Here is a 72089-nt window from a genome sequence, read left to right on the forward strand (position 1 = left end):
TGAAAAAGCAAGTTTTTCTTGTATGATGTGACAATTGAAACAACTTTTCCAGAACCTAAAGACTCATATCTGCTAAGGCACCTTCAACCTAATGACAAAACAATCCTAAAGACTCATATCTGCTAAGGCACCTTCAACCTAATGACAAAACAATCTTCCTTAAACGCTTTTCTTTTCATTTTTTTTTCAATTTTATTTTTTGCTTCATAATAATTTATTTGTTATTGGTAGAAATTTTTTTAAATCAGTATGTTAAAAATATAACTGCATACTGTTACTCCATTTGTCCAATATATGTGATATAGTTTGACTATGAACAAAGTTTAAGAAAGAAATAAATACTTTTAAAACTTATGGTTTAAAACAAGTCATAGATATTTGTGTGACTGTAAATTATTTTATTAAGGGTAAAAGGAGAAGTTTTAATTTAAATTATTTCTAAATATAACAATATATCATTCTTTTCGTGACAAATTACAAAAAGAAAGTGCATCACATAAATTGGGACAGATGTAGATGAAAGTCTATTTTTTCCGATTTGATTTGATTATCGGCTTGGCTCGATTTTTCATGAACACCACTAGGCAAAGGTATACGTTTATATACAATATTTTGTTTATAATAATTCTATAAGACAAAATCAGCAATATTAATATAAATAAACACAGTGAATAAATAAATATGGCAAAAAGTTAATACACAACTTAGAAAAGTAATAAACTAATAAAAAGTAAAGGTAAAAGCAAAAAGAGACCTCTTGGAGTTGTGGTTTCTTATTTAAACGGTTGATTAATGCACAAATTTCTGTGATAGAAGTGATCTCCACCTTCCAAGTAATGTTTTGAAAGTTTTTTGTGTTTTAGTGTATCAAACAAATTTACGGAGAAGGCTCTGGACTGAACTGGTGAAAGGGGGACTGCATAGAAAGTGATGGAGAAGAAAGAGACATATTATCATTTATGGAGAAGGCTCTCTTAGGCAAGGGCTTCTTTGTAGGTTTACTGAACGTGCTTTGGGATATATGAACCTTTAGGTCGGGAAAAGTTGTCTCACTTGTCAATCGGAGCAGAAAAATTTACTTGTCTCTTATTGTAAAATTTACTATAAAGGTGCTTTAGGAGGGATGAGTCTTTTTCCAAAATATCCACTGAAGGCTCATGGATAGCATAGCACTTTCAATGTAAATATATTTAACGGACCGTATATTCTTAGACGTGAAAACCGCACATTGAAGGTGCTCTGCTAGGCATGTATTTTCACCATTTAAGTTACAAAACTTCTAACAAACCCATTTACTGGATTTGTTCCTCAAAGGATACCATTTCAGTCAAAAATTCCCAATAATGAATACTAATGCGCCGAGGGGACCGTGAGGGATTAATGAGTTGATTACCTACATAATTAACTCTTAACTACTTTTCAAAAGACTGTCTTGCCCTCATAGTAACAAATCAGTACAGAAAGACACTTTATTTAGGAGCCGTTTGGACATGATTCATGATTTGAAATCATGAAATGAAATCATGTTTGGACATGCAATTTGGATTTCTTAAATTGCAATTTTTCTTATAGGCATAAAAACCCCACAAGTTATGAAAACCATCAAAACTTTCTCAATTATTATACAATCTTACCAAATGAGCAAGTCATAGTTCATAGCAAAATTAATACGCTACTAGAAGACCTTTCTGAAAAATACAACATCAATTGATCAAACTTTAGTTCAATAAAAAAAAAAACTTTAACATGAATAGTAATGTAACTACTTTTAATATAATCCTCCCACATGGTACGAACAATCTCTTCACGCCGAACATGCATTTCCCAATCAGATGACCCAAAAGACGAACCAACATTGTTACATTTAAAAATTTTATGGGTCTTTTTTTACAAATATAAACTTATGGGTCAAGTCTTACATTTAAAAAATTTATTTTTTTTTTTTTTTTTTTTTAATATATGTATGATTTGAACTTTTAAATTATTCGTTTTTAGATGATTTGGGATTTCATCTTAAGAGATGAAATCGCATGTCCAAATGCCTACTTAGAAGTTACATCAAAAAGGCAAATTAAGACTATTTTAATTAATTAATTAAATCTAAATTACTCATTCTAGATAATAATTATGAAATGAAGAGAAGTTAGATTCAAAAGTGATAACCTAAATGAGCGATTAAATTTAAAAGGCAAGTCCTTTTCTTGTCATTGATTAATCAACTTTTCTTCTTCGGTATTCCGCTTCGCAACAATGGCAAGTCCTTTCCTTGTCATTGTCAGTCACACAATGTGTACACTGTACAATATGCTGTTTTTCGTTTTATTTTAAGGTGGGTCCAATAATGATGAAATTTAAATTTTGATCTGAAAATAATTCAAATTACCTTCAAACTGATCCCATGTCCAAAACACAATTTCCCTAAGGGCCTGTTTGGAAAGCAACCCATTTTCATGCTTTTATCAGTTACCTGCGGAACTACCTATACCTAGGGAAAAGCAAATGGAGTAGGAGGAAGAATCTAAAATTGTTGAAGACGTGTTAACAAGACCAAAAATGAAATGAGTGTCCTTCCGGAGGATGCCCATTGCAGATTCATGAAGTTAATTTGGGACGGTTAATATATACCCCTCATTTCTAAACTCAGTCCATTTCTGCTTAATTCGAATCATCTAAAAGTTAGGTTAAATATGTAGTCCAATTGACCCATAATCAATTATGACAAAATATTTTTTTAAACTTTTCTCCTAGCTTAAAAAGTTATAGTATATAGCAAGAGAAAAAAAAAAAAAGGTCTCGTTAGACTTGTTTGATAACTAAGCAAATTTAAAGAAACTAAACACAAAAAAATTAATATTTCGTAAGAGCTCGACGGGGTGGTTATGAGCCGTTATTTAACAATCTTTACCTTGCTAGCTCATCCCAATACAAATATTTTTTAGACGGCTCATTAATATGTTCATTTATTGACTCGATCATTACATTATTCTGCCCAACCGAGCCTCCCATTTGACACCCTTATGCTTAAGCATCTCACCAATTGTTGAAATAATCTACCATCAACAGTTTTCTTTCTTATTGTGGGTGCATCTTGTATTCTTGTGTATTCCTTTTTGTTTGGAGTTCTAATGATAATAATAATAATAATAATAATAAAATATTTCAATATATTGTGGGAATAATAGAGAAGATTAATAAATTTAGAACCTAGCTTCTTTATTCATATGCTTCATAAGCAGTATTACATAGAACGGAATATCAAAAATACATACAAGCGATAGATCGATATCCACATTATTTAGAAAGCCAGGTTAAGCATAATTAATTATGAGGATATTCATTATGCATCAGTACAACTCTTCTGGACTTTCTTGAAGATGAAGAAAAAAGGTTGGTTAATGAGAACCAGACGACTGTGTCCAATATGGGATGTCAAGCCCACGTCTGAACAGGGGCATTTTGGACATGTAGATCGGTCGGGTCAATGCCTTATCTTGTAAAAAGGTGATGTCCTAGTAAATTTCTCAATTTGAAAAACGCCGTCTAGAACTACTGGGACACGACTAGTTACCGCGAACCTAAGCCCCTGTGCAGTCATGTCAGGTTTACCAATCACCCAAAAGTTTCCGTTATCACAACGCTGTGTATTATTTGACATTAATGATAATGAGTTAAAATTATCACAAGAAATCAAAATAAGGAAAGCAAATGTAACATTGCCAGGGGCGAATTTGTATGTAAATTTTGGGTCACGTGAACACATCGTCACTCGACTAATCTCGATATATTATGTGTATAATTCTAAAAGTATATCTAATGTCACGGTTTCAATCCCCAGCTTGGGCAGCTTGTTTAATTTTTGCTATTATTTTCTAAAGCTACCTTTTTACCTTCCTTTTTATATTATTACTTTTTTACTTCATAATGCATCATATACTTTTCTTTCCTTTATTTCTAGTTATACCAAGTCTCAATTTTTATTTTTATTTTAAAAAAAAAAAAAAAAAACTCCATGGCTGCACCGCAACGATGAACTCATAAGTCATGACAATCAAGAAACTTAGAAACCCATAGTTGATAGTTAAGCTGCAAGCTAGCAATGAACCCACCAAAACTCATCAAGTAAAATTAGAGTCCCAAGTTTCAAAAGGCAAAATCTATTCTCCATTCTCATATTTATTCTCTATTATAATATTATTCTCTAATCCCAAAACAAAATATCTCAGAACAACAAGTTGTCTGGTAAGTCTTGAATTTGAATTTCGAACACCCTTTTGGTCTTTTTATTGATTTTTGAATTTGGGTTTCTGAATTTTATTGGTTTTTTTGAGTTTTTAAATTTTGGGGTTTATGGGTTTTGACTTTTGAAAGCTCATTTTCTTGGTTCTTTTGAATTTTGGGGTTTATGGGTTTTAAGGAATTTGAAAAAAATTCATTTTTAGGTTGGAGTCATCATTTTGTTTCAAAGGAGAAGTACCATTTGCACTGCGGCTGTAAAGTTTTGGACCTCTTGGATCGTATTTGCACTAAATTTCGAGCTCGGTAGACGGTAATGAACACTTTTCTATAATTTTGAATGCGAAAGGGGAGTGATTCCTCTAATTTATTATAAATGTGGAAGGGTCTCTTACATTTGAATGCAAAAGGAGTGTGATTCATCTATTTTATTATAAATTTGGAAGGGTGTGATTCCCTTATTTTTGAATGCGAAAGGGTGTAATAGTAGGGTTGTTTAGTTTTTTGGATTTTATTAGCTCTGTAGTGTTATGAAAGGCTCTTGAATTTGTCAGCTCTTTAGACTTATGATAGGTTTTTGTTATTTTTATATGAGTTGATATTTCCTCTTCTTTACAAGTATGCATCTCTTTGATGCCATTGTAATTATAAAACAACTTACTTCTTAAAAAAATGTAATTAATTATCTTTTGCTCGGGAAGTCGATGTCCCCATAAAAATTTATATCTTATCTTAAAGTAATGGTGAATCCATCCTCATGAAATCCTGGATTCGCCTCTGAATATTGCATATCATAACTAATTTAGCGTCATGATGCAAATTATTTGGGGGAGGTTTCAAATTTATTTTGAATTTAACTAACTTATTTAGGAGAGCCATGCAATATTTTTTTGTACAAAATATTAAAATTCAGGTAAAATTTATGTTTTAGTTTTTTTTTTTTTGGCAATAAAATGTGAATTATTACCATACCAACAAAAGCAAATTACAATTCGAACGATCACTCATTCAGGTTGGCCAATGTGAATTATTACCTAAATTTATTTTTTAGTTAACTTGGCCAATGTTGAATGACTTTTATATGAAAAAGAAAATAGTTGTGTTGTAAACTTTAAAGTTGAATGATTTTTAGGTGAAAAATTAAAAAAAAAAAAAAAAGGTTTGGTAAGTTTTAAAATCGAATGACCTTTATAATAAAAATAAAAACTATTCATATAAAAAAATTTACTCAAAATTCTTAAAGTCAGACGACCATCGATAAAATTTACTCAAAATTTCTTAAAGAATTATGATCTCCATATAATAAAATTGGTTCCAAAGTTTGATGAAATGTGTAAAAAAAGAGGAGAGTGAATAGCGAGGGAAACGAGGAAACAAAAAACAGTGTATTGGAGAGAATGGTAGCAGGTGGGGTGAGATGATGTGATAGGTCCCGCATTATAAAATCAATTAAATAATCCCCGTCACACACAGTTGTGCCTCATCCAGAATAAAACTTTTCATTATTGCTACCTGGAATTGCATGGCATCCGTCCTTTAATTGCACGTTTTATTTTATAGATATATGAATAAATCTGTTCCCTTCTAGTAGTCTCTATATGTTGCTCATTATTGGTTCACTGTGCGTAGGATTGAAGGGCAACCGTGAAAAATCAAATTAAAGAAAGCGTTTGAACCTTTTGGATAAGAGGTGTCATGAAAATTTCGTGAATATAAAGTAATTGCAAAATATAAAATTTAAGATTATGTTCTTTTAGAAAAATAAATATTTCTTTTTTTTTAACAGACTAATTAAGTAAGAGAAAAGTTCCACAAAATTAAAAGGAAAAATACACAAAAACACCCTCAAACTTGTCTCTAATTACCAGTAATATATTTACACTTTGTGGGAGTTCTATGACCATCCTAAACTATTTTAAACTAAATATATATATCCTTAAGTGATAATGTGACACAGCAAATGTGTTCACTCTCTTGTAGGCAAGTGTGAGCCAAAAAAGTATATAAAAAAAAAAAACTAATTTGACAAGTGTTTATTAATTAGAAACTATACAATTAATTAAATTTGATTAGATATAATCTCTTTCTCTCTCTCTAACCTCTTTCCTCTTTTACAGCTCTGCAACAAAGCCATTGAAAAGCACATTGTCCCCCTCAAATATTTCAATCTTCTCCTTCTTTCTTCTTAACCTACAGTAATCTTTTTTCATTACCAAAACCTTTAAAATCTTCTCTGAAAAACACACAGCACAACCAAAACAAAGAAAGAGAATCATTCAATTTCTTCACCTCACCGGAAAATATTCTCGGCCACTTACTTATTCATTTATCAGTATCTAATATATCAATAATGTAATGTAAAGTACAATCAAATGAATAACTTCCCCTAAGATTTCATTCCTCACCAAAGCTGAATCCATCGGACTCACATAGTTATTACTCAAATTGAATTATAAAATTAGGATGAATAAGACATGTTTTTGCAAATTTATAAGTATCACTTATCTCAATTAGTTGACATCTTAGTGGTTTACTAACATTTTATTTTCAAGTTAATTTTATCTATGAAAACGTGGAGGTTGTTTACTGCAAAGATCACCATAAAAGGAATTGATTCAAGAAGGAGAAAAAATGAGTAAGTAAAAGATCCAAAAACGAAAAAAAAAAATATATATTGAAGGGGAGGCATCAAATGCAGCAACAAAATTTTGGAAACAAGAATATATATTGACAAATACAACCAAAAAGCTTATGTAATTGGCATCATGTTTTAAGAAGAGATGATTGGAGAAGAAAGAATAGGGAAATAAAGAAAGATAAGAAGGTACCAGAAAAATAGGCGCGTGTATTACACTATGCAACAAAGATCTGGGGATGACATTTTAAGAATAGGGAAATAAAGAAAGATGATATTTTAAGAGTGCGCAATATTTCAGTGGGGGATGACAAAGATGTGTCATTTAAGGTCATATTTCAGACCTCATAGAAAAGATAAGTGTATCACTGATAATTTGAAACCAATTTGAGGATGTTTTTATGCATTTTCTCAAATTAAAATATGGGTATACTATTAAAGAGCCAAACTATCTTATTTGACTGCACTTGAAATATTTTTTAAATAATTTTAGTTTACCAAAATTGTATTTCGAAGTACTTTTTACCTAATCTATAAAAATATACCTAAATATTGCAAAATCAATTTGAGTTGACGTAGTAAACACTACTCCAAATACTCAACAACGAGGAAAATGATTGTATTTTAACGAACTGAAATAGGAAATTACAATTAGAAAACAAAGAAATGAAACAGTAACAAAGAAAGGGGACGAGAAGCTTAAAATCAGAGAAAGGAGATGAGAGGAATAGACATTTAACAACAATACGCATAAACCTCCTCATACTCCAAAGAACAAGTTATATAGCTACTATATTTCCTAGGGAAAAGAACACACATGCCCACTACACACAAAATAAGTACTCTTTCATGCTCCCCTTACTTTCATACCCCTAAAATTATTTATCCTTCCTATCTATTGTAGCTTTTGTTGGTAATTGTTTCTTTTTTCTTCTTTATTTTCTTATTTCTCTACTTCTTATCTTCTTTTCTTCTTCTTTTTTTCTTTTTTTTTTCCATATTTGTTTCAAATCATATAATCCTTTATTTTCTTTTTCACCATAACTTGATCTTGTGTTTAATTCTAGCTCCTTTTTTTCTATTCTTTTATTTCTTAATTTCTTGTTCCTTTTTTTTATTTCATTTAATTCGTTTTTAAAATTTTTTTTATCCATGATCTAATTTCATTCACTTTTTTTGCTTTAATTTATTTTTAAATTTCTGATAGTTTTCATTCAATTTTTCTCCTTTTCTATTTTTTTTTCACTTTGTTTTTAATCCTGTTTCTTTTCATAATCTTATTCTACACGCCAGTTGGCTCCTTTGTTTTTTTAATTTTTTTTATATATCAATAAAAAGGATAACTGATATAGCATATTTTTTATTATTCTATATCTAAAAAATAATTTATTCTAGCATATAATATACCAAATCAATATCAATAAAAAGGATAACTGATATAGCATATTTTTTATTATTCTATATCTAAAAAATAATTTATTCTAGCATATAGTATACCAAATCAGTAGCAGTTGAAATATATTATTGCAGTATCCTGTGATACGACATGGTATATATCATATACTGAGAGGTTATCATAGAAGATTAGATCATTTCTTCAAAAAAATTACTACTCAGTCCTCTATGATACCTACATGGTATATCATATACTGACAGGGTATCATAGGGGACTATCAGTTCATTTTTTAAAGAAAAACATTAAGTCCTCTATGATACCGACATGGTATATATCATATACTGATAGAGTATCATAAAAGATTGTATCATTCCTTCAAGAAAAACACTCTTCGACCCTCTATGATACCTACATGGTATATACCATATGTTATATACTAACAAGGTTTCATAGAGGACATGTTCATTCCTTCAAGATTCATAGAGGACATGTTCATTCCTTCAAGAAAAACATAACTTTATCGTCTATGATATTCACATGGTATATATCATATACTATATACTCACATGTTCATTCCTTCAAGAACACAACTCAATCATCTATGATACTCACATGATATATCATATACTGAAAGGGCATCATACATGACAAATCATTCCAATATTACTTAGTCGTCTATGATGCTCACACGGTATATATCATATACTGATAGGGTATCATAGAGGACCGATTCATTTCTTCGAGAAAAATATGTCTCAATCCTTTATGATACCCACATGGTATAAATCATATACTATATACTAACAGGGTATCATGGAGGACAGATTCATTCCTTCAAGAAAAACACACCTTAATCATCAATGGTACCCACATGATATATCATATACTAACAAGATAACATAGAGGATTGATTCTTTCCTTCAACACAAAAACACTTATCAGTCCTCAATGCTACTCACATGGCATATATCATATACTACCAAGGTATCATAAAGGATTGATCCAATTTTTTTTTTAAAAAAATTCTCGATCTTTTATGATACTTACAGAGTATACCATATACCAACAGAGTATCATAAAGGACTAATTCTCTATAATATCCACATGATGTATATTATACTGACAGGGTAGCACATATGACTGATACCTTCCTAAAAAAAAATCATGAATCCTTTATGATACTCACATGGAATATATCATATATTGACAGGTCATCATAGAGGACAAGTTCATTCATTCAATAGAAAAAGAAAAAAATCAGGAAATATAAATACAACAAAAAGAGTTTTATTTTAATATTTTAATTTTTATATAATTTTTAGCAAATTTATTTTGGAAAAAATACAAAGAAGTATGGTCCGATTTTAAATATAAGTTTTATTTTCATTTGCAAAAGATACTTTTTAAAAATATATTTCTATCAATTTAGGTTTTAATAAATAAACTAGTGACTTTAGTTTTTTTTTTTCCTTCTCATGATTACTTGTTGTAGTCTAATTATTTAATTTTATTAAGGTAAAATAGTTATTAAATGCTTTTATTGTTATATATTTAGATCTTTAAAAAGAACAAAAGAAGAGAGAAGATAGAAATAGAAAAAGGCTCAAAAAAGAAAGAAATAGAAAAAGGCACAAAATTTAAAAGAAAAACAATACAAAAAATAGACTTAAAATAACCTAACCAAAAAAGGAAAAGAACATGAAAAGAAACCAAAATGAAAAAAAAAAAAAAAAACAACAACTAGATAAAGAAATTAAAAGAGAGCGAGACAGCAAAATTGAAGCCGAAAAGAAAGAATCTGACGCCGAAATCATTGGGGTATTCGGGTAAATTAATTGATCCACATGAACAGTAGCTATAATAATTAAATTTCAAGGAGGTAAGTCTGGGTAAATATTTGTCTTTTAGTGGGTATTTGGTGTAGCTTCTTACACAAAATTTTGAGCTAACTTTTTAAGCTTTGAGTGAGATATACACATTTCATACATTTTTCATTTACAAATTTTTGAGCGATTTTTTTAAGCCTTGGACAGAAAAAAATTAATTTTTTTTTAAAAAAATAAAAAAATATATTTTTCTTCAAAAAATAATTTCTTTTTTTTTTAAATAAAAAATTTGAGTGAAAATTTCGTATAAATTTTTAAAGAAATCTATTGCTTTTTTTTTTTTTTTTTTTTTTTATAAACTGAAAAGTTTCGTTATATTTTGTAAATACTTTTCTTATTATGTATATATAGGTCAATCTCCCAAAAATGTATGAAATATGTATATCTGGTTCAAGTCTTAAACTTTCGCTCATTTTGTGTATAAAAACATTATGAATTATGTTTATCTCGCTCTGGCTTAGAATTTCGCTCATATTTTTTGTGTATAATGTTCATGTTAGGTTTATGAAAAATTAATACAACTACAACAACATTGTAAACAACTTTCATACAATATTTAATGCTGAAATAAATCACTCAAAATTTTGTGTAAGAAAAATGTATGAATTATGTATATCTCGCTCAAGACTTAAAAAGTTTGCTCAAAATTTGTGTATGAAAGCTGTATTAAAAATTTCGCACACATATACACATTTCATACATTTTTCATACTGTTTTTATACATAGAAAATTATCAAAATTTTTAAGCATTGACTGAATTTAAAAAAATATATTTTTTTTTGGTTAAAAAAGTATGAAAAATGAAGATCCATTATATTTTGTAAATAAAGGTAAAAATTTCTATTAACTTGTCCAATGTTTTGTCCCAAAAAATAGTCCAATAACATTTCGTTGGGTGTTCCATTTGACACTTGCATAAATCCTTGGGGAAAGAACATCAATGCCTACTAGACATAAAATAATTACCTTTTGTGCCCCCAAAACTATTTATCCTTCCATTATAGCTTTTGTAGGTAATTGTATTTTTTTCTTCTTTTCTTTTTTATTTCTCTACTTCTTATCTTCTTTTCTTCTTTACTTCCTTTTTTTTCGTTTTTTTTTCCTTTTCCCCTTTTTTGTTTATTTATTTCTTTCCCAAATCATACTATTTTTATTTTCCTTTTCACCATAATTTGATTCCATATTTAATTTTAGCTCCTTTTGCTCTATTTTTTTTAAATTTCTTGTTCCTTTTTAATTTCATCTATTTCTTTTCTTTTTGTTTTTTGTCTTCATAATCTAATTTCATTCACCTTTTTTGTTAGTTTTAGTTATTATTCTTTTTTTATTTAGCGATTTTTGTTTATTTTTTCTTGTTTTTTAATTTCATTTTTTCAAATTATTTTTTTCTTTAGTTCCAGATTTTTTTTTCATAATCTAGTTCTACCTTTTGGCTCCTTTTTTTAATTTTTATATCAATGAGAAGGATAACTGATATATTATTTTTTTCTATATCTCAAAAAAGCATATTTTAGCATATAGTATACCAAATCAGTAGCAGTTGAAGTATACTATGATACCCACGTGGTATGCACCATATACTAACATGGCATCATAAGGGATTGTCAGTTCATTCCTTCAAGAAAAACACTCAGTCCTCTATGATAACCACATGATATATATTATATACATATAAGGTATCATAGAATGTTGGATCATTCCTTCAAAAAATACTACTCAGTCTTTAATGATACCCACATGGTATATCATACACTAACATGGTATCATACAGGACTGACAGTCCATTCATTCAAGAAAACATTGAGTTCTCTATGATACCAACCTGGTATATAATGTACTAAAAAGGTATCGTACATAGCAGATTCATTCCAATGCTGTTCAATCCTCTATGACGCTCACACGGTATATTCATATACTGCCAGGGTATCATAGAGGACTTGTTCATTTCTTCAGAAAAAAAATTACTAGGTCCTCTATGATACCCACACGGTATATTCATCTACTGCTAGGGTATCATAGAGGACTACTTCATTTCTTTGAAAAAAAAAAACACTCCTTTGTCCTCTATGATACCCACATGTATATTCATATACTTCCAGGGTATCATAGAGGACTGGTTCATTTCTTCGGAAAAAAAGCTCCTCAGTCCTCTATGATACTCACACGGTATATATATTCATATACTGCCAGGGTATCATAGAGAACTGATTCATTTCTTCGAAAAAAACACTCTTCGGTCCTTTATGATACCCATATGGTAAATTCATATATAGCCAAGGTATCATAGAGGACTGGTTCATTTCTTCGAAAAAACACTTTTCGATCCTCTATGTTACCCACATGGTATATTCATATACTGCCAAGATATCATAGAGGACTGATTCATTTCTTAGGAAAAAAACACTCTTCGGTCCTCTATGGAAACCACACGGTATATTCATATACTGCCAGGGTATCATAGAGGACTGGTTTATTTCTTCGAAAAGAAACACTCCTCAGTCCTCTTTGATACCCACACGGTATATTCATATACTGCCAGGGTATCATAAAGGACCGATTCATTTATTCGGGAAAAAAACACTCCTCGATCCTCTATGATACCCATACGGTATATTCATATATTGTCAGGGTATCATAAAGGACTGATTCATTCCTTAAAAAAAAAATCCCTTAGTATTTTATGATATCCACATAGTACATATCTATATTGACAAGGTATCATAGAGGAATAATTCATCCCTTCAAGAAAAACACAACTCAATCCACTATGATACCCATATGGTATATATCATATACTGACAGTGTATCATAGAAGATTGATTCATTCCTTCAAAAAATACTACTCAGTCCTCTATAATACCCACATGATATATCATATAATGATAGAGTATCATAGAGGACTGACAGTTCATTCCTTCAAGAAAAAAACTCAATCCTCTATGATACCATCCTGATATATATCATATTTTGAAAGAGTACCATAGATGACAAATTAATTACAATATTACTCAGTTTACAATGATATACTGATAGGGTAAAGAAGGAAATAAATAATAGAGATGTCATATATATATATATATATACTCGATGGATTAACCTGTAAATTCCTAGGTGTTGAAAGGCCGTTTGAATGTCCAAAAAATGATAAAGGGCGATGTTGGCCGTGATAATCAGAGTGTGGTTAAAGAAGAAGGATATCAAGGACAAAGATTAAGAGAAAGAGATGAACAGTGTAACAAGATTCATAACTGGACAGAGTCCAAATTAAAAAAAAAAAGGGGTAAAAATTGGGAGATAGACAGAAACTTAGAAATATAACTACATGATAAGAACATCTCTCAAGAAAAACTCTATATTTCCCTGCTCTTTCAAATGCCTCAATCCCTCTCCCAGTCCAAAACCTTTGTAAAATAAATTTCCCTGTAAAATAATATTAAGCTTTCAGTGATTTCCTCTTAGTGTGAAGTAGTTTTTGGGTTCCCCGAAAGGGAAACCTCTATCCATCTTCAAGTCATGTAAGTTTTTAACTATGTTTTTGTACTACTCTCCCTATCATGTAAATTATTCCACGTTTATATATATATATATATATATATATATATATATATATTAGTACTTAATATAAGGGAGAATCTCTCCTTTTTGTCGTCCTCACAAACTTTGGTTGGGGCCCTCCTAGGTGAAATTCCAAATTTATCCCAAAGCTTACCTTTAATTTTCTCCCATGCCTATTGATCTTATCTTAAAAGGACAACCTCATGTTGTGAAGATTTGTACAACAAGCTATATAAATTGTAGCCTCTACTTGACCTTTTCTCATGTCATCACCATTAGCTTAATTATAAATAAACATGTGTATTAGATTTTTTTTCGTTATCCTATAAATGCATGTTAGTATATCATAATTTTTTCCTCTCTGGTGAACGTGTGATGTGAGATCGAGAAATTTGGGGATATGCCAGAGTTTATTATATTTTTTTTTTGGTATATGTTGAGGGCGCTTTGTATTGCTTCCGCAACCAATTGCGGATCCAGGATTTTCACTCAGGCGGTTGGGAAAAAAAGAACAAAAGTTAAATATAAAAATAATCTTGCTCTTTGGAATTGAACCTAGGACACTAGAGACAATTTTGAACACCTTGAACCACTTGAGCTAACCTTTTACATTTGTTTAGGGTATTCAAAAGTTAATGTATGTACATAAACATAAAAAATCTACCCTATATATACTATGTAATATTTTGCCGAGGGTGTTCGAACACCCTCCCCAACCTCTAAATCGGCCCCTGTCTGCAGCAAAGGTTGATAATCAATTTTAAAGATACTATTTTTTGGGCGAACTCCTAAATCCTTCTAGCACATTTGCTAGAACATATTGGATAGGCTGAAAGCAACCTCAAAACTGAATAAGCCTTCAAATGTTTAACTTGGGTTTAACTTCCCAAGCATATGAAGTTTTTTGCTTGCTTACTCCATTTGGTTACTTATTGTTTTTTATGGAATTCTTACCATATGTGCTCATCAATTACAATGCACCCTGTTTGACGCTAGCTTGCTGATTTTCTTACTTCCTTTAAAGAAGTCATTTTCCTACAAAAAATAATTTTCTAAATTTTTTGTTGAAAAACATTTTCTGAAAATGTAAACCTCCAAAGTTTTTCTTCTTTAGTAAATGTCGAATATTGTATCCATTTATATTTGCTAATTCTCCTTCCAAACTTCCTTCATGATAAATAATTTGTTCTTTAAGAATTATTCAATTATGTGACTAAGAAACTTTAATAGTTATAAAAACTTACTAACAAATAACGTGTCACTAGATTAAATAAATTATACAATAGAAAAATGTTCATAAGTTATATTTTTTTAATTAAGTTTACTACTTTGTATCATGAATTTGGCACGGGCCTCACTAAACTAGTTACTACTATATGAAAGCATGGGTTAAACCCATGCTTTGTCGTCAGTCATCATTTAAAAATAATAAAAAAATTAGGTGGGCTCCATACTAAAAACACCAAGAATATTAAAAAAAAAAAAAGGAAAAAAAAAGTGGACCCCCCCCATCTCCAAACTCATGTAAAAAAAAAAAAAAGCGGACCCCATATTAAAAAAATCAAGAAATATTAAAAAAAAACGTGGATCCCATATTAAAAAAAAAACAAGCAATGTCAAAAAAAAAAAAAACGTGCACCCCATATTAAAAAATAAACAATATTCATGTAATTCCCAAAGTATTCCCATTAAGTCAATAATGGTGGATTCATTGCCACATGCGTATTAACCCATTAGTGGGAGTAAATGAAATTATTGCAAAGAAAAAAACATGGACCCCATATTATCGCTTTTCTTCAAAAGGTTAAGTAGCCAAATCATACAATTTTTTTTTTTTTATATTAGCTTGAGATCTAATCTAGATATTTAATCGTTGTATTTGCTATTCCGCCATGTCATTTATTTGTTATTTTTACTAAAATAAATATACTTAAAATATTTATATTTTAAAATAAGATAGAATTTAATTACTTTTTCATTTTTTTCTTACTCTAATAAATGTGAAAAGAGATTAATGTCGTAAAAGAAAAAATAATATTAAATGGAGATCAAATAATTAATAAGGTAAATTAGTCAAATTCTAATTCTAATTGACGTTTCCTTAAAAAATCGTGCAAAAGACAACATGACAAGTAAAATGAGCTAAACCAAGAATATTTACAAAAAATTAAAAAATAGTAGTTCTTCGTTTAAATGGAAAATCAAATTTCTATTTTGTTTCGCTTTAAACATGTAAAATTAATTTAATAATTTGAATTAGAATTATCCAAATCAAAATTTGATAAAAAAATAATAAGTATTGTTTAGGTCCAATCTACATACATTAACAATAGAACATTTTATACCTTTAAATTAATCGAATTAAAATTCAAAGTATCAACTGATGCTTAAATATCTATTATTTTATCTCAAAGAGAGGAAAATAGTTTCCTTTTAAAAAGTCTTCTCTTTTAAAAAGTATTAATAAATTTTTGCCAACTTTGTATTCGTAGCAAACACTAATATAATAAAGTTTTGGATACGGAGCACAAACTATAATGTTATATTAATCGTGTTTTGAACATACTCTCTCTCTCTCTCTCTATATATATATATATATATATATATATATATATATATATAGACAAATTTATGTATGTTTATTAGCAATATAAAATATATATATTATCACTACCCAAACACAACTACATATAGATACACTATAATACGCCGTCTAGTATATATATAAATGAGAAAGGATAGATAAAGAAAAAAAAAAAAAGCACAAAAGGACAAAAGCAATAAAGGAGCAGATATTTCATTACCATAAAAAAAGAATACTTACCTAAGCAAAGGTCCCGTACACACAATAGAAATGTTAGGTAACTCGGGTAAATTGCTTGGCTTAATGGGCATTTCGGGTAATAATTTATATGGGGGAAAACTTTGGTAAATACTTTGCTTTTGTGGGGAAGTTTGTCTATCTTTCCCAAAGTCCTTTCCAGTAGGGTTGTGCAAATTAACGGTTAAATCAATAAACCGAACCAATTATTGGGTTTTGGGTTAATAGTTCGGATTAATGGGTTATTGGTTCGGGTATCGGGTGGTGTTCTATGATTATTGGGGTGTCGGTTTGGGTCTCGATTTGACCACTTTTATTAACGGGTGAACCGATAACACCGATAACCATTTATTTAATTATAATTATACCCTTTCATATATAAAATCACTTGACTACACTTAGGGCTCACTTTAGAAACTTTGTCTCTCAGCAAACCCTTAGCGACGATTTCCGCATGCACTATACATGATTTCCTTCTGACTACGTGAAAGTTCATTTTGGAACAATAAATGCCTAGAGAATGTTTCTTATTTTCTTGCAGTGACACGTTATGATAATTTTGGTCCAAGTTTACTTACGTCCTTCCTATTCCAATAGGATAAGTTTGTTCGAAGCTACTTTCAGTTTTGAAGATGAGTTCTTTGTTCTTGGAAAAATTTCGTGTGAAATCTTAACGGTAAAACCGATAACGATCAACAATCGATTAACCAATAACTCAGTAACCGATACCTTAACGGTTCTTTAACTGTTTAACATGTCTACAAACCGATAATCGATAAGTTTAACTGATAACTTTCAAACCCGAACCGAACCACCCGATATGCAACCCTACTTTCCACGCCCAACTACTTCAACTTGATCTGCCCGTCTAGCTTATTTACAACAGTTGAGAACAATGGAGGCAATTTGATTTACACAAGTGGTATAAAAAGTGGGTTATACAGGGTAAAAAATAAAGAAATGGGTTAAACGACTATTAATTAACACCTGATTGGCCTTATACGTGTTTATCTCATTTAAATATTGTAGCTAGAGGCCATGTGGAGAGACGATTAAAACGTGTATGGCATCTTAAAGTATTTCGTACCCAATTTAGACACTAGTTACGAGAAGATTTATTGTTAATTAATCATTATTCCTACAAATTAATTTTCCACAATAAGGACAATAAAACTTGCAAAAGTTAGGTGTCTAATTTCTTAGGTTGCTAATTTATGTAATTAAGATAGTTATCTTAAATCACCAATTTGGTTGAAATGTTTACTATGTGGCGTTCTGTGTATTACTACTCGTTCATTGAAGCTGGAATTTGTAGAAGCCGGTAGATGATTAATTCCATCTGCACATTCATATCATGCGTATAATTGGTTCAGGAGGAGTGATTAAGGACAAATCATGAAGCAATTTAAGCTATCGCTGATAGTGTGGTCTTATTATTATTTTTTTATCGGAAAAGAGCCAAAAATGCTCCTGGACTATCTATAAAGGTTTAAATATACTCTTCATCCACCTATTTTACTGAAAATATCCCCGTTTTCCTACTTGCCCAACCCAAACATTAATCAGCCCAAAAAACATAAAATCTCGCAGAGAAGATAATTTTTGCTCTACTTCCTTTTCTTCTTACTTTACTTTTGCCGAGAAAATCCGTCCAAGAGCATTCAGGTTACAGATTTTACTTTTCATGAGTGACTACAATAAATTTATCTCATGTAATTGACCATCCACTAGTTATTAGAACAACAACAACACACTCATATCATCCTTATCCGTTTGTTTGTCCATCCTGCTCTCTTGATCTCTGTGGAGCAGTTTGGGTGGTCATCCAAAATGGAACGAGGCATTTAGGTCTCGAGGACGACCCCAGTACGCCTTCTCAAGACCTCCATTTCCGTCTTCGTGTGTACTTGAGGAGCTGATAAACAAACCTGCAGCTACTATGCTCTAGCATCTTAATTAGCTTTCTAAATAAACCTCTGCTACTAAGCATGTATATTTTAGCATGGCTTTAATAAATGTTGTCTGGAGTTTTTGTCTTTAAGCGTTTTCAAACCTAGGAATGTTCATTCCTATTGTGACGAACTAATTAATAACGGAATAGAATCAGATAAATATTTCGCTGTGGATAAATAAAGTCCCACATGAAAACTAGAAATGAAAAAATGAGCGGATCAATGAACTTGGGTGGATCATATTTTTATTAGCTAATTTTGTCACACTATTGCCAATCAAATCAGGATTTGAAATTAGTAAACTTGTCTTTTCTTGCTCATATTTTAGCTTCATATGCAAAATATAAGTGCTTGGAATTGGTAAACCACACAAATAAGCTCCATCATTGTTATAACAGAGCATATCCAGCAAAGACCAATTGACACTTTCCTCTCTGCTTTTAGCATGTTAAATTTATTTTATTATGCATTTCAAACAAACAAAAGAAAGAGGAAAAACAGAACTCTTCTGAATACTTTTTCGCAGACAGTGAACCTTTAACTTTCATGTAAAAAGCTCTCTTACCTTCTATTTTTTTTTTTTTTTTTTAATATTATAACTTTCTTTTATTCCATTGTTTAATTGATGGAATATATATGTTGTTATAAAAATAATGAGAATGGTGTCTCAAAAGGGAAGAGTCTTCATTGATCAAGAATATATCCCAGATTCATCCCTAAAATATTAGTATGAAGAAATGTCCATATTCATCCACCACAAAGTTAATGTGTCATACTATCATCTGCTGAGTCTTATTTTTCTTGCCCTTTTTAAAAAAATTATCAAGCAAAAATTAAGCACTTGAAGGAAGGGGACATAAAATCAAACCTCCTCAAAATAAGAGTGAGAGTTGTTCAGATTCAACTCTTTGCAAGGTTTTTGCAAGAAATAAAGCTTCATATCTAGCCGTTATTAGAGGTATGCCAATTACTCATTCATTATAACAATGCTGATTTTCCTCACCTATAAAAGACATATCATTTTCTAACCTTTGCTGGGTTTACTTATTGAATTATACTTTGTTGTTTCTGCTCTTAGCTTATACTCCATTGGAAGAGTTTGTTTATCCTAAAGACTAAAGTTAATAAGTTGCTTCTAGTTTAGGAACTCTCTCTCTCTCTTGTATAGGCTCTGTCTCCATTTTGGTATAGATTGTTCAAACAGTGTTGTATTCCAGAGGCTAGGATATACTCTCCTCTGTTTTGTGCATCAATTGATATATACAACACCTCAGGATCTCATCTTGGTTTTTGTAGGAATTAAAGGAAGAAGATGATGAAATAATTTCTTGTATTTTCACTGAATATATTCAATGCTGTACAGTATTCCTATATATAGAAAGGAAAGGAATATTTACCTGTTTTGTCTACCTTCTAACCAACTTAATAGCTGTACAAGAAATAGAGTATACACGTATTGCTGATGTAGGATGCTGATGTAGTATATCTTGGATGGAATTGTTTTCTGTCACATGGGCCATTCCACATGTTTTCATATGGCCCGAACACGTGTATTCAGAAAAGAAAGAAGCCCAATTATTTCACTTATTTGCTTTGTTGACTTTGCTTCTTTGTAACATCCGTCAAATCTTCTTTATCCAACACTTGAACTTTTGTCTTGTCCAAATGCTCACCGGAACTGTGATGATCTGAAATAAGTTTTCCATCAACAGTTTTAACCCCCCAAAAAAAGATAGTGTCTTCGACAGTCTCAAGCTAAAAAAAAATTTCCTAGTATTTTCGTGATTGTACAACTATTTTTCAACAATCTTAAGGATAGTTAAGATTTTGTAAATCTTAACGAAAATAAATTACAACAATCTTAAGAAAAGTTCACAATTTATGTTTGTGGAGAAATAATCTGATGATGTCCAACTGTTCTAATTGTTCTGCATAGGTGTGTTGGATTGCATGCATTGGAGGAGGTTTTTGATGTTGATTGTTGATTGGCTCAGTCAGGTGGGGCTTTGTTGGAGGTTCTTCGGGCAGGTGCCCGACGAAATCTCACCCAAAGAGTTGAGTTTAATTAATGTGCGCAGACGTTACTTTTATTTTAGAAAAGTTGTTTAATTTCCCATAAATCTTCGGCACAAAAACAAACATTGCAAAATAAAGTCATGACAAAACACTAAAAAAGCTGCCCAAACAAGTCAATAGAAATCATAGATTATAGAGAGAGAAAGAAATCTATAGAGAAGGGAGAGAATAAAGGGGTTATCTTGAACTTCAACATGACACTTGTAGAATGATAATAATAAGATATCGGATATTTTAGGTAGGGAGGATAATATTCTTAAATATTATTCATATTTATTGGTCAAAATATTTAAAAAAATATTTATTTTAGAAAAATAATTTTTTTAAATTTGAAAAATGACTTTTATAATGAGAATAACGAAAACAAATTTCATAAGTGATATTTCAAGCTCATTGTGTTCTCTCCGGCCCTCAACTCCTAAAATCCCCACCTCTTGACCGCCCTATCCCCACCCCCAAATCGCCAACTCTCCACACCATGTCATTCCATAATATATTTTCTTTAGATAACATATAAATAATCTTGGAACAATATTTGTTTATTCTTACCAAAACATAAAAAAAGAAAAAAGGGTAATACATTATTTTTTTCTGATAAATTAAATATTTCCTTCGCATTAAACACAAGCTTAATATATTACTATATTATATAAGAGCAAATGTGAGGACTTTTGTAGTCCTCACAATAATTTCCCAATTTTTTAAAAACTTTTTAATTAATTACTTTTATGTCTTAATCTTATTTATTTAAGTCAATTTTTTTATTTTTTATTTTTAAAGTCTACTTTTCAAAAGCTATCGAACCTGGGGACTTTTGTAGTCCTCACAATAATTTTCAAATTTTTTTAAAACTTTTTAATTAATTATTTTTAGGTCCTAATCTTATTTAATATAAGAGCAAATGTGAGAACTTTTGTAGTCCTCACAATAATTTTCTAATTTTTTAAAAAATTTTTAATTAATTACTTTTATGTCCTAATCTTATTTATTTAAGTCAATTTTTTTGTTTTTTTGTTTTTAAAGTCTACTTTTCAAAAGCTATCGAACCTGGGGACTTTTGTAGTCCTCACAATAATTTTCAAATTTTTTTAAAACTTTTTAATTAATTACTTTTAGGTCCTAATCTTATTTATTTAAGTCAATTTTTTTGTTTTTGTTTTTGAAGTCTACTTTTCAAAAGCTATCGAACCTCCTACCTCATTTTTCATGTTCTTTGATTTTCTGATTGGTGCTCGATATCCGCATTTGAGCCCCAATTAATCCAGATAATTCGACCGCATCGCGCCTATTCGAGGGGAGCGCTTCCTCCAAAGATTTTTTTTCCATATCCATGTTCGAACCCCTAATCCCCACCCATCTAACGCACAAGTTAAATTATGTATTTGTCTTAAAAGTTCATTAACTATGTATAGATTATTTATTTAGAACTAAATAACTTTAAAATTAGGATACATAAGTTATAATGTCAAATTCTGGTTCCGAATTTGATTTGAATTAAATAATTTCATCAAAATGGAAGTTAAAATATTAAAGGAGTGGAATGAAAACTTTGCTTTCATAATGCCCCATCTTGAGTTAAATTATGTATTTATCTTAAAAGTTCATTAACTATGTATAGATTATTTATTTAGAACTAAATAACTTCGTAAAATTAGGATACATAAGTTATAATGTCAAATTCTAGTTCCGAATTTGATTTGAATTAAATAATTTCATCAAAATGGAAGTTAAAATATTAAAAGTGGAATGAAAATTTTGCTTTATATAACTACCCATTTGGGGACTACAATGGGTGATATGGTTGTTGTTGTTGTTGTACACTTGTACTAACACAAATTATATTTCTTTAGTTAAAATATCTACACGCAGACGGCCTCACATAACTAGTTTCATATAAGAATCGACATACCCTTTTTTTTGTTCGAGGGAACATATCATAGACCCATTTACCATGTGAGTGATGCGGGTGTCACATTCTTTAATTATACGCATGAGCCTCAATAAGCCGTAAAACCTCAGGTCTATTCCATTTGAGACTAATGTGCATAATGAAAGAGGATGACATATTTATATGATTAACTTAACTATCTAATAGACATTTAAAATCACGCCTTGATCCAATTTGTTCAGTACAAATCTTTTTTTTTTTTTTTTTTTTTGTTAAAGGAAGATTATATTATTTATTGCAAAATATACAAGTACAAGGGAGCAAGTGTCTGAGATACCATATTACTACAGAGATACCATATTACTACATACGTCTAATTTCACTACACCTGTCAACTTAGTCCAACGATGGATACAAGTGTTTTAACCCTGGTTAGAGAGGCTAACATTGAGAATTACTACTATATAGTATAATATTTTTACACTATCAGATAGTGCATAATTTTTTTACACTATCAAGTAATACTATTAATTAACCTGCTGTAGCAGGTTGTCAATTTTGGACCAATTTTTCAAAAATTGTTTTTCCGTCTCCCAAACGTAAACGTAATTTTCTTTTTTATTTTGTCTATCACCCCTTCAAAAAAAAGTCATTAATTTTTCTCGTCCACAAATCATGATGATTTAATCACCCACCCATTTTATAGAACGTCTTTATTAATCCAGCAAAGATGCAAACGAATCACTAGGCTTAACAATGTGATTAAGTTGGTCTTTATTCTCCAAGTTCTCACTACAAAAAAAAAAGTAATTTACGGAGGTTAAAAGTTGCAATTCGTGGGGGTTTTAGCCTCTGCTAATTGCTTGAGGAGGCTAAAACCCCGCGAATTGCAACTTTCAACTTTCGCAAATTACCTTTTTTTTATAGTGTCTCTAACATATTCACTATATAAATATTTGTATCAGTAAGCGTTCTGAATTAGATAAATTAAGTTAATTAAAAGGTTAATGGAACCTCATTATGTTTTTCATGAGCTAAAGAGCCAAAACCTCCGCATCAGATGATTTTGACAATGATGTCAAAGCATGAAAAACGCCAGAAATAGTAAACAAATTTGGAAAAGGAAATAATTCAGTAGTATAACTAATAAATAAGTTAGTTAGAGTAAGAGGATTCAATTACTTGCCTTTAATACCCTTTTTGGTGAATTATTATATAAAAAGAGGTAATATTACATAAGAATGTTACTGGTGATTAATTCCCTTTGAAATTATTTGATGGTGTAAAAAATTTTGTACACAAGTTACGGAGGGATTCAAAGGGGTGCATCAGCTCACTTTCAAAGTGCTGTAATTTAGTGGCATGTTGTAATCATGAGTATTGTTCCCTAGTGGTAGTCAATATCCATCTCTACAAGCAGGGGTGGGCATGGTACGGTATAGTACGATATGATACGGTAATTTTGGTTTCAGTTTCTAAAAATACTATATCATTATCATATTAAATTAATTCGGTATAATTCGATATTTTAAAATTCGGTTTTGATATTATACGGTATGGTAAATCGGTATCATAGTTTATCCGACTTCCACTTATATATATTCATATCGTGAAGAATTATGACTTTCGCTATTTAAGAAACGTCTCAATTGTTATGTATTAAACACCTTACACATGTAAAAATATTCAAAAGAAAGTACAAGAATTCCCTTCGTAAATAAATTACATAAAAAAGACATTTAAATCAAGATAGAGTAGTCAAAGTTTCAACGTGTAAACAATTAGTTTTCAAATAATACTAGTTTATATATTTGTTAGTATTATAATACTAAGATATATGAATTGTATATGTAATTATATATTTCGGTATGGTATTCGGTATTTCAGTATTTTCTTTATGAATACCGAATATCAAACTTTTTAAAAATACATACCAAATACTGTACCAAATATCATAATACCAAAATCGCAAAAAAATTTCAATTTCAATATGATAATCATTATCTACCATGGTATGCCCACCCTTATCTATAAGTGTTGCACATTATTTGTTTACAGTGATTAAAGAGTACAACAGGACATGAAAATCAATACAATATCATTTTATATACGGAAAAGGGCCAAATATACCCATATACTATGAGAAAAGGTTTAAATATACCTCTCGTTATACGTTGGGTTCAAAGTTATTCATACCATTATATTATTAGTTCAAATATATCCCCCTTCGTTAAGTTTGTTCAAGGTGGACATTCAATTCTACGTGACATTTATATTTGATGAGATGGATGCCATGTGGCATGCTACTTCAGCCCCTAACCCCTTTTACCCTTCCCCTGTATTTGTTCTTCCAACACTAAAATTTCTTTCTACTCCGCCATCATGACCATTCATAATCAACCCAACTTTGAATATACAAAATGCCCCATATTTCAATCAGCTTCCCTTACAAGTATTTTCCGAGGTCAATGAAAGACGAAATGCAAAAAGCATAGGCATTTCCGGGAGGCTATTACAGTAACATAAGAGAAAATTTAGATCAGAAAAAGGAAACACCGAATACCCCAAGAACAATACGAGGAAAGGATAAAATTTTGGCCCCATATTTACCTGGTACTAGGATAAGTTTCAATGACGCGGGTAAAATATGCAGGGTTTAAGGGTTTATGTAACAATTTTAAAATGGTGAAGAAAGATAAAATGGGACTTCACCTTTGCTTTTAGGGTTCTAAAGAGTGCGGAACAGTGAGCAAAAATGGAGGAAACGACATTTATGTTACAGTGAGAATGGCCATATTGGCGGTAATGGTGGTGGAGGAGAAGGAAATTTTAGTGGTGAAAGAACAAATAGAGAGGCGGGGTAAAATGAGTTAGGGGCGCTGAGGTGGCATGCCACGTGGCATGCACATCATCAAATGTCAATGTCACGTAGGATTGGATGTCCACCTTGAACAAATATAACCAAGGAAGGGTATATTTGAACCAAAAGTATAAAGATAGAGATATACTTAAACTCAAAGTATAATGAGAGGTATATTTAAACGTTTTCTCATAGTACAGGGTTATATTTGGCCCTTTTCCGTTTCATATAACCAAATTTAATTTGATTGAATACAAAATTTTTATAATACATAAAAATGTTACTATTTACTTGACCATAATTAAGAATATTTTAATTTAAATTAAATCTAAATTACTCATTCTACAAAAAATGAAAACATCATGAAACGGAGAGGAGTTGGGTTCAAATCAAATTTAAAGGGATAACCTAAATGTGTGATTAAATAGAAAAGGCAAGTCCTTTTATTTCCTTTTCTTGTCATTTGATCAATCAGCTTGTCTTCTTCGGTACTCTGCTTTGTTACAAATTCACGTGGCAATATCATTGCAGGTCGACAGGTGTATACATGGAAATCTCTCCGTCCTAATTTAAGTGTCTTAATTTAATTTTACACGAAGTTTAAATAATAAAAATAAAAATAGATTTTTGATTCTTAGGATCCTAAATTAAAGATGTGTTTAATATACTAAAATGTTATTTGAATCTTGTGATTTTAAACTTATCATGTAAAATGTTTGGATTGTCAAACTCATAAATTAGAAAGAGACATTATTTTTAGAACATATAAAAAAATAAGACACTTAAATTGGGATCGAGGGAATACTATATTTTTTGTTTTATTCTAAAGTTGGTCTAATGATAATGAAATTTAAATTTTGATCTAAAAATAATCCAAATCACCTTCAACTGATCCCAGATCTAAAACACAATTTTCTTTAAGTGATTGTTAACAATCCCAACAATATTCGTTCAAAAATAACACCAAATTAAATTTCAAATTCGAAGAAGAAAATCATAGATTTTTTTTATTATGTCTGAATATCATTATGCCAAATCCATAATTTATACTACTACTTTAATAGCAGACGAATCTCATTCGTTCATTCAGTTATTAGATAGACGTACTGGATAAAAAAAAATTAAATTCTATAAATTGGTCCTTTCCCTACCTTAAAAAATGCATGCACCATCATGTACGTGTATAGGTTTCATTATATTTGCACACGTTTGCAAAAGTACTACTTCATGGTCTTTAAAGCGCGTATGATATCTCTAAATATTTTCATACTCAATTTAATTCCTTTTTAACTAGTAATTGTCAATACAAATTAATTTTTACACAATCAGGACAATAAAACTAGTACAAGGTTATAGTCACCTAATATTTTAGGTCAGTAAGTTAACGTAATTATAATAGTTACGTATTTGAAATCATCAATTTGGTTGAGATGATAACTGAGAGGTGTTCTCTATATTAATGCTCGTTCATTTTTTTTTTCCTTCCAGAAATCTCTGAATCAAGCCTCCTCATATGCAGGCTACCAAATCATCAGAATTTGCCACCAAATCTTGAAGAATCACCATAATTTGTTGTGTAAAAATTTTACCAACACATTTTTGCTTCAAATTGATCCAAATAACTCCAGAATTGATATACAACCATCTAATATAAACCTAACAATTTTCAATTTTTTGATTCAACCTAATTCAAAAATAAATAAATCCACTTTGTCATCTCCAATTAAAGAAAATTCAATTAGCTTAAAAAGTGTTGCTCCCAAACACGCACGCAAGTATACACGGTCCTACAAGTAATATAGGATGTTGAAGTCCAGATATTGTATCCACAGAGACTTATGATGAACCATTTACTAAATTAAATGATACTAATTAGTTACACAAGAAGTAAAATCTCAAGATATAACTATTAACTACTAAATATAAAATAAAACAAATAATGAACTTCAACCAGAAAGAGCGGATTTTTATCGAAGAAGAGATAGATCTGGGGGTATGACCACTAACAATTCAGTTGAGACTTCAAATCGTTCTACTTATGGGTTATTAGCTGACGGGTCAATTATAACTTTATGAGTATCTTCAGAGTTACTCACAAGCCTGTAGATACTACTGTAACGCCTATATTCCTATGGTCGCTAGAGGTAACAAGAACGCATTTACTTCTCCGTATTCAACTAAGCAAGGCTAAAGGGTATGTTCCTATCCTCATTAGCGAAACGATTATATCGAACAGGCCCTATTTATTCTTATTACGCATGCAAATTCCCTATCCCTAGTTCAATTCACACGCCACGGATAATGCTAAAAAAAATAATCAAATAATTAAAATCAAGAATAAATAAATAACCCAAAGATGGAAAATCAATAGATATAAACTATAATCAAACGTCAACTTTCATGTTTGAGAAAAAATCCTAAAATTAAAGAGTTTAGCTCCACATAGACATGGAGGAAAAACAACAAATCATCCGAATAGAAATAAGCATTATTACATAGAAGAGAAAGTAAAACTCTGTAACTCTGGCCTCCACGGCGGCTCCAAGCGCTCTCTTTAGGTCCAAAGTTATGAACTAAGGGTTTCAAGTTATCCAAAGTTGTTATCTCAAAACCGTATAGGATATGTATTTATAGGGTATCAAAAGGCCTGGACTTTTAAAAACTAAATCCAACTCGGATCACACCCGCGTCGCCTGTGTGCCGCGTAAGGCCAAACAGATTCAGAGAACACTTTTCTTCGCGTCACCTCCGCGACGCGTACTGATGCCAAGCTTGCTTGTACTTATAATTTCAATTGCAACGTTTTCTCTTTGCTGTTTCACTTTGTATATGTTTCATTGAAACTCTTTAATACACCAAGCAATCATTGCTTTATGATGTCTCCCACTTGTCCACCCCCCCCCCCCCCCCGCCTTTTTCTCCTTTCTTTTTCTTCCTTATTTATTCAATTTTACTCTAAATCTCTTCATTTTCACATCGCTTTATTCCTACATAGTAAGAATATAATAGTAAGCAAAAATCATTATAATTAATACTCAAAAGACGATTAAAAATATTAAAATGTGAGGCAACAAATGAATACATATATGTATTTTAGGCTGAACATCAACACCCCACACTTAAATTCTTACTCGTCTTCGAGTAAGCATGAAAACCACTCTTAATAGCTCAAGCCTAGGAATACCATCACTTTGGTTGATGCCAACAATTAGGCCCTATAGCAACTCAAACAATCAAATATATACTTCTTGATCATCGTGCAAGATATACAAGTCTCACAACTGAACAACAAACTTCTAACTTCCTAACCTCAAAGATGGACTCTAACTAATCAAATTTAAGCTCGTTCACCTACTCTATCAAAGAAATCTAATAACATCACCTATCTATCATGAAACAAGTGCCCTCACAAGAAGAAATAGTCCATACACTCAAATAAAAGAATCAAATATAAATTACAGACTTTGTATCAAAGCACAACTCTCGCAGTCACAGAGAAATTCACATGTATGCACAAAGAACCATAGGCTTGCCCATTATATACATCTCCACTAATTAAGTGTGCTCGAGTAGAATCAAAAAGGACTTTAACGGGTTGTAATGTTGCCTAGGGGACGGGTAGGAGAACTATATAATAGTGACTTACACTTCCCTAAGCACTTGCACTTTTAGGCTTCGTCACCCATTATTTTCATCTTTTCACTTTATTTTTCAGCCCTCTCTTCATCAATTATTTCACTAGTAATTCTCATCATATCAAGAACGATTCAATTTTTTTTTTTTCAAGCAATTTCATTTTTCCTTTTTTTTTTTTTTTTCATTCTTTCTAAAAGGGTCTTTTCATCACTTTGCAGCTATCATTAGTCACCATTTTTCACTTGACCATCCCTTTCTTTAAATTCATCACTTATATCACAATCTAAGCTACAGTACTTAAGGAAGCAGGGTACAAAAACTAGGGATTCAAACAAAAGGATCAAGGCAAAAATACGGCTAACAAATGAAAGGCTACAGGCTCAAAGGGCTAACTAGTGGTACAATTTCTGAAAGGCTAAAAATTCACAAGACATATCAAAGAGAGCCTATCATCATCTTCTAAATAGAGCAACACTTTCTATTTCGTTTCGATAACATGCAGGGCAAGTTCTAGACTAAGATACAAAACATGGAATATATGCAATAAATTCTCACCACAAATGGCACGAGTCTCAATCAAGATGGATCAATTATACTCTAGGATAGATAGGATCATGACGAACTACAAAATTATAAAAAGCTATATACAGAGTCACAACCATGAGCTGGGTGTCAGAAAATCTGCTATCTATTTCATTACTCAAGCACTCATAGGAATGTATTACTCAAGCTCAGGCCTAAATATGCTAGTATCAAACAAGTCAACAGGTCTTTCTTCTCTCTCATTTACTACTCTTAAAAAAAATTAATCCTAAAAATTTAAAAATTACCCGGTTCAAAGGCCCCCCTGGAGAAAGAACTGAGGCTATAAGAATACCCAAGGGGTGGAGGATCTATGCCACTAATGAGAAAAAAAAACTATAAAAGAAAAACAAAATCTTTTTGAATTTTTCTTGGTTTTGTATTTTATTTATTTATTTATTTATAAATATATAAGGCTAAGAAAGAAAAAAATCCTATGGCAAAAAAATCCTATGGCATAATCATCCTTGACATCAAAAATTCAAAGTACCCACCCCACACTTAAAATATGCATTGTCCTCGATGCATGTATAGTAGAGAAAAAATAAAACAAGGGTGAGAAATACTCCCTGAGACCCTCTAGGGCCTAGCTAGCAGCATAATCCTCAACATTAAGGGTTGGGACGACCTCACACTTAAGCCCAAACATATTCCTTAGCTTTCAACTTCGGGTACAGACTTCCCCTAATCTGCAAAACAAAAACAAAAGAAAACGTGACACTATAAAAATAAAAATCTAAAACTATTACACATTGGGTTACCTCCCAATAAGCGCCTTAGTTAACGTCGCGACACGACGTGAACTAACTTTTTCCTCCACCTCGAACTTATGAATTTCACTCCTAATTTTTCATCAAATTTTCTATCACACTTCTAGGGCGGTGGTGTAAAAATAAAGAAACCAAAAAATAGGTGTCGCATTTTGCACTTCTTGGCCCTTAAGTGAGGAATGTCATTTTATCTTTTTGGTGTGGCAAATTTCAGGATGTAAGGCTCTTGTTCCTCATCTATAAACTTCTTTGTCGGCGTGGAAGGCTTGATTTCCATGTCGCCAACCAAACACAATGCAGAAAAATGTCTAGAATGAGGACCAACACGTCCTCCAAAACTGCATTATTTTTTACATCCTCACTAATGTACATCTCCTCAACCTCGGCATCATCAACAATATTCTGGTCCAATGGCTGGAATTCCTCTTTCTGCTCCAAATCCAGACTACCATTCAGGACAACTGGTAGTTGGGCATCAGACGCCTCAACCTTTTTATTTAATTGAACCTGCAGGTCATGGATATGTGAGCCAAATTGGTCTATCTCTTGTGTTAGTTCAATCCTGCCTTCGATCAGTTGTATCGCCATGTCCGTAAGACCATCACGGAGAAACCCATGAAATTTCATTTGTTGAGCTTGTTCTGTTAGCCAAGATTGGCTCACTATCTTTGCTTCTGCAAAGCTACCTCCTTGCAGGAACTCGCTCTCTTCTTCCGTTTGAGGTTCGCCTTGGGTATTGGCTAAACTTGTAACTTGCAGATCATTACAAATTTCAGACTAGGCCTGCATCTCTGTGAGTTTGGCACGAATTCTCTCTATGGCCTTCCCTAGTTCTGCGTTTTGCTCTCTTATCAATGTGTTATGCTCCACCATTTGTTTCATCATATCTCTAACCTGAGCAAGACTTTTCGCATCCTCCACTTCATTACTCTTGTTAACATCACAAACAACAATAGAATCATAATAGGGGCTCAGGAATGGGGAATAAGAGTTACGACAACCATTCCAATGGCCACCTTGACCACTACATATACTACAAACATTTCAATCAAAGGATTGGGCAGGTGCAGACAACCCATTCCCAAAAATATTATGATAGTGTTTCCATAGGTGGGGTTCTCCATAAATCAGACAAGAATCACCAAAATAGGAACAACCAATACTCGACCAATTTTATTCCAAGATGTCATGTCAAGAAAGATAACCAAAATATTAAATTAAAAAGAAAAATAAAATAAATAAAAACTTGAATAGACAAAAAGAAAAGTCTAATCTAGATAAACAGTTAATTTCTAAGTCCCTGGCAACGGCGCCAAAAACTTGTTGCTCCCAAACGCACATGCAAGTATACGCGGTGTTTAAGTCCAGATATCGTACCCACAGAGACTTATGATTAGCTATTTACTAAATTAAACGATACTAATTATTTACACAAGAAGTAAAATCTCAAGATATAACTATTAACTACTAAAAATAAAATAAAACAAATAATGAACTTAAACCAAGTGCGGAGAGACACAGATGCCCCAGTGCGGAGGTGTGAGAGGTTGGCCATGGATGGTTTCAGACGAGGTAGGGGTAGGCCGAAGAAGTATTGGGGAGAGGTAATTAGACACGACATGGCGCAACTTACCGAGGACACGACCTTAGATAGGAGGGTTTGGAGGACCCAAATTAAGGTAGAAGGCTAGTAGATAGTCTCGTTATCCGTTCTTATTAGTAGTCGCATTATTGCAATATAATTTTTTGCTCCGATTTCGTTATTATCCGTTATTTCCTATGCTTTGATTATCCCGTGTTCTCTCGCTCCGATTTCTCGCTATTATCCGTTATTTCGTGTTGTGATTATCCCGTGTTATCTGTCGCTTTGCATTATTTCTTCCATATCGCTTTGAATCTCTATTCGAATCTCTTAACCTTATCTTACTTCTTTTTATGCTTTTATAGCCGAGGGTCTTTCGGAAATGTACCGTCCTACCATGGTGAGTAAGGTCCGCTCTACCCTCCCTGCATCCACGATGTGGGATTTCACTGGGTTGTTGTTGTTGTTGTTGTTGTTGTAATGAACTTAAACCAAGAAAGAGCGAATTTTTATCAGAGAAGAGATAGGTCCAGGGCTATGACCACTAATAATCCAGTTGAGTCTTCAAATCGTTCCACCTATGGGTTAATAGTTGACGGGTTAATTAAAACTTTATCATTATCTTCCGAGTTGCTTACAAACCTGTAGATGCTACTGTAGCGCCTATATTCATATGGTCGCCAGAGGTAACAAGAACACATTTACTTCTTCGTATTCAACTAAGCAAGGATAAAGGGTATATTCCTATCCTCATTAGCGAAACGATTATATCGAACAAGCCCTATTTATTCTTATTACGCATGCAAATTCTCTATCCCTAGTTCAATTCACACGCCACATATAGTGCTCAACTATTTCGTCAAATAATCAAACAATTAAAATCAAGAATAAATAAATCACCCAAAGATGGAAAATCAATAGATATAAGCCATAGTCATAACGTCAACTTTCATGTTTGAGCAAAAACCCTAAAACTAAAGAGTTTAGCTCCATATAGACATGGAAGAAAAACAACAAATCATCCGAATAGAAATAAGCATTACAGAGAAGAGAAGGTAAAAACCTGTAACTTCGGCCTCTGCGGCGGCTCCAAGCGCTCTCTCTAGATCCAAAATTATGAACTAAGGGTTTCAAATTATCCAAAATTATCTCAAAATCGTGTAGGATATGTATTTATAGTGTACCAAAGGTCTGGACTTTTAAAAACCAAATTTAACTCGGATAAAAAAAAAATAGCGGGCTCGCATCACATCGGCGTTGCCGGTGTGCCGCGTAAGGCCAAACAGATTCAGAGAACACTTTTCTTCGCGTCACCTCCGCGACGCGTACTAATGCCAGGCGTGCTTTTACTTATAATTTCAATTGCAACGTTTTCTCTTTGCTGTTTCACTTTGTATATGTTTCATTGAAACTCTTTAATCCACCAAGCAATCATTGCTTTATGATGTCTCCCACTTGTCCCCCACCCCCCCCCCCCTTTTTCTCCTTTCTTTTTCTTTCTTATTTATTCAATTTTACTCTAAATCTCTTTATTTTCACACCGCTTTATCCTACATAATAAGAATATAATAGTAAACACAAATTATTATAATTAATACTCAAAAGACGATTAAAAAAATACTAAAATGTGAGGCAACCAATGAATAAATATATGTATTTTAGGCCGAACATCAAAAAGCAATGTTGTTCTTCAAAAAAGAAAATTCAACTAAATGAAACTAGATCATTCGGGATAACAAAAATATATTATAAGTTCAATGGAACATTATGCATACAATTCCAACAAAAATAACATATCCAGTGTAATTTCACTAGTGGGGTCTGAGTTACACATACATTTTCAACCACAAATAATCAATGAGAAGGAGGAGTTGTTGGTATATAAAATTGTTAAAATTGTGTTACCAAGGCCAAAAACAAAGTTGGTGTCCTTTCGAAGGACACCCAACGTGAGTTTGAGTGAGTTAGTGACCTGCTTATTTATTAACTGAACCTATTTTAACCCGTTCAATTCAATCGATTAAAAAGTTGTGTTGATTCGAGCTAAATATGTAGCCCAGATTAACCCGTCATGCATAAATTTTGACAAATAATTTTTTTTATTGGAAATGTTATATATAGCCATAATAAAGAAAAAGGTTTTATTAATTTTGCTTGGTAATAAAGCAAATTATAAGAAATTAAATACGAAAGTTAATACTCCCTCTGTCCCAAAAAGATTGTCCTCCTTTTTTTTTTGTCTGTCCCAAAAAGATTGTCCCCTTTCTATATTGAGAAACAATTTAAATTTATGAGATGATTTACAGTCACACAAATATCTAAGGCTTGTTTTAGACCATACATTTCAAAAGTCTTCCTTTATTTCTTAAACTTTGTGCTAATTCAAAAGAGGATAATCTTTTTGGGACGGAGGGAGTAAGTATTAGGTTGATTGGGTCATAACTCACTGTAGCAATCTTAACCCAGCTCATCCCAAACCTAAGTAAACCCTTAATCATATTTTTAAGCATCTCGTAAATGGATGAAACAATCTATCGTCAAGGCTATGAAAAAATGCGTGCATGCATCTTGTATTCTTATGTATTCCTTTTTGCTTGCAAATCTTTCCGATAACATGACTCAAGTATTTTATATACAGTGGGAATAATGTGGAGAGAGATGATTAATAAATTTAGGACCTAGCTTCTTTATTCATATATATGCTTCATAAGAAGTACTAATTACATAGAGTGAAATATCGAAATCCACAAAATTTAGAAAGCCAGGTTAAGCATAATTAATTATGCATCAGTAGTACTCTTCTGGACTTTCTTGAAGACAACCATTAAAGGCTGTTTAGTAAGAGCCAGACGCCTGTGTCCCTCATGGGATGTGAAGCCCACATCGGAACAAGGGCAGGTTGGGCAAATAGACTGGCTAGGACAATGCCTTATCTTGTAAAATGGTGATTTCTTAGTTAATTTTTCAATCTTGAAATCGTCGTGTGGAGCCATGGCAGTGCAAAAACCGGCAAGTTGCAGTGCTTTCTTTCCCTGTTTTTATTCCTTGGATTTCTCAAACTCTTCAGTTCATCAATTATTTTTTTTTTTCATGAACACCTAATTCATGAAGTTCCCATGTATATGAATAATAATGTGTACACTGGTATTAGATTTTATACAAAGAAGAGGCCGAAAGAGATGAAATTCGTTTCATTGTCCACTGTCAGTATGTCACTTAGAACATGAAGGAAATTATGAGAACCTTTTTTTCACTATGTGTCTTCTTCCTCCCTCTCCCTTCCCACCACCCCTTTCTTCTCTCCTTTGCTATGAACACTTGAAAACAATTAATTAAAGTACTAATAAATCCTGGAAACAAGCCAGAGAAGAAAAACTTATCAAAGAAAATTGGGTTTGATTCAAGATAAGTAAATAAATTGGTAGAGTCCAATTGTGGTGGAAGAAGCCAAGGAGAGAGAAAATAAATACTAGGTTGTTTGAGAGATGAGGGAAGACGGAGCGTTTGTAGGAGAGGAAAAAGGGAAAAATGAGGGTTTATTTTTTTACAACAAACAGAAAAGGAAATTAAAGAAAGTTGGCCTGGTAAACTGACACATTAAACTTAAACTCTTTTAATATACATAAAAATGTTACTATTTTCTTAACCATAATGAAGAATATTTTACATTAAATAAAATCTAAATTAGTCATTCTAGAAAAAATGAAAACATCATGAAATGGAGAGGAGTTGGTTTCAAATTAAAGTGACAACCTAAATAAGTGATTAAATGGAAAAGGCAAGTCCTTTTATATCCTTTTCTTGTCATTGATCAATCAGCTTGACTTCTTCGGTACTCTGCTCTGTAACACATCCACGTGTTAATATCATTATCAGCTTGGTCTACCCATTTATTAACTAATGGTTACATTTTAATTCGTCCAAATTCAATCCAACTTGCCCATTTGATAACTCTTAATCGTATTTTTAAGCATCTCGTAAATGGATGAAACAATCTACCCTCAAGCATTTTCTTAAACAGAATGGTTGAATCATACACGCAAACACAAATTTTAGATAAATTTTACAGTATTATTTAGAATCAAAGGCTATGAAAAAATGCGTGCATGCATCTTGTATTCTTATGTATTCCTTTTTGCTTGCAAATCTATCCGAAAACATAACTAAAATATTTTAATATACTGTGGGAATGATGTGGAGAGAGATGATTAATATGTTTAGATCCTAGCTTCTTTATTCATATAATATGCTTCATAAGAATTACATTTACATAGAGCGAAATATCGAATTTCACATAATTTCGAAAGCCAGGTTAAGCATAATTAATTATCCATTAGTTGTACTCTTCTGGACTCTCTTGAAGACAACCATTAAAGGCTGTTTAGTAAGAGCCAGACGCCTGCGTCCCCCATGGTGTGTCAAGCCCACATCTGAACAAATAGATTGGCTAGGACAATGCCTTATCTTGTAAAACGGTGATTTCTTAGTTAATTTTTCAATCGTGAAATCGTCGTGTGGAGCTTTTACGACACGTCTAGTTTCCACGAACCTAAGCCCCCCTGCAGTCTTATCGGGATCACCAACCATCCAAAAAGTTCTGTCACCACAGTGCGGTGTGCTTGGAATCGAGAACATAATATTAATCTGATTTCTTTCACGCACAACATCGTTTGGGTTCCTCGGACCATGACTCAAAAAGAATTTAACGGGCAGGCCTAGTTTAGCGTCCCCGCCTTGCAGGACAACGGCGTTTGGGCATTTGGCGTTTCCGATTTTGGCTGAGTCTACGACCCCGCACTCAGCTCCCGGGTTAAGGGATAGAATCTGGTACTCTTGGCTGACGTGGAGGGGTTCGCCGTTTATGTCCAGCACTTCAGGAAGTGTAGAGGCAGGGAGCTGGCAATTGTCAGCAGTAGTAGTGGGCAGGATAATGGGATTTTCGGAAGTGAAAGTTGATGAAAAGGCTACAAAGGGAACCAAAGAGAGCGTAGTTGAAAACAAGAGGAAGCTGAAAATAACGGATTTCTTCATGTTGGAGAGTCTGTTGTGTATTTTGCTTGCTATTAATCTGTTATTGAAGGTCGAATTTATAGAGGCAGCAGAAGCTTATCAGATAGTGCACTTGCAAGCTAGAATTCTATGGTATCCGTCCATTTTATTTACACGTGATGAATGATATCGTTCCCTTCTAGTAGTCTTTATGTTGGTTGCGCATTATTGGTTCACTACGGGTGAAGGCCAACCGTTAAAACCAAATTAAAAGAAAATTTGAAACTTTTATATATCAAATAAATAATTTTTCATTTTATTTAACAGATGAATTAAGAGAAAAGCATCACAAAATTAAAACATGGGTATACTATATATATATATATATATTCAAAGGGTCAATTCTTTTTATGGTCACTGCAGTACTAATAACTTGGCTGAAGCCAGGCCATAACAGGGAATAAAATGGTGTATTGATAATCATCACTTGAAAGTCTGGCATGCGTGAAATTGGATTCTTTGTTAATTGTTTACATGATTAACAAATCTATGAAACCACCATGGGAAATCCGACAGGTTATTGAGCAGATTTTGCAAATAATGGAGAAACGGGAATTCTTATTCAGTCACGTTTTCGGGGAAGGGAAATACTTTGCTGATATAAATGGCCAATCTGGGTGAGAATTAATTCGAAGAGTAACCTAGTCTTCAATGAAGCTATTTCTTTGGCTAATAAAGTTAAAGCCACATTGAAGCATGATCAATTTAAAGTGGTTACATATACGACAGTTGGTTATTTTATAAAATTTATTTCATATCAGTTTTTCAATTATTTATTTTGTATAGTGACGGGTGTCTAGCGTATATATATTTTAACTCGTACTCTGTCAAATAATAGTATAGAAAGATGTCGAACCCACAGAGATTGGTTTATCTATTCTACAGACGTTTCTTGTTTTAATTACTATTTTGAGAAAATAAGAAAGAGTTGAGTTGTGAGTTAATTACCTAAAAATACGCAAATAGAGCAATGAAGATATATTGTAGTTTTTCACAAATATAATAAAAGGTGTTGAGATCCTGACTTCACTTGATATTTCTATTATAAAGTAACTTCTTTAATTTTCAATTTCTATTTCTCAGAAATGTATAAATGCCTCTCACGATTACATTTATATATTATTACTTAAGTTGAAGAATTAATCGCACTCCTCTTGGTTATATAAATTAATTATCAAAATAGTAATATTAAAGCACCAGAAATATACTCTTGAACTGAAAAATGCTCTTTATAGTAAGTCCCTTTCAGTTACCTAACTTGCTATAACTAATTAATACACTATCCGTCGATCACAAATAAATGTAAAATTAATTACGACATAAAAGAGATAGATGTCACTAAATAAGTGTTAGCATCTATCAATACGACAATTAACTATGTTACTTCTTCCGCCTCTCTCGATACAGAATTAGTAACGAGTTAATTGGTAATATAAATTAGATAAGTGTTAACAATAAAATAACATCTAATTGTAAAGCATATAAAAGCTAAATAGAAAGCTTTCGCTGAAACATGTGAAATTGAGGAATAATATCTTCTATTATATAGAAATATCAAGATCCGTCATTTTCCCAATACAAAAGAAAGTTATTCCATATTGGAGTTAATACAACCAACGGAAATATCAATGTCCATTAAATAAGAAAATAGAAGAAATATTCAAAGAGAATAATTTCGCTATTTAATTAAAAGCAGGAACTAGAATAATTTCCGACACTAAATAATTAAAGAAATTGTAGAATTATAAGCTCAAGAATGGAACAAAGAAGCAAAAGACTCTTATGAAATATTGTTACTTCTCCTCCGAACTCCTCTCTCAAGCAGCGTAAAACAAGTGCTATTTATAGAGTTTCTTGTAAAGGGGTAACTTACTGCTTCCTCTAAATCTGGCAACACGCAAGTTGCAACTTGCATTTGTTTTCATTTTAAAATTATGCTCACAAGTCACAGCAAATCTTTTCAAGTTGGCAAGTTGGATTTGATTTTAATATGAGTGTAGATTCACTGCATCTCCATTTCTATTTCTAATTTCGACCCTCAAATTTGTCCGTAAAATTCATTTAGACTTTAACCGAGACCGTACTATCTAAACCCTCCAAGAAGATTTATATCGCACCACTTGGACACATCGTCCAAATTGGCACCGAGCGTGTTGCACACTCGTTTATGAGAGCGTGAATCGCATTAATATTGTTGCTACATGGGTCCCAATGACAAGTGTCAATGGAAGAAAAAAACGTTCTATATTATCCTAAAGGGAAGGGGTTAGGCATCCTTTAGATCCGTTAACTACGGTTATCCGGCCAAACTTAGGTTAATTAATTAATGCTAAAATAAGATGTTTGAAATTTTAAGAAAAAGGGCTAAAAATATTGCTAAGGTTTTTAAGAAAAATATAAGAATGTTATTTAAAATAAAATTTAGAGAAAATATAATAATTTGCATAAAAGATGAGTTTAAATGCCATTTAAAATAAAACTTATAAAAGTTGCTTAGCTTTAAATAATTAAATGCTATTTAAGATAATCTTGTAAAAATATAGTAACTTGCATAAAAGGAAATTTTAAATGCCATTTAAAATAAACTTATAAATGTTGCTATTGCTTCAAAGGAAGTAATAATTTGCTAAAATAAGATTTGCAAAATATAATAATTTATATAAGTAGAAGAAAATGCGAGTTTATGCGGATATTTTAATAAATATTTGAAACAACTCAAATGATGAGATATTAATTGATTTTGCAATAGGAGTAAAATAAAATATCAAAATAGCTAATGAGTTTTGTTTATCCTTTTATTAACTATACTTTAAAAATATGCGTGATTGACTCAAAACTTAAAAAATTATTAAAATATGCTTGAGTTTATATTTATGTGTTAGTGACATTTTGAAATGTATATGATAGTAAGGTTAAAATATGATTCCTTTTACTTAAAATATAAAGTCATGCCATTTTGCAAATTAATTATTCTAAAAATAAATATTAGACATTTTTAACATGAAAGGAAGAGAGTAAAACTTATGGAATTAATTTTAGTCTTTCTTAAACTAACTACCCTTTACTAAAGCTAACCCGCTAAATTTCACTAGAATTTATCTAAGCTAAGAAAATGAGAACAAAGTAAAATGTTAGTCATACAAGGCAAATTAAATGCATAAAAGAATTAAATAGAGGAAGGGATAATTTCAATGGGCTTAGCCCATTTTAAAAAGAATTAGTATCTAATCAATTAGGTTAAACATGGGCTAAAGCCCATTTTAAAAAACGGATCGTAGATTGCGTATATATATTGGGTATATGGCCCAATATAACTTTTATACAACGGATTGAAATTCGTTAGGCCTTATGGGCTTTGGAGAATCATTTTTTGCATACTATGGGTACACAACTCGACTCGAGAAGATTTCGTTGGGCTTTTAGCCCAACATCGAATGCGGAAGAACGAATCGCTCGGACTCGTATGCGATAATCATGCATAAAATGAAAGGAAACGGATTAGTATCTAATCAATGAATAAGTTAAACATATAAAAATAAATTCAAAAGAAATGGCACACAATTGTGTATATATCGTGTATATGAAATATATTGAATATATCACAATTCAACCATTATATAAAGAGAAAAAACGGGCGATTACTCGAACATAAACAAACAAACCATACACATTGAAACGGGCTAGTTTATCAAGAAGAAATTTATGCTTAACAATAGAAGCATTTGGTCATGTTAAACACCAATTTGTAGCAATGGTCTCGAGTTTAATCCGGTAACTTAAAAACCAAGTATTTAAAAGAGGAATTGCATAACCCATCATAAAGTGTTTTAAGTGTGGTATAATAAGTATCAACATTATAGGATTTAAAACAAACGAATTTTTAAACTAGAGAAATTTCCTTCAGAAATAACAAATTGCTAAACAAAAATATGGATCCTAATTGTTCTAAATTTAAAACATCGACAATGCCTTCTTTCAAATAGTTGATTAATCAACATTTTAAAATAGCTGTAGCCAATAACAAAAATGATAATCTACTATTGTAAATCGATGAATAAAATAATGGAGGATAAGACCAAAATGATTGCAAAGATTGAACTAACTTTAAGAAAGGAATAAGATTAAGGTTTTAATCAAAACATGGATTTTTCTCCTTTGACTATTTTGCAAAAGCAATAAACCAAAATCACGTAATGTATAATGCATCTAAGCAATTAATCAAGCTCAACTTTAAAACACAAAAGCTTCACAAACTAAACATGACTCGGAATAAAAATGAGGGGGATCAAACTTTCAACTATTTTGAATATATTATGGAAAAATACATACACTTAAACTTTATACTTATTCCGAGAAATAATCACAAAAATAGGTTGAACTAACAATTAAACATTCACAACACTTCATATGGTCAAGGGACTCATGCATTTTTTAAGGTCGAATAAAACAAATATTCAAAAACCACATTTAAGAGAAGGAAGGACTAGAATATATATGACATGCAAAACAATAGATGGTGATACGACCAAAGGAATTCTTTCGAGGAGAGTAGAACAAACCAAGAGGGATTCAAATGGTTGAATGTCATGTAGAACCAAAGAGAATTTTAGCATACATTGGCATAGTTTAAACAACAATCCAATCGTGACTTGTAAGAAATAAAAACAAACTAGCATGTTCATGACATATGCAGGGAGATACACAAGATTAGTGCATAAGACAACATTGAACCATAATCTTGCAAAAAGCAACTCATATAATTACAAAATTCCTTCAAATTCAATAGTATACAAATCATGGATATACACTAGCACAAGTAAATCTAAACATGGCCTAGAAACATATGTTTTAACTAAACAAATCGCCAACACGGTTTGGAACATAATAAGGTTGAAGTTTGGACATATAAGTTGACACAGGTAGATTAGATCTAAGATTAACAAAGAACCAAAACGAGTTAAACAAATTCATGATCGCACACACACGAACATATAACGGTGTTAACTAATACGAAGCCAACTTATAAACAAAGCCCATAAGAAACTCTCTTAAATCAATTAGCGAACACATGATGTTCAAGAATAAACAAAAGCTTATAGACATATACCTAATCATATCGAATACAAATATCCTTTAATCATACTAATGGATCAACGATTATCTCGATCAAAGCGGGGGTTTTAGACAATACAAAGCTTTCTTAAACAAAAGCGATTTCTCATCATGTTATGTTCTACCAAAGAGGGAAAAATTGATTCAAACTCATGCTCAATTGGGATGGCTTTATTCATACTGACTAAAACAAGATCACACACATTAAGAGCAAAACAAGATTAACTCGATTTTAAAATAATTTAGTGCACATAAACCTAATAACAAGGGACTAAGTTGGAATGAAATGCCATCTTATACCAAAATCATTTTAACAAATACGTAGAAAACATGCTAAATAAATACATACGACATATAAATGATTAACTAAATATACCTAGACCTTACTACGTAATAATCAACTACTAACTTACCATGGTAAATTTTAATTAACACATGAACGCTTATACTACAAACAAGTCATATGACTAAACTAATCTAACTAATTAAAGCATAAACTATTAAACTAAATATGAACACACTAATATCGATTAACACCTAGTTAACAACAAGGCTACAAACACACAAACTAAAGCATATTTAAGGCAAATAGTTAAAATAAGAATTAACTAATTAAACAAGGACCGAACAAACTAATTATTTAACCAAACTAGATTTCACTAAACTAATAAATTTATCAAAAAAACCAACCAACTAATAAACGCGATGAGACTATGTGCACAAAATCACATAACTAAAACTAACAACAACAAATAAAATAAATTGAAACAAAATGAAAAAAGACAATAAAAAGGGAGAAGAGAATCACCTGCTTCGGGTGCAGCGAAGTGAGGCCTCGAGTCTTCGATCTACCCTTGAACACTATCAAATCCGGGTTTGCGTTGCTCGGATTCAATGCAATACCAACAAAAACGAAAAAAAAAATGACTTAGATTTTGATTTAGATGTTAAAAAATGTTGAGAATATTTTCATTTGATTCAAAAAATTTTCAAACTTACTATTTTCTAGGGGGATTTTTTGATTCAAAAAACCCTTTTTGTAGGATTTTTGCGATTCAAAAAAAAAATATAGATATTTTCTCGGGGAATTTTTTTTTTTTTTCAAACGATTTAATCCGCCCCTCTTTATAGGGTTTTGCTTTGTGTTGAAGAAAGAGAGAAGGAGGAGCGGGAGAGAGAGAGGAGCGGGGGAACAAAGGAAGAGGAGGTGGGGGGATGGCGTGGGGGGAGCGGGAGGGAGAGGAGAGAGAGAGCGGCGGGGTGGGGATGAGATGATGATGAAAGAGAGAGGGAAGAGAGAGAGAGGGGGTGGGTGTGCGGCGGTGAAGGAAATGATGAAACCTTTTAGGGTTTCATTTGTTTTGAATGGAATCGGGTGGGTCATGGGTTTAATTGGGTATTGGGCTGGTCCGTTTGGGCAATAAAATTTGGCTTGGGTTGGTTGAAAATATGGGCTAAGTTGTTGCTTTAAAATATGGGCTAGGTATCAAAACGTGGGCTGATCTGAAAATTGGGTTGGGGTGAATTAAAATGGTTGGGATGATGAATTAAAATGTAGGCTTCTAAATTTAAGTAAAAGACCCATTTTGACTAATTATATGCATGTGTTAAAATATTATCTCAAATATAAAAGTATGTATTTATTAGTATTTAGATAAAAATAAATGCGTCGTAATAGCCGTGCGATAATATATTGAAAATCAATAGTAAATAAACGCTATTATTTAATTATGCGAAGATAAATGCGATGCGTGTGCATAAGATGGCAAAAATGCCGAATGATAAAAAATGCGAATAATAATAATATAATAATAATAAATAATAATAATAATAATAATAATAATAATAATAATAATAATAATAATGGTAGTAGTAACGGTTGTAAAAGATAATGACAGGATAATGAAATGCCGGTATTAATAAAAGTTAATAATTATAGTAAAAAATGCAAATAATTATTTTTAAAGTTGCAAAAATATTGGAAGCGAAAAATAGGTATTTCGGAGGAAAGGTGGGACAAAATTGGGTGTCAACAGCTTGTCCCTCTTGGAACGGAAACGATGAAAGAGTTTTCGGGCAAAGACGTTGACTTAGTAGCCTATTTTGTCCCGACCACAAGAAAACGGGGGACTATAAGGATGAAGAAAGAATTGCGGCCGAACTCCGGTCTCCGAGTTGCCTACATATCTCGGGTTGCACAAGAATCAGGCCGTGTGTAGTTCTAGGATGACTACGACACCTATGAAAGACGAATCCCGATTGGTGCGAATCTTCGCAAAATATTGTCCCAGTGTCGAATTATGGAGACACTGGGTATTATGGTAGAGATTTGAAAATTCTGAAAATTGGATACGCTGGAATGCGGGCAGAATAGTTGGAGACGAGTGTTCGAGGTAGATCTTCGACCCTTGTCGGGAAGTCTGACTTCCTTCCCAACATATTGCCCCAGTTCGCTGCCGAAGAAATAGTTCCACGTTGTGCTAGAGCTCCTGTGAAACTTAAGCTAGATAAAAGATAGTCAGTAAAATAAATATCGAAAATAAAACGATGTAAAATAAACCCATAAAAACTGCAATGTTTAAAGTGACAGGTGCGGTGCAATGCGTCTGCGAGCATACGCAGAACATTTGCAAATAAAACAATGCAGGTGCGGTGCGGTGCGTCTGCGAGCATACGCAGAGCATTTGAAGGCAATGCAGGTGCGGTGCGGTGCGTCTGCGAGCATACGCAGGGGCATTTGAAAATAATAAAGCAATGCGGGTGCGGTGCAATGCGTCTGCGAGCATACGCAGAGCATTTAAAGAAATAATAATAATAAAGCAATGCGGGTGCGGTGCAATGCGTCATGCGAGCATACGCAGGGCATTTAAAAATAATAAAGCAATGCATGTGCGGTGCAATGCGTAAATAATAAAGCAATGCGAGCATACGCGAGCATACGCAGGCATTTAAAAATAAAGCAATGCGGGTGCGGTGCAATGCGTCATGCGAGCATACGCGGGGCATTTAAAAAAATAATAAAGCGAATACGCGGGCAAAAAAATAATAAAGCAATGCAGGTGCGGTGCAATGCGTCTGCGAGCATACGCAGGGGCATTTGAAAATAATAAAGCAATGCGGGTGCGGTGCAATGCATCTGCGAGCATACGCAGAGCATTTGAAAATAATAAAGCAATGCGAGTGCGGTGCAATGCGGCTGCGAGCATACGCAGGGCATTTGAAAATAATAAAAATAAAAAAAAATAATACAGCAATGCGGGTGCGGTGCAATGCGTCGCGAGCATACGCGGGGCATTTGAAAATAATTAAAAATAATAAAGCAATGCGGGTGCGGTGCAATGCGTCTGCGAGCATACGCAGGGCATTTGAAAATAATAAAGCAATGCGGGTGCGGTGCAATGCGTCTGCGAGCATACGCAGGGCATTTAAAAAATAATAAAGCAATGCGGGTGCGGTGCAATGCGTCTGCGAGCATACGCAGGGCATTTGAAAATAATGCAGGTGCGGTGCAATGCGTCATGCGTGCGGGGCATTTAAAAATAATAAAGCAATGCATGTGCGGTGCAATGCGTCATGCGAGCATACGCAGGGCATTTGAAAATAATAAAGCAATGCGGGTGCGGTGCAATGCGTCTGCGAGCATACGCAGGGCATTTGAAAATAATAAAGCAATACAGGTGCGGTGCAATGCATCTGCGAGCATACGCAGGGCATTAAAAAAATAATACAGCAATGCGGGTGCGGTGCAATGCGTCTGCGAGCATACGCAGGGCATTTGAAAATAGTAAAGCAGTGCAGGTGCGATGCGATGCGTCTGCGAGCATACGCAGAGCATTTGAAAATAATGCAGGTGCGGTGCAATGCGTCTGCGAGCATACGCAGGGCATTTGAAAATAATAAAGTAATGCATGTGCGGTGCATTGCGAGCATTCACAAGGCATTTGAAAATAATAGAACAATATATATGCGGTGCATTTGAAAGTAGTAATGCATGTGCAGTGCGGGGTATTTGAAAGCAATAGGAAAAATTTGTGCATCGATGCGTTTGAAAGAATCATTTGCAAGATTTAAGCATTAATTTGTTGCAAATCTCGGAAATTATTGATACTCGAGAGGCATAATTTTATAAGAAAACGCAAACTGTTCGATGTGCAATCCTTGCAAGGCTGCAAACATTATATATTTCCTAGATAAAATTAATGCAGGTGTAAAAATTAGTGCGATATTATTTTGAGATAAAAGTGCAAGTGCGCGATTTGTACAAAATATTTGAGGTAAAAATTGTGCAAATGTGAGATTAGTACAAAATATTTGAGGTAAAAATTGTGCAAATGCGAGATTAGTACAAAATATTTGAGATAAAAATAGTGCTAGCGTGAGAGTAGTATAAAATATTTGAGATAAAAGTAGCATTAGTGTGCGATTAGTACGAAAATCATTCAAGGTAAAAGTAGTGCGAATGCAAGTGCAATATCAGTGCTCTTTTTTGAAAAAAAAGAAAAAAAAACTTAATACGTCCAATTTTAAGGCGGACATGCCCAAATAAATTAACCAAGTCCTATTATAAAGGCGGACATGCCCAAATTAAAATGATTAGTCAAATATAAGGTATAAGTCACTGTATTGTAGACTTAGGGTAGACAATTTACTTTAAAGTACTTGTCTTGTCTTTATATATTTCTTATGTGTATAAGTACCAATACAAATTATTTCTTGTCAATATAGATTTCTTAACCGTACTTATATAACGTAATTAATTGATTCTTGATTTGTATATCATGGCTTTGACGTATTACAGATTTGTTATCGGTTATATACGTCTATTCTTAATTACGTATTTTAAAAATAAACAATACGTATCTATACACAATTCCGATTTTTTTTTTTTATTATTATTTTTTTTTTTTTTTTTTTTTTTTCAATTGATTTTTGTGGCCGACAAGCTTTATTAAAGTAGCCGTTCACTTTTCAAAAAGTATTTACCTCTTCAGGTAAAATCCATGTGGCCGACAACTTTGTAAAAAGAGCCGCCCACTTTCACAAAAGCAAAAGCAGACGGCATCTTCAAGATCAGCCGTCCACTTGGATTAAGTGGGAAATAAGCACTTTATAGGGAAGGATGATGTACATGAAGTGACTACACTAGCTGACCTTCGTTCATGCACTCTTCGTTCATATAGAACCAGTCTTTGCGTATATGCCTCTAGGATCCTTCCTTACGAATCCAATTAAAGAAAGAATGCAAGGTAATTCAAGCCACTACGCTATCGATCATCAGTATGATTTCGCTTTTGATGCTGCTAACAATCCTTTGATGATGGATTGTACTCTTGAAGATCCATTTTATTCATCCTTTTATAACCCTACCCCGGTGATGGTCATATTACGAATATCTATTTGTATACACTAATAGTATTTGTTCTAAATAAATTAGCTAATGTGTTATAATGTTATGGGTGCGGGGATGTGGGGTGAAATGAGCGGTGGATTTGGATTAAGTACCCAATTATTTGGGAGAAGCGAGAACCAGGAATTGTTGTTATGTGACAACAATCAAGAAAAGATAATGACTAATGATCGTGTTGAGGAAATTATAACGGAAAAAGGGAAGCAAAAAATGTTGTCTCGAGAAACAATTTCAAAGTACTTTTATATGCCAATAATTCAAGCGACCAAGGAACTTAATATTGGGGTGACATTTTTGAAGATAAGATGTAGGGATTTGGGGATTCGAAGGTGGCCACATAGGAAGTTAATGAGTCTTCAAACACTAATCAAGAATGTTAAGGTTCACTCTCTCTATATACACATCTTTTATACACTCTTGTTTCAATTGCATATAATATTATGGTGATGAAAAAAAATTCACTTTTAGTTTATGTAATGATATTAGATTCTCTTAATATTTCGTTTAAAAAAAGAACGTTAAGATTTATTCTCTATATAAACATGTAACTTTTGTTTCGGTTATGAATATTTACAGGAATTGAAGGGGGGGGAAGGAAATGGTATGGAACAAAAGTGGCAGGATGTGATAGATTCATTAGAGGAAGAGAAGAAAAGGATGGAAGAAATTCCAGACATGGAACTTGAGGAGAAAACAAAGAGATTAAGGCAATATTGTTTCGGGGCTAACCACAAGAAGAGAAGGCTTATGGGTATGGCGAATTGCGAGGCTTCTTTTGGTACTTACTTGCGATAGTGGTCCGATTGCGGACAATGATCTTGCTATTGGTTATGGCCATAGAGAGGAAGATGATGAAGATGAAGTCATTAAGTTATTTCTTCTTGATCGTTTCACTTCCAGTAGCCCAACCTTGCATGATTGAACTTTGCTTTTATGTTTTTTTTTTTTTTTTTTTTTTTTTTTTTTATGTGTTCCTATTAGCTACTCGAAGAAAGTAGTTGGGACAATGGTACCCTTTCAAATTTAATCGGTATTAAATTGGCTTTGCCCTTTGCTTTATCTGAATCTTGCAATTGCTGACTTGATACTATGCGACATCCTTCAAGAATATGCCCCTGCGTTTCTCAAAGAAAATTTGTTAGTGTAAAATAAAACGGTTGCCTTGCATTGAACACTGAAGCTTTGGCCTTGGATCTGCATTTCTCGTGGTGATGGCATTGCAACAATCTGGTGACGCTAATATATTGCTCGGGATTTCGATTCATGCTTTTGTCGAATAATGATAGGCCATTTGCAAAGCTGCCCCAGCGTTGCTTTCATGGGGAAGATGGAATTTTCATTATATTAAGACCGTGCAAGGAAAATAAAATTAAAATTTCTAATAATGTGACCGAAGCCTATGTAAACCTATAATTAAATCCTATTATAAAGTGGATAAAACCCAAATAAATAATGAAGTCTTATTATAAGGTAGACAAACCTAAAATAAAATAGTTAAATCCTATTATAAGGTGGACAAACTTAAATAAATAATGAAGTCCTATTATAAGGTGGACAAACCTAAATGTTCAATTAAAGGCAAACAAACCTAAAATGTCCAATTAAAGGCGGGCTGGCCTAAATGCGGTGTTTTTGCGAACAAAGATGTTATGCTTTTGCGGGGTACTTGAAAGTAATAGTGCGGTGCTTTTGTAGTGCAGGATATTTGAAAGCAGTAGTGCATATGCAGTGCGGGGCATTTAAAGCAATAATGCATATATAGTGTGGGGAATTTAAAGCGATAGTGCATATATAGTGCAGGGAATTTTAAAGCAATAGTGAATATGCAGTGCGGGGTTTTTGAAGCAGTAGTGCGTGTGCCGTGCGATGTATTTAAAGCAATAGTGCATATGCAATATGGGCATTTAAAGCAATAGTGCATATATAGTGCGGGGAATTTAAAACAATAGTGTGATGCATAAACAATAGTGCATTTGAGAGCGTTTATGCAAAGCATTTAAAAGCAATAATATTTGTACGCTGATATGTTGGAAAAAAAACTTATTTGGAAGACTAAACATTAATTTATCGCGGATTTAATATTTGAGAGGCATAATTGTTAAAAGAATGTTCAAACCGTTCGACGCGCAATCTTTGCAAAGCTGCAACCATTATATATTTCAAAAGCATTTGAAAATCCGCATCCAAAGAAAATTTGTAAGTTTTGGGGGGGGGTTGATTCGTGTTGATATTGAAGACCGGCTCTCATTTGGAAGACTGGACTTGTAATTTATCGCCTATTTTAATATTTGAAAATCATATTATTTTATAAAGAAATATGCATGAAAATTTGTATATAGATAAATAATTTCTGCTGAAACTTAGAACTGCGACACATTGCGAAACGAAGCGAATGCCCTTTCTCTCAAAGTTCTTCCTTTGCCTGATGACTCTGTCGACCATATACTCTTCCTATTTTTGATGTCATTTTGTGATGATGCCCTTTTAAAATTTGTGTAAGTTTTAGGGGAGGATGTTGAACTCTTACAATGATGCCTTTAAAATTTGCCCCGCTTTTATGGCGGAGAGGAGGATTCGAGCTTTTTACAATGACGAAATAGCCTTATTTGCCTACGTATCCCACCACGAATCAAAGCCATGCCTTTCAAAACAAAAAATAAAATTAAAATTTTCTAATGTGTGACCGATTCTATGTAGGACCATATATCCCACCACGGGAATCGGTGTCTCTCGATGTCACGCTAGACGGAATGATGCCTTTAAAATTTGTCCCTATGAGGCCGCCTACGTATACACGGGGAATCGGAATCGGGCGTAGTTCATAAACAAACAAAATCAAATTTCCTAATAATGTGATGAGGCCTATTGACCGTATACGTATTACTGCAAAAAAATAAAATTAAAATTTTCTAATAGTGTGACCGAGGCCTATGTAGGCCGCCTACGTATCCCACCACGGGAATCAGGTCAGGCGTAGTTCAAAACAAAAAATAAAATTAAAATTTTCTAATAGTGTGACCGAGGCCTATGTAGGCCGCCTACGTATCCCACCACGGGAATCAGGTCAGGCGTAGTTCATATTTAGAGAGAAAAGAGGTCCCTGAAAGGGTTTGACGATATTGAGTTCAGGTGTGAGGTACGAGTAGAAACGTTTGATGGGAGGTGACTCCTGTTTATGGCTGGATAAATGGTTAGTGCTCAACTATAAAGTACGATGAGTAGTTAAACATAATGCAAACTCCCTTTAGACAATGAGGAGATGCCTTCAGACAATGAAGATGGTGTCTTTGGCTATGATGTCTTAGGGTCATGATACAAGAAATAAGATCCTTAGGCCATGAAATGGTGTCCTTAGGCCATGAAGATGATGCCCTTAGACAATGACGCCTTTGGATGATGATACACAAAGTAAATTCCTTAGGCCATGAAATGTTATCTTTAGGCTATGAAGATGATGCCTTTAGACTATGATGCCCTTGGATGATGATGCATAAAAGTAAATTCCTTTGGCTATGAAAGGGTGTCTTTGACGCCCTCAGAGAGCGTATCTGTTTTGAGGAGGCAGTGCTCAGCCTTAATGTAGAAACATCGAGAGGACGGTGCAAAATATAGTAGAAAGCGGTGCTCAGCCTTATGTAGACTTCAAAAGGGCGGTGCTCTGCCCATGCAACATGTGGAAGGCGGTGCTCAGCCTTACGCAGAAATATCAAGAGGGCGGTGCTCAGCCCATGCCACAGATAGAAGGCGGTGCTCAGCCTTATGCAAAAATTCCAAAGGGGCGGTGCACAGCCCATGCGACATATAGAAGGCGGGGCTCAGCCTTTGCATAAACATCCAGAGGGCGGTGCTCAGCCCATGCGACATATAAAAGGCGGTGCTCAGCCTTTGCAGAAATATCAAGAGGGCGGTGCTCAGCCCATGCAACAGATAGAAGGCGGTGCTCAGCCTTATGCAGAAACATCAAGAGGGCGGTGCTCGGCCCATGCAATAGATAGAAGGCGGTGCTCAGCCTTATGCAGAAACATCAAGAGGACGGTGCTTGGCCCATGCAACATATAACGGGCGGTGCTCGGCCTTTGCAGACGAAGGGGCAGTGCACAGCCCATGCAACATATAAAAGGCGGTGCTCAGCCTTTTGCGAAACGGGCGGTTCAAAGGGGCGGTGCGCGGCCCGTGCAACATATAAAAGGCGGTGCTCGGCCTTTTGCGAGAAATTCCCAAGGGGCGGTGCGCGGCCCGCGCAACATATAAAGGCGGTGCTCGGCCTTTTGCGAGAAATTCCAAAGGGGCGGTGCGCAGCCCATGCAACATATAAAAGGCGGTGCTCAGCCTTTTGCAGAAATTCCAAAGGGGCGGTGCGCAGCCCATGCAACATATAAAAGGCGGTGCTCAGCCTTTTGCAGAAATTCCAAAGGGGCGGTGCGCAGCCCATGCAACATATAAAAGGCGGTGCTCAGCCTTTTGCAGAAATTCCAAGGGGCGGTGCGCGACCCATGCAACATATAAAAGGCGGTGCTCAGCCTTTTGCGAAATTCAAGGGCGGTGCGCGGCCCGTGCAACATATAAAAGGCGGTGCTCGACCTTTTGCGAATTCCAAGGGGCGGTGCGCGGCCCGTGCAACATATAAAAGGCGGTGCTCGGCCTTTTGCGAGAAATTAAAGGGGCGGTGCGCAGCCCATGCAACATATAAAAGGCGGTGCTCAGCCTTTTGCAGAAATTTCAAAGGGGCGGTGCGCAGCCCATGCAACATATAAAAGGCGGTGCTCAGCCTTTTGCAGAAATTTCAAAGGGGCGGTGCGCAGCCCATGCAACATATAAAAGGCGGTGCTCAGCCTGTCATTCTATATGATAGATTTACTCGTTTTCCTTGTTGATTTGAAGGGTACGCGTTCAAATATCCGATTTCTTCCCTTCAAGCTCTTCATAAGGGTCAAACTCTGGATGCTGCACAGCCTGCAACTGGGTAGTAAATGGTTGAGCTTTTGCTACATATACCGGTGGCACATACTGCGTATTATGGCTAGCGGTGTGTACCAATGGTATGTGTTGAGTTGCTTGGTAGTTTTGGGTAACTGTAGGTTGAAGAATTTAGGGAGTAGTAAAAGGAGGCGGATTGGTTTGTTGGAAGTTGACTTGTTGTGGGTTAGCTTGTTGCGGGTCATTTGGTTGCGGGATGGTTTCTTGTGTTGTTGGTGGTGGGGTGGTTTGTTGCGGGATGGTTTGTTGTGGGATGGTTTGTGCGAATTTGTTGTGAATTCGGTAGTATTTAGATGGCATGTGTAAAGCGGAGGGTTTGTAGGAGGCGGGGTTTTTGAGGAGCGGGCGAGTCAACGGGGTGAAAAGATGGTGGAAGTGTCGCATTTGTTCTTTGTTCGTGGTGAGGGGTATTGAGGGTGATGGATAGATTGGTAAGATTTCGCGGTCGCTCGATCTCGGTTGCATATTGGCTATTTGTTGTGCACCATTTGGGCGATGAGTTCGTCGTTCCCTCCTCCCGAAGCTTTGGGTTCGTCTCTTGGAAGGGTGACAAGTCCCAAGCCATCCTGTTCGGATGCCCCTGAATCATTCATGCTGTCGGATGCTCGTGCTTTTGATCTTGTGAAGTACGGGTGATCCGCCAGTTCGCAGTCAACACGAATCAACCGTTTGGGAAAATAATCAAAATAAAAGAAAAACCTTAAAAAAATGAAGAAAACTGCATTAGTATAGTGCGAATGACTGCTGCTGAAAATAATGCGAACATTGAGCAAATAAACAAGAAACACATATTGCAAAAAAACACATATTGCATAGCAAACAAAACACATATAGCAAACAAAACACATATTGCATGGCAACAAATCAAATAGTAAAAGGGAGATATAGCAAACACAACGCGACCTATTATGCACGGGACCTCTTTTGTGCCAGAGGTAGGCCTAACGTGGATTTGAAGGATAAAATATGCAATTATATGTCATCCCAATGTGCTATTAATTGAAAACCCCAAAATATACAATGTTTAGAAATACAAAAGTAATTATAATGACTCTTAGTGAAGCTAATCAAAATGAGGAAAGCCCTTCATTATTCTTGAGCCCCTTATTTGCTTGGATTGAATGCCCGATCTTTGCATGATATGGCCAGAACTCCTCCCGTTTGATGCCTTCTTGACGTAAGTGTCTCCTTGCTCAGCTAATAGTGTATCTAAATCTTGCACGCTTTGCTCGTAATTAAATGCCTGCTGCTCGTATTGTACGGACTCATGGCTGCCTGCGTTCACAAGCGATTAGTTCTACCTAAATAGCACATGGTCCACATAACACGCATGTTTATCCTTCAAATCAATGCAGATAACATGATAATCGTCGCTTGGGATCATGGACCCACTCGGACATTTGGGCAGGTTTGACTAATGGACTTAATACACCTTGGGTATTAAGCCTTCCTAGGTTTGTGCATGCTCTTAAAGAGGGTTTTGGTTTAGCTCTATCTTAAGTTTTCTAAGATTTGGTTTACTAGACACAAGGTTCCCGAGCGGACTACTCGAGTGGAAAGGCTACGCGGTCACCGTTATTCGGACACCCGCGATCGACTAAATCCCAGACTCTCCAAAATTTGGATTTACGAAGAGATTTGCGGGTGCACTAAGCACACCTCGCGTGTAAGTGTGTGATATGTGTGAGTTTTCCGAAATGGAAGAGATATGAACGGAATGCCGGTTTAAAGAAAAAGTAACATATTATTACATAGAAAATTTCACATAATAAAACAATCACTTAAAAGACATAAGAGAAACAAATAAAGCAACAATAAAGGCAAAAATAGAGAAAACAACCAAACATCCAACAAATTAATTATTAACCTAAGTCTGTTATGGTTAAGAACCTCCGAATCCCCAGCGGAGTCGCCAAGCTGTTATACCCCATTTTAACCGGGTTAAATTAGAGTACAACATATTGGAGATTCCTATATTGCTTATTTTAAGGAGTCGCCACCTAATTGATTTTAAGGTGAATTAGGGCACCTAATTATTAACTAAGGTAAAGCTAACTAAACCTCCGTTAATAGTCTGCTTAATCAGTGTGATTCTAGGTAAGGGTTCTATATTATCCTAAAGGGAAGGGGTTAGGCATCCTTTAGAATCCGTTAACTACGGTTATCCGGCCAAACTTAGGTTAATTAATTAAGGCTAAAGATGCGAATGCAGTGTTTGAATTTTAAGAAAACGGCTAAAAATATTGCTAAGATTTTAAAGAAAAATGTGATGATATTGTGTAAAATAAAATTTAGAGAAAAATAATAATTTGCATAAAAGATGAGTTTAAATGCTATTCTAAAATAAGACTTATAAAAGCTGCTTAGATTTTAAATGAGAGATTAATGATGCTATTTAAGATAATGCTCGTAAAAATATAGTAACTTGCATAAAAGAAGATTTTAAATGCTGTTTAAAATAAAGCTTATAAATGTTGCTATTGCTTCAAAGGAAGTATAATAATGCTAAAACAAGATTTGCAAAATATAATAATTTGCATATAAGTGGAAGAAAATACAAGTTTATGCAGTATTTTAATAAATATTTGAAAGAACTCCAATGATGAGGTATTAATTGATTTTGCAATTTATAGTATAAACAAAATATCAAAATAGCTAATGAGTTTTGTTTATCCCTTTTATTAACTATACTTTAAAATATGCGTGATTGACTCAAAACTTCAAAAATTATCCATAAAATATGCTTGAGTTTATATTTGTGTGTTAGTGACACTTTGAAATGTATATGATAGTAAGGACAAGATATGATTCCTTTTACTTAAAATATAAAGTCATGCCATTTTGCAAATTAATTATTCTAAAAATAAATATTAGACATTTTTAACATGAAAGGAAGAGAGTAAAACTTATGGAATTAATTTTAGTCTTTCTTAAACTAACTACCCTTTACTAAAGCTAACCCGCTAAATTTCACTAGAATTTATCTAAGCTAAGAAAATGAGAACAAAGTAAAATGTTAGTCATACAAGGCAAATTAAATGCATAAAAGAATTAAATAGAGGAAGGGATAATTTCAATGGGCTTAGCCCATTTAAAAAAAATCTAGATGCAATTAGGCTTGGGCTTTGGCCACGATGGTACATTTTTATATTTTGAACTATATTGGCCCAATATAACTTTTATGAAGCACTGCGGATTGGGCTTAGGCATGGCTTCGGTTTTCTTTAATCATTTTTTGTGTAGGACGGGCAATGACTCGAGAAGAGAGTTTCGTTGGGCTTTTAGCCCGACATCTAATGCGGAAGAAGGTGAGTCTCTCGGACTCGTACGCGGAATCATGCATAAAACGAAAGATAAGGATTAGTATCTAACTGATGAATAAGTTAAACATATAAAAATAAATTCAAAAGAAATCAGTAAGTTGTGTATATATCGTGTATATTGAAATATACTTCATATATATACACAATTCAACCACTATATACTTAAAAAGAGAAAACGGGCGACACTCACAACATAGGCATTCCTCTTTTTTGACATGCAAACAACACATTGAAACTAAACCGAGTTTATCAAGAAGAAACATTTGGAATAAAAAATAAAGCCAGCTATTTATAGCCAACATTTGCTTGTCCTAGGGCACCAATTTGTAGCAATGGTCTCGGGCTCGGTAGCAAAGAGCATTTAAAAGAGAATGATTGCACCATAAACACAAAGAGTGTTTTAAGTGTGGTATAATAAGTATCAACATTATATGGCATTTACTAAACAAACAACGAGAGATTTTTCATAACAAATGGGCATGGAATAAATAGGGAATAGTTGTTCTAAATTTCCAAAAAACAATGCCTTCTTTCAAATAGTTGATTAATCAACATTTTAAACATCACTTAGCCAATATTCAAATGATAATCTACTATCCCATCAACTCATTGTAAAAATAACTCGTCGGATAAGACCTCATTGGATTGAACTAACTTTAAGAGGGCTAGGCAATTAAATTTCTAATCAAAACATGGATTTTTCTCCTTTGACTATGTTCGCAATTTTAAAGAACCAAATCATGTAATGTATTTGAGACAACCAAGCAATTAATCATGCTCAACTTTAGAAACACAGGAAGCTTCGACAAACTAAACATGACTCGGACCAAACACAGGATCAAACTTTCAGTCATCTGGTATATTATGGAAAAATACATAGCTTAAACTTTATACTTATTCCAGTTCACTCATAAAAAAAGGGACAGAGCTGACTATGCTGTAACTACTTCATAAAAGGAACTCATGCTGTCCTAAGGTCTTCTAAACAAATATTCAAATTCAGTCACATTTAAGAGAAGGAAGGACTAGAAATCATATGGTGCAGCAAGAAATGTCAATACAGCCAAAGAAATTAGCAGGAGAGTAGGAACAAACCAAGAGGGATGTCAAAAGAGGAGGGATGTCATGTAGAAGCCAAAGAGAATTGGCAAGCATAGATTGGCATAGTAAAGCAACAATCAGAGTGAGAAGGCAAGCAGGTCATGACATATGCAGGGAGATACACAAGATTCAGACAACATTGAATCCCACAAGCATGACTGACTCATACCAAGTACACAAATTCCTTCAAATTCAAAGTATACAAGACTGTATATACCTAGCAGGACAAGTAAGATCTAAACATGGCCTAGACATGAACTGATGTTTTAATCTTACTTAACAGCATAATAGAGGCTTGATTCATTAGAAACATAAAAAACATGGGGAAGAACAGATCTAAGATTAACAACAAACCAAACAGAGTTAAACAAATTCATGATCGCACACACTTAACAAAATAGGATGTTTAACTACATACGAAGCCTATGGCAGTCCTAAATCAATTAGCGAACACATGATGTTCATAGAATAAGCTTATAGACATATACCTAATCCTATCGAATATGATATCCTTTAATCATACTAATGGATCAACGAGTATCCGATCAGAAACAGGGGGGTTTTAGACAATATTCAGGTTTAAACAAAAGCGATAGACAGGCTAATGAGGGAAAAATTGATTCAACTCATGCTCAATTGGGATGGGAACCAAACTGGACTAAAACAAGATCACAAACTGGTAAGAGCAAAACAAGATTAACTCGATTTTAAGACTGATTAGTGCACATAAACCTAATAAACAGGGACCAGGTTGGATTATGAAATGCCATCATACCAAAATCACGCTTAACTGACGAGGCAGGAAAACATGCTAAATAAATACATACGACATATAAATGATTAACTAAACTAGAATTAAATGAGATTAATCAACGATACTACTAACTAACATGCCTTAAAGAAAACAGGACACATGAACATGCTTATACAGGCGAATGACTAAACTAATCTAACTAATCAGGCATAAACTATTAAACTAAATATGAACACACTAATATCGATTAACACCTAGTTAACTAGGCTAACAAACACACAAACAAATCAGAGGTTAAGGCAAATAGTTAAAAGGAAGAACAACTAAAACAAGAAATTCGAAGCAATTAAACCAAACTAAACCGATTGTCACAATGGTAAACTAAACGGTAAATTTATCAACAACGGAAACCCATTATTCTAACGCATACGATTAATAAAAACGGATTCAACTATGTGCACAAATAACTTAACTAAAACTAACATGCTTGAATCATGGAACAACACAAAAACACGACCAACAAAAAAAAATTGAAACAAAGACAATAAAAAGGAGAAGAGAATCACCCTTCGGGTGCGGCGAAGTGAGGTGCGAGTCTTCGATCTACCTCGAACACTCGTTAAATCCGAGCTTGCGATGCTCGGATTCGAAAGCAACAACACAAAGCAAACAAAAAAAAAAATGACCGGATTTTTGATATTCGATGTTAAAAAATAAAGAGTTTGAACTAATATTCCGGTGATTTTCTAAAACCTTTTTTGAGGAATTTTTTTAATTCTCAGGGGGGATTTTTGGGGTTCAAGAAACTCGTTTTTTGTAAGGGGATTCTTGCGACTCGAAAAAAAAACATCAGTTTCTTGGGGAATTTCATGAATCCAAAAAGAACTCCCTTTTAACCGATTCAAACCACAACTATTTATAGGGTTTTTTAGGTTTTGTGTTGAATAAAAAGAAGAGGTGGAGAGAGAGAGGAGGGGGAGAGGAGGGAAAGATGAGGGAGAGGGGTGGGAAAGTGGGAGAGAGAAGGGCGGAGGTGGTGGGAGAGAGATGATGAAAGAGAGAAAGAAAAGAGAGAGAGAGAGAAGGGATGGGGGTGTGCGGCGGATGAAAAATGGATAGAAACCCTAAGTGGTTTCATCCGTTTTAAAGTATGGATGGGTCGGGTCAAAGGTTTAATTGGGCTTGTTGTTTAAATAATTTGGGCTGATGAATAAAATGTGGGCTTGGGTTGGTGAATTTTTAACATGGGCTGCTAAGTTGTTGCTTTAAAATATGGGCTAGGTATCAAAACGTAATGATTCGAAAATTGGGTTGGGGTGAATTAAAATGGTTGGGATGATGAATTAAAATGTAGGCTTCTAAATTTTAAGTAAAAGACCCATTTTGACTAATTTTATGCTGACAGGTATTAAAATATTATCTCATATAAAGTATGTATTTATTAATATTCAGATAAAAATAAAGTGGCGTCGCAATAGCCGTGCGATAATATGTTGAAAATCAATAGTAAATAAACGCTATTATTTAATTATGCGAAGATAATTGCGATGCGTGTGCATAAGATGGCAAAAGTCTTTGAATGATAAAAATGAATAATAATAATAATAGTAATAATAATAATAATAATAATAATAATAATAATAATAATAATAATAATAATAATAATAATAATAATGGTAGTATAACGGTTGTAATAATAATAATAATAATAATAATAATGGTAAAATTTAGGCCAAAAAATTTGGAATCCTCTCTTATATATAGTAGTAATAAAATAGATTTCTTTTGATAGTTATTAATTCTTCACTCATTATTTTATGTGTCAAGGCTTTATGTTAGTCAAATGTGTTTTTTAACCTTAGTTTTAGACGAAATTCAATAAATAACTAAATTCATAAAATGAACCTCAAGAGTCAATTTAGTTATTCACATATGCTTTATGCTTAAAAAAGATTAATTCTTAGTTAATCAAACAAGAGATCTTAAAGGTAATCTAATCTAGACTGATAACTCTACCTTCATTTTCAACATTAAACATTGTCATTCAATAATTTTTTACTTTCCGTATTTGTAAGCACATATGATATAAGTAAAATGTTGGATGTTCAATAGAGAGAAGCATATGGACAGGAACATATGACGTAGGACATGTTTAAATGTAAAGTAAGACCTAATAAATGCTTTAGTTGGAAAAAAAATTGGCTCTAACAAATCACTCATACCTAGAAATTAAGAAGTCTTTTCACTAAATTATCCTTAATTAAATATTATCAATTTTATATGGTTTCTTGATAGTATATAAAAATTAACTTATCTAAATGAGGATACATGGGACCCTTAACTTTTGGAAAAAATTATTGATAGTTGCCAAGTGTCCTCCACCTTTGTTGCTTTTTGAGGTATAATTACCATCAAATTTTTTTAAAATTTACCAAATTACATATAGGTAACTATGTAAATAAAGGTCAAAATAGGGGTAAAAATAAAAGTTTTGAGGTTGTGAGAACTACAAAAATCATGAATCCTCCCTTATATATAGTTATAATATCAAGTGAGAAGAATCTTTATTGCCTGTTATATAATATTCTTTATGTTTTTGTTTGAGTAGTTTTTCTAATATGGGATCTTAATCAGCGTAATTTTCTAGAAACCTTTTTGTTTATAGAGTGATCGAAGGATCTCTCATTTTCATTTTGCTATTACTGAAATCTGGTGAAATTTGATTAAAGAACTATATAATTCAATGCAGAAAATAAGTACTACTTCCTCCAATTCAAATTAAGTATCCACTTAGCCTTTATCACATTTCTTAAGAAAATATGAGACACCTACATTCTTCTATCACAACATGATCAGGGTGATTTTTGGTGACATCTCTCACATGACTTAGCAAAATCAAGGCATCATTCGAGTCAGTTTCAATAATCACTTTCTTCAGGTTATAGTTTTTCGCTAGGGTTAGACTGTCGTGTATTCCCATAATTCCGGTGTTAGGCTGGATGTTGCTTCCACGCTAAGACGCCCGTACAATCCGCCTAGAAACCTTCTCTTGTCATCTCGTGCAGCACCTCTGACTTCCGCTAGTCCTGAATTAGACATGAAATTGCCGTCTGTGTTGATCTTGATAAACCTGGAAGGGGGAAAAAACAACTGATGAAGATGAGGCATCTGATCTTATTGTTGATTGAACGTGACAAACTCGAGTTGTGTGGGAGAAATAAATATTTTACTCGTGAAAATAAGGCATGTAAAGTGCCATAATTATTAATAGGAAACTGAATTATATCGGACGTTCCTCACTAAAATTACTGATGAGAAGAAATATATGAAATAAGTTATGAAACTCTTGTTTTATAATACTAAGATACATATCCGAAATGAAATGGAGTGGCAAATTTCAGAAACATGACATAATCCTAAGTCGTTTAAGATTTTAAATATGACGTATGCTAACATGCAAAATGCTAAGCCCCATACCCTAAATGGAATGGGAGTGGCCATTATGGAAACGTGGAAGAATCCTAAATATGCAAAACGATAAACCAGGAGATCCACGTTATGTTTCGTGTTTGATTTAAACAATCAATATGTATACATGTGTTCTTAAGCAAATTCTAACTTAATTAAACATAGTTACTTATAAAGTAGTACTATTGATCATAAGAGCGTCTCAATGAAATTAGTGGTCTAAAGTTAAATTCTAATTCGAAGTCTTAAGTATATACACATACATAAAAATTTAGTGTTAGCCTTTTTGTTTTTCATTCTTTGTTGCCTTTTTATTTTTAATTCTTGTTGTCTTTTACTTCACATAGTAACATTAATATTTATAACATTGACGATTACTTCAAGTTAATAAGATATTAGCCATGTGTTTTAAATACATTACATAGGATGTTGTTGTAAAAACTTTATTTAATTATATGAAGATTTGAGTAATTTGGTTCAAAGTTTTGAAATATTTCTCTTAAAAAGTAGATAATTTTTCTTTCTTTCTTTTATTATATGAATTTTGTACCTCTAATAATTTTACAATCTTCAATATTGTCTAAGAGAGAAAAATCATGAAATTCATCCGTAAAAATGTTCGGGGCATAAAAAATTTGAGAGCCAGCACATTGCATGTCCAGGGGTTTTCCATTGCGTACTAATCAAAGTGTGTATAAAGCGTGTCTCAATTTTATTAACTGCATAAAGTTTTACAATGAAGGGGAGTCTTGGCGTAACTGGTAAAGTCGTCTCCATGTGACCAAGAGATTCAATCCTTTCCCGAATCCCGCGCATAAAGGGAGCTTAGTTCACCGGGCTACCCTTTTTTACATAAAGTTTTACAATAGTAACTTTTACAATCTAGAAATAGTGAGAATGTTTTCTTGGATACTCCACGCATAATATTCTCAACTATCAAACAATATATGCAGTTATTTACACGTGTGGGCGGAGCTAAAGGGATGGAATGATGTTCATCTGAATCTCTTTAATTTGTCGAAAAATTATACTATATGTTATATACAGTAGAATATATTTTTATGTACCTGTGATCAGTACATGTAATTAAACATATTACTTAATTACACAAGCCAAAACATGAGCTATATATCTAAGAATGCACCCTTGATACTCTTGGACAAACACAAGAATTTGATTAACTGGTCAGCATCCGCCGCCGCCGCCACAGCCTCCTCCGCCACCACAACCACCTCCTCCACCGTCTCCCCCGCCTCCTCCGCCACCACAGCCACCTCCTCCACCGTCTCCCCCGCCTCCATAATACCCTCCCCCGTGGCCCCAACGCATCCTTTCTCCGTTAGAGGAGTCTCCACAAGCAAAAATGACCATAGAAATCATTAAAATAGACATAACAACCATTCCCACCATTATCATCAGCCCCGAACCGTCAAACGCTGAGCCACTATCTACCACACCGTATAATCGCGCCATATTTCTGCTTGACTTTAATTTACTTCTCTGCTGCAATAGTTATATATGCTGATTCGAGGAATTAAACAATCTCTTAGCAAGTATATATTGGCATTTTGTAGCGATGTTTGGCTTTGTAGACTTTTCGTAACTGCAACGAAGTTGCAAGTTCATTTAAAAGTCCGACTTTGAAATTTGAATTGGTCAATATTGTTTGAGTTGCTTGAGCTAGGCTTCACTGTAACTAAGAAATTATTCACGTCTTTCCTGGAATTTTCGAACTTGTTTGCTAGTATACTATTGGAAATAGTCTGATCCATGGATGATTAAAACTCTGGTAGACTTTTCTCTTTTAAACTGTGGTCCAGTTTTATCAAGAAGTCACAAACTTCAAACCGTAGAAAAAATATGTGGTGGGTTGAGTCGTCAGCTTTGACCACTTCAGAATAGAATTTGATAACTCTTCGCTCGGTTTAAGTAGTATTTCTTTTTTCTTTTCTCAAGCACACTATGGCTCTCATTAAACATGCATAATGACAATAGTATAGTCTTAGGGGAAAAATCATAAACTAATCTTTCTTCAGTAATAACAAATAAACATGTACTTGTATAAATGACCGACCACTAATGACAATAGAGAGCTGATATAGTATTTGTAAAAGAACGAACCTATTGGATGATCACCACAGCATTACTAGAGATAGCTTGCGAATGAAGTTTTCGTTCGATTAAGAAACGTTCTCGTTCTCTTTCCTTCCATATATCAAAACCATAATAAACACTATAATATGGGCTGATTGAGTATTGGCTGAGAAACATCTGCTCGAGTACCATTGCACTTCTCAGAATATAAAGAGCAAGTTCAATCTCTTCTTGTGTTCCAAAAAATCCACCAATCTCACTTCTTTTAGCTCAGTGTGATATGCAGGAGATAAAGAAGATCTTATGCCACTTCTTCTTGCTTTTTGGCAAATTGCACTCTTTTGCACTAAATCCAAATATCGGAGAAGAGGACAGGCGTCTAAGACAGGAGAAAGTTTGACCATGTCAAAGTCGTATGTGGTCTCAAGTAGCAAGGCTAACATCCTAAGGTTTCTAAATATCTGTGTCTCTGTTGGAAAGTTTGTTACCTGGTAATAATAAGCTATGACTATTAAAGATTTAACCCGAGCAGGTAAATCTCTTGCAAATTCACCAAATATGTATGGCATTGAAGCATCTCTGCTAAGACGAATCACTACACGTTCCAACACAGGAACAGAAGAGAAGTAAAATCTTACTTTGTTACGAGAAGAACACTCAAACCAACGAAGATTTGTAGCTTGAAGATCAATCTCTTCCAATCCGCAACAATCAGTAAAAAGAACAGATGTTAGTGTACCAGAGATGCATAGCTTATACGGAAGTTTGCAAAAATTTATGATTAACTGATTAAGGTTCAAACAAGAGCACACGATACCCTCAAGTTGTCCCCTTTCTAACTCAACACCCATCACGATAAGGGTCTTGAGGGAGTTAAGATGGACTCCAACACTTGGTTGTACAACGCAAGCAGTCAAAAACAAGAATTCCAATGTGGATGCTTGATAGAGAAGCTCAAGAGAAAATTTTAAAAATGTGTTGGGGTTGGGGTTGGGGTTAATGTTATATGTGGCAGGAATAGAGCCACAATCAAAGTAAAGCTATAATCTTTCGACACCTAATTTTGAAATAGAATGCATCAATTGGTGAAATTCAATAGAAAACTCTCTCCCAATGCAAATGCGCATCTCAATGAAGTTGCAAAAACTGATTTACTGCTCTCAAGAATTTTTGCTGATAGTAAGGGCAACAACTATGACGTACAGAGTTAACCCCAATCATGTCAAGGCTGAATTTTAATGTAGGCATAGAGGCAAACTAATATCTCCACCTCCTAGATAAAATGCTCGTTCTAACAGCATCTTTTATTTTCAGACGTGCAAAAATGGAAGACAAAACGTCATTTGATAGCTTACTGGCGTAATTTGGTAGCTGACTGGCGTAATCCACCTTTGCATCATGAACCTTTGGTAAAACTCTCTCTTTTTTACTTGTCCATCTTTTCCCAAAAAAAACCGTCACAATTCATCCAAAGACCAATTCCTCCCAATGTAAGCAATTGGAGAATCACTCCTCCAAGAATATCTATCAGCATACGCCATATCTGGTAAAAAAAAAAAAAAAAAAAGATGAGAAATTAGGGTTCAAAGCTGTATGTCTAGGTTTTGGTCACAAAGTTCCAAACTTTAGGGCAAGTTAGACGCCTTATAAAAAAGGGGAAGCAGCAGTACTGTGAAGTTTAAGAAATTTTCTTTTTTAAAATTTATGGTCTAAGTAAGTCATAAATAATTGTGTGACTATAAATCATCTCATTAAGGGTATATAAATGTAAATTTATATTTAGGTAGAAGGAAAGCAAATAGTTTCATCATCTATGCCCATCTGAAATCAATTCTAATGACGCAACCCATTATTTAGTGCACTAATTTTCAAGCCTCAGGTATTAATAGCTATTTTCTTAAACTTTTGTAATTTTTTGTCACATTTTCTATCCTAGATACAAGTTGAATACATGTTCGTAATGCAACTTTACTATACTACTTTAGTACTATATATACACTCTATTGCTTATGCAAAGGAGCTATTCTAACTTCTTTTAATTAGTTTCTTTGTACTCCTTTGGTTAATTCTGTTCTTTTTCCTTTCCATCTGAGTTAAATTGTTGTTTATTTCCTTCCCCAATATAAAGCTAAATCTCAATCATAATTAGTGTAAATAACTATAATAATTATAGGCAAACCATAAAGCGGGAAGAAAAAGGGAGTAACCTACACATTTGCTCAAAAACGTCACCACCAAGAATGGATATTTAACTTAAAAGAAGTAGAAATTATATATCTTAAGCAAGTTTAATTATACATTAATTGTTGATCAAAAGGCAAGAACTTGATATTGGACATCATATGTGTACAAATTAAAGTGTAAATGAACGAGCCTCAATTTCATTAACTACAACGCTTTCTAAAAACTTTATTTTACAATCTAGTGAAAGATTGGAAAACGATTTTCTTGAGCCGAGGATCTATCAGAAACATCTCTACCCACAAAAGATAGGGGTATAAGGTCTGCATACACCCCAGTACCCTCCCCAGACCCCACTTGTAGAAATATACTAGTATGTTGTTATTGAATCCAGAGAAAAATGTAATTTCTTGGAGATTCCATGCATCCAATGCTAATATTCACGAAGATTGAATAGTTACATGTACATATTACTTGGACTGTAATCTACAAAAAGCCAAACAATAAGCTATTGATCACTCCACAATTACAAGAATTTAATCACCACAACCACCGCCACCACAACCGCCTGCACCACCGGTTCCTCCACCTCCACGATAGTAGCAATCGTCGTCCTTCTTGCTGTTAGAGGAGTCCCCACAAGCAAAAATGACCATAGATATCATTAAAACAGACATAACGACCATTCCCACTATTATCATCAGCCCCGAACCCTCAAGCGTTGAGCCACTATCTCCCACACCATAGGAATATCGTGCCATATTTCTGTTTAGACTTTAATTAATTCTCTGCAGAAATAGTTATGCTCCTAATTAATCTGATCATGATCCAAGGAAACAATATCCTAACAAGTATATATAGGCGCCTTTTATGATGTTTGGCCTGTTGACTTTCTTATATGAGTTGATCATATGTTACTCGTTTATCCTTGACCGGTCTAATTATTCTAATAATGTTGAAACCTTGTGAATCCCAAAGGGCGACTTTGATTTGGTCATTGGTGTTTAAGCAACTTAATAATAAAATTTGTTTGCTGGTATATATTTATCGAGAATTAGCGGGATAGATGACCGAAACAATGGAGTAGATTTCTTAAAAATAATAATCGTTGACCAGATGATTAGAAGTTCTAAATTTAGATGTTTAATAGGAACAAATCTTGTTTCATTCATTTGATTGCTTCGCGATTGATGTAAGATTGAGGATAGAACTTTTATAAATTGGTCCTTTGATTATTAATTAGAGTCTCCTTAAACGTATTCCCTTTGTTTGGTCAACTTAAACGTATTCCACAAATAACTCTTTTTTTAGAGTGAGAGTGTAAATTCACAATAACCTTTTTTTTTAGTGTAATTCCACAAATTATCCATTTTGTTTGTAGTGTTCTTACGGGAGCCTTGATATTTACAAGTAATTGACTTTTCAAGTGAATTAGCGTAAATAGTTTATTACTATGGGGTATTTTTTATTTCATCGATAACTTTCTTTTTGAAACTTTTTAGTTATACTGCGGGACTCATGCCACACATATTGTGTTAGACTCCCACCGGAACCACTAGACCACAAAGTCTTGCTATATATTCCCATCATGTCTCTAATCTCATATTAGAGTTTTAATATTGCAAGAAAGTCAAAATACCAACAAATTGGCAGGATTAGCTGCAAGAGTACCACTTTCTAGTTTGGGGTGGGGGGGTGGGGTGGCGATGTACATTATTTTGCTTTCTATTTTCTTGGTGAAACTACATTTTTTTCTGGTGAAACTACAAAATCAAAAAATTTAGTCATCATTAGAGGATTGAACTTTCGTCGTATGCACGATACATCGTCTACGATTACAGATGACAAATACAATACATTCTGCTTTTGACAAGCAAAAAAAACTGTGTTTACAATAACCTGAAATTCCTAATATATATAACACAAAAACTTGTTTACTATCCAGCCATTTTCGAGGCGAAAAAATAAATCACCAGCTGCCACACAAAAAGACCTAATGATACAGTCAAAACTGACAAAGCAACATATACTTCTCAAATGAACAGATGGCAGTAATACAGAACCCTGAGCATCATCAACAGATGAATGCTTGTTAATATACACTGCTCAGAGTGGCCAAAACTTGAAGAAATGGCTCTTTATCATATGCAACTCTAATTTGAATTCAGGCCCTTCAGCTTTAGCAGGTCAACATGATCAGAAACCACGACGTTTATCTATGTTTTTGTGGTGGGCTTGTCCTCTGCAAAGCCATGATATATAATATTGGATTAGAAGGAAAAAACAGAATGAAAACGACGTATCCAACAAAGCAACAGTTAATTAATCAACATTATGAAGTCTCTGCAACAAATAATATCGAGCAGGTTGCAACTAAACATTATAAAGGTGCATATTGTACATTTGTACCTGTATGGATGACACAAGGAAAATCAGAATGAACATGACGAAAATTTTCAGACATACATGACGGATCTGTTTCATTTATTGTTCCATTTAGTGGACTTGAAGAGGCAAATAATATCCAATCTTTACAAACTCTGCTTGGATCCTAATTTCTCACCTGAGATATTCCTAATCAGCTCATTGTCTGAAATGAGCAGTGGCACGACTTTTATGTAAACTTGAACCAGAGTTTGCTGGATGTTATCTTCTAGTTCCAGAGGCTCAAGAAAAGAACATCTTCACTTTAACGCTTCCTCATTATTATGGAGTTTTTTGCTTTAAGTTTTAAAAGAAAATTGCTGATAAGGATCATGCACATTTCACGTGAGCCTAACCAAAAATTGGTAATGAATTCATAACTACAAAGCAAATTTTGTTGGGCTAAAACGGCCTAAAGATTCTTAACATGATGTGATATTGTCCGCTTTGGGCCAAGCCCGCACGGTTTTCCCCAAAAGGCCCCACATCATTAAGAGTATCCAACACCTTATAAGTAGCTCTTTTTTCTTTTCAGCTACCAATGTGGTACTTTGTTCGCACACTCAACAATCTCCCCTCGAACTAAGTTCCACATGACTCCTTACGAGTCAGAGATTCAACGTGTCAATGTGCCACCCACATCGTCAGAGTATTTACGGTCACCGAAGCCCAAAGGCTATGTATTCGTCTTCAAAGCTACGGGTAAAAGTTGTAAACCGTCCCATAGACGGGCAAAGGCACTAAGCCGGGCTCCACACCAAACTCCGCCATTTTCATACTCGTCCCGCCAAACCATTGGCTCTGATACCAGTTGTTGGGCTAAAACGGCCCAAAGATACTTTTAACATGATGTGATATTGTCCGCTTTGGGCCAAGCCCGCACGGTTTTCCCCAAAAGGCCTTACATCATTAAGAGTATCCAACGCCTTATAAGTAGCTCTTTTTCTTTTCAGCTACCAATGTGGTACTTTGTTCGCACACCTAACAAATTTTTGCCAAATTGTGCTTAATACTTGCTTTCCATATTTTGTGAAGTCAGAAGTGTTTCAGTATCCGAAGAATTGTATATCTCAGCTAAAATATATGATGGGCAGTCATCAATACAATGTTGAGTTTGTCAAGAACAAAATGGTTAACCAGTTATCTCATTTAACCACAGAAGAAGTGCTCAAAAACTGAGCAAGAGAAAAGCAGATCAGAATACGAGTGACAGTAACAGATATTATCAGTTAAAATGACAGTAACAGATGTTATCAGTTAAAATAAACACCAAAGAGTATATAAATCAACAACCAGGAGCTGCCATATAGTATTTCATAAGAGCAGCATAACTCACGTATAGCCTCTGGATCTATATGCACAAAGAAGCTTGCAGCGACTATCAAATAGCAGAGAAGGAGCATCAGTCCTTTAAAGTAATTGGAAGTTCCATCCTGCAGAAAGAGGAAAGGTTAACAGGAAAAAAAAGTTCAACAGCACGAAGCCTTGTGAGCTAAATTTTTAATCATAGCCTGCGGATACCCTCAGGAGTGAAGCAAAGAGCAAAGGGTCGAGAAGGAGGAGGAAAAAGAGACATGTCATATTTCTTTAATTGGATCAAGCTCCGACGAAAGACTTGCAGAACCTCTAACTTTTAGAAGCAAATACATTGCCTTCATGTTGTAGTTTTCAAGCAATTTGAAAAGACAAGAGTAAGGTTTGACTTTTTCCAAACCTCAACCTCTAAATTAAAAGAGGGCATAGAAACCAACTAGAAAAAAGTAATACACATCAGAGAAAGGGGAAAAAGTAGAACCAGAAATACTTCTAACTTATCTAGTTTACTAGTTTAAGAGCAAACCTGCAACATGAATGCTACTACAAGGACACTCATGAAAAGCGTGGCCGTTTCAAACAATTGGAAGTTCAAATCCATAGGACGGCCCATAATCCATCCAACCACCACGCAGAAGGGGATCTGCATCAAAGTACAGGTTCAAAGAGAATAAACTGCCAAGGATTACACAGATTATAATCAAAGCCAACAAACATTAACAAGTAAAATGTTGAATAATTATAAAAGAAGAAACTTAAAAAAAGTCAATAATGAACAAGAAAACCAGAATGACAGACTTAGTTATAAGAATTTTCATACATATTTAATACACAGGCAGTCTAGTAGGTTACTTTCAGGAAAAGATGAACGCAATACGAGAATAAATTCGATGTATTACTTTACTAGGTAGTTGACAATTGACATGGTTATTGGAAAGGTTCCAAATGTGTTTATCTTAATGAAAAAAGTGGCTCGCATATAAGTTCTGTGTCATGACTTATGTGATACGAGAACAATTTTCAGTGGATGTTATTATGTGATGGTCCAGGAAGTAAAGGCGGATAAAATATGAGATAGTGCATCTACATTCAAATATAACTAGAGCCTAATGGTAGAGTCTTCCTGAATGAGACATCCGATCTGAAGTTATTCAAGAGTAACCTCCTTCTTAAAGTTTCTCTTTGATGTATTTAACAAGCATAAATTTTTTGAATTACCTACCCCAAACATGGCAATCTGCGTTGATGAGCCTATTGCCACTCCCAAAGAGATGTCCTGTGATGGCACCAGGTAAATTGGTAAATGAAGAAAAATGATGGTAAACCATAGTTTTGATACAAAGAAAAGAGAGAAGAATGTACAAGCTTGTCTTTGCAAGCAAACATGACAGCACCAGCATGCTCAGCTGCATTTCCAACAATCGGGAGCAGTATGACACTTATAAATGCCACAGGAATACTCATAGCAACTGATGCCCCCTGAAAGATAGTGTAGTTTATTGGCAGAGAAACTCAGAAAAACATTTTTTTAAGTTTGTCTTAGGCTTCTTATATGTGTCAAAGATAGAGAGTTGAGATTGATATGAGCCTTTGTGCCATTTATTTATTGGCAGCAGATTGTTTGTCAAGAATTTTCTGACATTTTGTAATCTATTTTTATGTTATTTAAGGAACATAGACTGGAGAAAAATTAGATTCCCGACTTATTGAGAATGAGATGATTCTACTAATGCCAAAGTTATGAAAAGGCAATTAGAAAATGAGAATAAATAGCAGCACAAAGAATTTACCTCTATGGCATTAACCAGGTATTCTGACAAGACCGCGATCCATAGTGTCATAATCGAAAGCCATATGATTGACCCCCATTTTGATATCTCAGGGGCTTCTTCCTCATCTGGGCTTCCGTCATTCTCACCCTCTTCCTGAATTTTATTAACTTTTAGGAAACCTGAAGTGACATTTAACCCAAAAAGTTCGGAGAAAATAAAGAACCCCAACCTCAGAAATTGGCATGTAAAGACTATTCTGACTAGTCAGCTGATAAAACAGGTATGCACCATATGCTACAAGCATTACGCAGCTGCTGAATCTGGAAAGTGCCAGCTCTGACTTCCCAAAATGCAACTCAGTGTGTGTAAAATGGAGGACAGCAGGGAACAGTAAGCCCATCACTGCCATCAAAAGCAACCCCGAATTCATCACTGCATTTCCCTGAACAGAGAAAAATCATAGAATGTCATACCTTGCTATAGTGATCGTATGATACAGCTTGAACAAAAAACTGATATTGATTTCCGGGTCATATAAATATGGTAATAACAAAATCTACCTTGTCAAAAACCTGGTCCTTACTGGAATGAACAATTCCACCACCAAAAAATGCACATCCGAGCACTAGTAATGTATTAGATAGAATTGAACCTAATAATGACTGCTGAACCACACGAATCATGCCTCTTCTCAGTGCATACATTGATATTATTAGCTCTGTCGCGTTACCAAAAGTTGCATTTAAAAGTCCTCCAACTGCAAAATTACAACAGCAAGCCGAAACCAAGTTGAGACTGAAGAAGTGATCATTATTCTAATGCAACAAAATGTCCTATGGAAAATAGTCACATAAAGAAGAAAAATGACCTTAAAGTCGAGTATATGAAAAATACGTATGTACATCTATGATATGAAGCAAAACCACAAGATTACCTGTTGGCCCCGTATAGAAAGCCAGCTGCCTACATAAATGAAAAAACCAAAAACACATCAATTATGAAACGTATAGACACTATTAACAGCTTCTAAGTAACACAAATGATCACCTTCAGCTTATTCTTCAAATACAAAGTTCCACTGTATCAACTTAATAGAGACTCATAATTAGAAAGCTACTCATTTTCCAAATTATCCATACAACAAAACAGGAACATGAAGTTTAAATGCATTCTAGCCCAAACTTCCATTTTACTGTCATTAATACACATTAATAGCCTGATTGGCCAAGCTTCCAGAATTT

At 33.7% G+C, this 72089-nt stretch overlaps 3 protein-coding genes and 1 long non-coding RNA gene across 4 annotated transcripts in view; 2 read left to right on the forward strand and 2 right to left on the reverse strand.

Moving 5' to 3' along the window:
• Nucleotides 1-3098: 3098 nt before the first annotated feature.
• On the forward strand, nt 3099-34705 carry LOC132036970 (uncharacterized). The gene is made up of 2 exons (XR_009409722.1): nt 3099-3307; nt 34638-34705. It is a non-coding gene; the product is annotated as an uncharacterized LOC132036970 (long non-coding RNA).
• Nucleotides 34706-36080: 1375 nt separating this feature from the next.
• On the reverse strand, nt 36081-36953 carry LOC132036969 (cysteine protease inhibitor 8-like). The gene has a single exon (XM_059427393.1). It carries the CDS (start codon nt 36901-36903, stop codon nt 36199-36201), a length of 705 nt encoding a protein of 234 aa, XP_059283376.1. The 5' UTR covers nt 36904-36953; the 3' UTR covers nt 36081-36198.
• Nucleotides 36954-47485: 10532 nt separating this feature from the next.
• LOC132038311 (protein RKD1-like) lies at nt 47486-48362 on the forward strand. Its single transcript, XM_059428992.1, has 3 exons — nt 47486-47821; nt 48017-48147; nt 48236-48362. Exons 1-3 carry the CDS (start codon nt 47486-47488, stop codon nt 48360-48362), a joined length of 594 nt encoding a protein of 197 aa, XP_059284975.1.
• Nucleotides 48363-67171: 18809 nt separating this feature from the next.
• LOC132036730 (vacuolar cation/proton exchanger 3-like) overlaps nt 67172-72089 on the reverse strand; it is a 7317-nt gene continuing 2399 nt past the window's right edge. The window contains exons 5-13 of the mRNA XM_059427108.1: nt 71783-71811; nt 71409-71605; nt 71078-71290; nt 70867-71001; nt 70439-70555; nt 70299-70352; nt 69603-69719; nt 69099-69195; nt 67172-67580 (exon numbers count right to left, since the gene is read on the reverse strand). Coding sequence (XP_059283091.1) covers nt 67555-67580; nt 69099-69195; nt 69603-69719; nt 70299-70352; nt 70439-70555; nt 70867-71001; nt 71078-71290; nt 71409-71605; nt 71783-71811 — 985 coding nt within the window. The 3' untranslated portion in view covers nt 67172-67554. The remainder of the gene's footprint in view (nt 67581-69098; nt 69196-69602; nt 69720-70298; nt 70353-70438; nt 70556-70866; nt 71002-71077; nt 71291-71408; nt 71606-71782; nt 71812-72089) is intronic.

Source organism: Lycium ferocissimum, chromosome 11 (genome assembly GCF_029784015.1).
Source record: "Lycium ferocissimum isolate CSIRO_LF1 chromosome 11, AGI_CSIRO_Lferr_CH_V1, whole genome shotgun sequence".
Taxonomy (NCBI): domain Eukaryota; kingdom Viridiplantae; phylum Streptophyta; class Magnoliopsida; order Solanales; family Solanaceae; genus Lycium; species Lycium ferocissimum.

Bases quoted from the DNA above. Each gene is read 5' to 3' on its own strand.
- LOC132038311 (XM_059428992.1), top strand. From the start codon at position 47,486: ATGGGTGCGGGGATGTGGGGTGAAATGAGCGGTGGATTTGGATTAAGT. The intron at 47,822-48,016 runs GTTCACTCTCTC...GAATATTTACAG, and splicing joins CACTAATCAAGAATGTTAAG to GAATTGAAGGGGGGGGAAGG. The intron at 48,148-48,235 runs GCAATATTGTTT...TACTTGCGATAG, and splicing joins GAGAAAACAAAGAGATTAAG to TGGTCCGATTGCGGACAATG.
- LOC132036969 (XM_059427393.1), bottom strand. From the start codon at position 36,903: ATGAAGAAATCCGTTATTTTCAGCTTCCTCTTGTTTTCAACTACGCTC.